We start from the raw sequence: 72,089 nt of genomic DNA, 5'->3' as shown, positions 1-72,089 counted from the left end.
AGTGAAAGTGGATACTCTAAAATGCGCAAGATAAGCGTGAGTGCTATGGATGGCGTTCTCGTAGGGAGACGGGAGCGGATCCATAGCGGTGTATTGATATGGTGAATATGTGGACTCGTGTGCGCCACCCCAAAAGAGTTGCTTGCAGTCGTAGTTCAGGTTAGCCACCGAGTCAAAGCTGGCTTGCTGCAGTTAAACTCCACCACCCCCTTTTGGTACCGATGCATATGTAGATAGTTCTGATGTAAGTCTTGCTGGGTACATTTGTACTCACGTTTGCTTATTTTATGTTTTGCAGAGAGACGTCAGTCTCGCTAGTAGTTCCGTGTGGACTTCGACGTTTAGCTTGATACCTCAGCTACAATCTTGTGCCCTCGGCAGGATCTGGTAGATAGTCAGGCTTCTCAGCCTTTTTCATTTGTAGATGTCTGTACTCAGACATGTTAAGCTTCCGCATGTGCTTTGACTTGTATGCTCTGAATGTTGGGTCATGAGACCCATGTTTGTAATATCTGGCTCTTCGGAGCCTAATGAATAAATACTCTGAGTCGTAGAGTCTTGTTGTGATGCCATGTTGTATTTGCACATATCGAGCATATTGTGTGTATGATTGAAATGCTTGGTATGTGTGGGATCCGACAACCTAGTTGTTTATCCTTGGTAGCCTCTCCTATGGGGAAATGTAGTCTTGTGCTCCCATGAGCCATAGTAGACCGCTACAGCCCGGTTCACCGGAGTCCTGCTAGCCCAGCACTACTGCTCCGGAACACTTGACTGGCCGGCATGTGTTTCATATCGTTCCTGTGTCTGTCCCTTCGGGGAAATGTCACGCGGTGACATCCGGAGTCCTGCCTAGCCTGCTACAGCCCGGGTTCCCAGAGTCCTGTTAGCCCAGTGCTACAGCCCGGATTCGCACGCTGCTGACCGACACGTTCGATGTTGATTCAGGTATGCCTGTCCCCATACGTTAGTGCCGCTTTGGGTTCACGACTAGCCATGTCGGCCCGGGTTCTCTGTCATATGGATGCTAGTGACATTGTCATATACGTGAGCCAAAAGGCGCAAACGGTCCTAGGCCATGGTAAGGCGACACCCGTGGGGGTACCGTGCGTGAGGCCGCAAAGTGATATGAGGTGTTACAGGCTAGATCGGTGTGACTTGGAATCGGGGTCCCGACAGCATATCAATGTTCTCATGAGGTACATGCTTCTCCGGGTTACTTACACATTTCCTCAACTGTGAGACGTGGAATACGTCATGGACGTCTGACAGCTCCTTGGGTAGGTCTAGTTGGTAGGCTACCGTGCCTCTTCGTGCCTTTACACAAAATGGTCCAATAAATCTTGGGGCTAGCTTCCCCTTAATTTTGAACCGTTGCACACTCCTCATAGGAGATACTCGGAGGTATACGGAATCACCGGGTTCAAAGCTGACCTCACGATGCTTCTGATCATAGTAGCTCTTTTGTCGGCTCTATGCTGTCTTAAGTCTGTCCCTGATTTGTTTAACTTTCTCCTCGGCCTCTTTAAGCATGTCTGGGCCGAAGATACGGCTGTCACCTGTTTCTGACCAATTCAGTGGGGTACGACACCTCCGTCCGTACAATGCTTCAAAAGGTGCCATTTGCAAGCTGGCTTGGTAACTGTTGTTGTAAGCGAATTCGGCATACAGCAAACTCTCTTCCCAACTGGATCCATAGGTGAGCACACAGGCTCTTAGCATATCCTCTAGGATTTGGTTTACACGTTCCATTTGTCCATCAGTCTGAGGGTGGTATGCTGTACTGAAAGCTAGTTGCGTGCTCAGGGCTTGTTGTAGGTCATCCCAAAATTTGGAGACGAATTGGGTGCCTCGGTCTGATATTATAGTCTTTGGGACTCCGTGCAAGCAAACTATACGGGAGAGATAAAGTTTGGCCAGTCTTTGTGTGGAGTAGGTAGTCTTCACGGGAATGAAATGAGCAACCTTGGTTAGTCGGTCTGTGATGACCCATATGGCGTCATTCCCACGTTGTGATCGGGGTAGTCCGACGATGAAATCCATTCCTATTTCATCCCATTTCCACTCCGGTATCCTGTTTGGCTGGAGTAGCCCTGCTGGCTTTTGATGCTCGGCCTTGATGCGCTGACATGAATCGCAACAAGCAATAAATGTGGCTATATCTCTTTTCATACCGTGCCACCAAAATCTTTCCTGAATGTCCTTGTACATTTTGGTTCCTCCAGGATGGATCGAGTATGGAGCGGTGTGGCTTTCGGTTAAGATTTTTTGCTTGAGTTCCTCAATGTTTGGTACGCAAAGTCTGTCTCCGTACCATAGTGTCCCTTCACTGTCGGTGACGAACTCTGAAGCCTTACCAAGGTTCATTTTCTTCTTTATGCCTTCGATGCTGGGATGTCCCTGTTGAGCCTTCTTAATTTGCTCCACCAGGGTAGGTTGTATCTCCAGGTTTGATATGGTACCCTCGGAGACTAACATCATGTTGAGCCTAGTGAACTCTTGCTGAAACTCAGGCCTCAAGTTTTGCGGACCGTCATTGTCCGGGCTGGGGTTTCGACTGAGGGCATCTGCCACTACATTTGCTTTCCCTGGATGGTAGTGAATGCCAACATCATAGTCCTTGACCAATTCCAACCAGCGTCGTTGGCGTAAATTCAGCTCTGGATGTGTGAAAATATATTTGAGGCTCTTATGGTCCGTATATATTTCACAGCGATTTCCCAACAGAAAGTGCCTCCACTCCTTGAGTGCATGAATAACTGCTGCTAGCTCCAAGTCATGTGTTGGGTAATTTTCCTCATGTTTTCGCAGTTGCCGTGAGGCATATGCGACTACTTTGCCATCCTGCATTAGTACACATCCAAGACCTTTTCGGGACGCGTCACAATACACTTCAAAGCTCTTGTGTATGTCTGGCACAGTTAAGACCGGTGCGGTTGTCAGCTTCTTCTTGAGTTCTTGGAAGCTTGTCTCGCATGCTTCCGTCCATACAAATTTCTTGTCCTTCTTGAGCAACCGTGTTATAGGTTTTGCACAGTGGAGAATCCTTCAATAAATCTTCTGTAATATCCGGCCATTCCTAGGAAACTCCGCACATCAGTAATGTTGGCGGGTGGCTTCCAGTCCAGTATGGCCTTGACTTTTTCTGGGTCTACGGCCACGCCTTCTTGGTTCAGTATATGGCCTAAGAAACCAACTTGTCTTAGCCAAAATTCGCACTTGCTAAATTTGGCGTACAACTGATGTTTCCTCAATTCTCCCAAAACAATTCTGAGGTGCTCAGCATGCTCTTCTGGTGTCCTTGAGTAAACCAGAATATCGTCAATGAATACCACCACAAATTTGTCCATGAATTTCATGAACACTTTGTTCATGAGGTGGACGAAATATGCGGGGGCGTTCGTTAGTCCAAAAGGCATCACTGTAAACTCGTATAACCCATATCTGGAAGTGAATGTTGTCTTGGGGATATCTTCTGTCCGTACTTTCAATTGGTGATATCCCGATCTCAAATCAATCTTTGAGAATACCTTGGCTTGTGCGAGCTGGTCAAACAAATCATTTATCCGTGGCATCGGATATTTGTTTTTGATGGTGACCATATTGAGGGCTCGATAGTCTATACACAGTCTCAGTGTCCCATCCTTTTTCTTTGCGAACAACACAGGTGAACCCCAAGGTGAGGAGCTGGCTCGAATAAATCCATTGTCCAATAATTCTTTTATCTGCTTCTTCAACTCCACCAATTCTGAGGGTGCCATTCTATATGGCTTCTTATAGATGGGAGCGGTGCCAGGTTCTAGTTCAATGCTGAATTCTATCTCTCGGTCTGGTGGCATGCCTGGTAGTTCTTCAGGGAATACATCAGGAAACTCGCATACCACTGGAACTTTTCTCAGTTCTGCAATGTCCATTTTGTTCAGTTTTGGTTGCTGTGACCGCGGCCTTTCTTGAGCGGAAACTCTTATTGTCTTGCCGTGATGGTGAGTGAGAATCACTGTCCGATTGAAACAGCCGATGAATCCTTTGTTGGTGGTCAACCAGTCCATCCCTAAAATGACATCCAGTCCCTTACTCTCTAACACGATGAGATTCGCGTAGAATTGTAGTCCTTCGAACTCAATGACCACTCCTTGGCAGTAACCCTGAGCGATTTGCTTATTTCCGGGGGACTTGATGATCATAGATTTTTCCAAGGGAAGTATCAGAAAACCATGTTGCAAAACAAAACTCTTCGAAACGAACGAATGGGAAGCTCCAGAATCAAACAAAACCGTGGCAGGTACTGTGTTGACAGGGAACGTACCGAGCACGATGTCTGGGGCATTCTGCGCCTCTTCCCTGGTCACATGGTTCAGGTGACCCTTCCTGTGGTTGTTGTTGGGGTTGAAATTGTTGCGCTTGGGGGCTGGATTGTTTCCACCATTGTTTGGCTTGGGTGCCGGGTTCTTTGGCTTTGGGCACTGTTTAGCATAATGCCCTTCTTGACCACAAGCATAGCAGGTGACCCCTGGACGGTACGTGTACTCCTTGTCCCTGGCATGAAACTGTCTGACGGGCTTTGGATCAGTAGTCGTGGATCTCCTTGCGTCTGTCCTTGGGACCTCAGTCTTGCCTCGGTTGTAGCGAGCAAGAGTCGTCTTGTCCCTCTTTCGTTTACGGATATCTTCCAAGCTACGACGCTCATTTTCCAAGGTGATGGCCTTGTCCACCAGAGTCTTGAAATCCGGAAAGGTGTGCACAATCAGTTGGCATCTTAGTGCTGGTGCCAGGCCGTCCAGGAATTTTTCCATCTTCTTGCTTTCTGTCATGTGCTCGTCGTAGGCATAACGAGACAGCTGGGTAAACTGACCATTGTATTCTATTACTGACATGCCTCTCTGCTTCAGGTCATCGAACTCTCTCTTCTTGATCTTTAGGATGCTCCTGGGGATGTGTGCCCCACGGAAGCCTTCCTTGAACTCTTCCCAGGTGATGTTGTGTTCACTGGGATGCATGTGTAGGAAGTTCTCCCACCATGCTGCAGCTGCTCCAGTAAGGTAGTGTGGTGCATAAAGTACCTTCTCATGATCTGAGCACTGAGCAATAATCAGTTTCCTTTCAATGTCACGAAGCCAATCATCGGCTTCCAGCGGCCTATCGGTGTGAGCAAAAGTTGAGGGGCGAGTCTTCTGTAATTCGGATAACTTGGAATGTGGTTGATAGGGTTCACGGTGGTTTCCCATATTGATGACATGATTCATCATCTCTTGGTGCTGTTGCTGACTTTGCTCGAAGAGACGGCATACTTGAGACAGGGCTGCTTTGCTGTCGAGTTGACTGGACTGACCCTGAGTGAAATTGTTGCTAGTCTGTGTCCCGTAAACCTCTTCTGGCTAATTGGGCATGGAGCGAGTCCATGGGCGAGACATTTTTCCAGTCTGGGGTATTATTGTGCAAAACCCATGAGAAAACTGTGCAGTACAAGGAAAATCTTGCAAAGGCAACAAATTTAAAAGATCTCAAGGTTTTCAAGAAAACATAAGCGATTTTACATGGAGAAGAATTGCTTAGCAACTATCTTACATGCGAAAAGCAAACACACGATACAGCACTCAGGATGCGCGTACACATCCTGACATGTTATTAAGACTGGTGTACTACTCCGGAAGGCAGCAAACACACCAATACAAACTAGCGTACAGATAAAACAGCACATCATACAAGCAGACATAACACGTGGCTACTCGGTGTTCTCAGTCGGAGATGGTGAAGATCTCCTTCCCCTTGCCGATGGCAAGACTCAGCGGTCCAGGAGAATCAACCTCCACCTCCTCTCTAGCTGGCTCCTGGCGTGCAACGCTGCGCTGCGGTGATGGTGCGGGGGCGACTGGTGGTAGAGCGGGTGCGGCAGGCGGTGCGGCTCTGATTGGAGTAGGAGCGATGACTCGGTCGAACTCCTCAGTGGTAGGCAGACGGCGAGCAGTGGCCAAAACGGCCGGTGCATATGATGCTGAAGACGAGATGAATGTCAGAGGCGGTGCCGTGTGGAGAAGCTCCTTCCTGCTGGCAGGACCGCCCCGGACTAAGTCCATGCGGGCAGCCACAAGATCGTCTACGAGGTTGTCGAAAGACTCCTCTAGGGCCTTGAGATACTCCACAACCATCTCGATGGCTTCATCTCGTTCTCCCCGATGGCAGGCGAACGCATAGTGGCTGGTGTATGGCACATGGCATGGGAGGTAGCGGTAGCGACGAGTCTTCATCGTAGGAAGGATGTCCCGAAGGCGAGCTATCGCCTCACGGGCAGCCATCTGCATGGCATGCCTCTCCATAGGCATGGCCCTTCCCACAAAACGGAAGTGGCGAGCTGCAGAACGTCCTCCCTTGAATTGCACCACAGCTTGGTGCATAGACACGTCGTCACTGAGCTTGTGCTGATAGAGCGTGAACTCCGGGCGAGCTCCTGGCCCGATCGCGAGCTTGGTGATGGAGACGAGGAGCTTGACAAACCCCTCGGGCACGTTCGTGAACACTCGATTCTCACAGCTGCTGCCAGCCATCTACAAAAGTAGGCAAAAATTCTGAGTAGTCATGTCATAAATTTATGATGACCAAAAGAAAATAGCTACAATTGCAAAAAGCTAAAAAAGCACAAAAGACGCTAATAACCGATTAGCGATCGCACCTAGTGGCTTCCTACAGTCAGCCTGGCTCTGATACCAAGCTTGTCACGACCGGTTTTTCAATAAAATAATTATTGAGAGACCAATCCCTTTTACGGACCAGTAAGGAAGAATTCCTTCTCACTGGTAGACAATATCTTGGTCACAGAAGAAAAATACCGGGAGTACTAAATATAATACAAGGTTGAGCGGAGACTGCCCAACAATTTATTACATGCACGCCGATAAAACAAGACGGCGGATAGGGTGGCATACTACTAACTCACGATAATAACGGTGGTGGAAATATCACCGCGAAGTGAGTGATATGACTCCTGAAGACTACAGCTCTTCGAGCGTCGGAGTGAGGCTCGAGGAGACTTATTACGGGTGGCGGAAGCGTGTATAATACAAGTGACCAATATCCGGGATCGCGCAGGACTGACTGGGACTCCTCTAGGCGTCGGACGCGCTATCAAACTCTTCATCAAGAGATTGCCTTCGTCAACATCTGGCCAAATCAACAAGCCAGGTGAGTACTATGAAAGTACTCGCAAGACAGTTCGGACACAAGATATAACAAATGTAAACATGAAGCATATGAACAATTTATCCAGTGCGTTCAGACATAGAGATAATAAATACTGGGTGCCAAGCGAGGGTCTGAATGACGCCTCGAGCGGAAACTGCAGAATAGTAATACTGGTGCCAAACGAGGGTCTGAATGACTTCTCGAGAGGAAACTGCGAGAATAATAATGCTGGTGCCAAACAAGGGTCTGAATGACTCCTTGAGAGGAAACTGCGAGAATAATAATGCTGGTGCCAAACGAGTGTCTGAAAGACTCCTCGAGAGGAAAATGCAGAATAATAATGCCACAGTCGGGCGTCGGGGCGACACCACATAAAGGGCTTATAACAGAAAATAAAAGCAGTGCGTGCCACAATCGGACGTCTGAGCGACATCACATAAAGGGCTTATATTTAAAGTAGGAAACGTAAGACACGCCGCAGTCGGACGTCTGAGCGATGTCACATAAAGGGCTTATATTACAGTCCAATAATTTAATAGCTCGGGAACATAAATTATCACAAGTACGAGACGAATAAAAATTTAGTCCATCCACAGGAATAATAATTTAAAATGGATTTACCACTTGAGCTTGTTCACCGGGGACAAGTTTCCACGCGGATAGATATGGATATACTGATTACACTACTTGATCATGGATACGATGACTTGGAAGGAATTGACTCTGCAGAGTTTGTACTTAACCACAGCCAACGGATTTCAGTAGTCACGGGGACTAGTTCCGTCTACGGTGTTTTGGAAGAAACACGTCTAACCAGTACACACCCAATTCAACCTTCCGAAGCCAGGGATCACCCTCGGCAACGTTCAAGAAAAACCTTGAGACGGGGAGGCTACAACCTCGCGTAGCATGGGATCAAATTTCTATACGCGCGCTCTAAGGGGGTGCCCCCCTCTCGGTCCCAACCGGAAACACCCATGCCCCCTGACCGGATGACTGGCTTTAATCCTGGGCCAAGGTACCATCATCCCGGCCTCTCTGTTTTGTGTGTATACGGAAAGAGGTTACCAACTTACTAAACCGCATCCTGGCAAATGAAACATGTGGTAGCACGGAAGGGAGAGAACGATAACGTGACTCCGTCCACGTTAACGTCGGAGAAAGTCGGATGACGCAAGGCTGGTATGCTACAACAGTACCACCTTGCTGCCCTTCATGTCACCACATGATTAGGCCATCTCTCATCAGAGATCATCGCAACTTTGGAACATGCTGGGAAAAGAACGATAACGTGACTCCGTCCACGTTAACGTCGGAGAAAGTCGGATGACACAAGGCTGGTATGCTACAACAGTACCACCTTGCTGCCCTTCATGTCACAACATGATTAGGCCATCTCTCATCAGAGATCATCGCGACTTTGGAACATGCGGGTAGTTGCCTTACAAGCAACGAGGTATTTACCGACACTCATATGCCACGCACAAACTTTCAAGCAAACATGCAAAACACTTATCATATCAAATGTTCAAACATGCTTGCCTGGTTCGGAGAAGTCAGAGTCTAGCTCGGCGAAGTTCGCGGCTCCGTCACCTCTTCCGAAACCTACGGCAATCACGAAAACGGGCACTAACGTGAAAACCAATGGGTGCACAGAAACTTCTCCAAATATTTTTCAAATAACTCCCATAAAAAACTAGACAAAATTTGAAGATTGTCAGAAAAAGAATCACTCAAAAATCCCTTTTTATTAAAAAGTTATAAAGGTTTCTGTCCAGGGACTTATCTGTAATGAAACAGAAAAGTTCCAGGGTTTTAACTGAGAAAACAGAAAACGGTTCGATTGGAAATGCGCAAGCTCAAGAGAGAAAACGTATTTGCCCGAAGGCGCCAACAGAAAACGGTTCGCGAAAGAATAGAATAGAGGCTGACAAGCGGGGTCCACATGTCATGTTTGAAAAGCTTGCCGGCGCCCGAAGACTGCGGTGGACGCCGGCGTCGAACCACGGCGAGTTAGGAGGATCGGAGGGTACCAAGAGCTTCAGCTTGTTCTTCCGTGTCGGTGGGTGGTGGAATCGACCAACGGGGAGCACCACGTCGACGGCGACACTATCTCCGGCGGACGGCGGTTCGGGTGATGGTGGGGAACTCCGGTGGAGGGCTGCATACTACGAATTGAGGCGTGGGTCAGAAGGAGGGATGCATAGTGAAGGTACTGGCAAGAGAAGGGAGGCGGAGGTGCACACACGGGGGCGAATCGAGCCGGATCCCGTGGCGGGTCGCGGCGGCCGGAGTCGAGGAAGGAGACCTCCTCGGGGCTCTTCCAGTGGCTAGGCGTGCTCTAGGTGGAGTGCAGGGATGGTGGGTGCTCGAGTTGAAGCTCGGGGCCTCTATTTATAGGCGGATCGACGGGGTGGCCGTGAACGGAGAATCTTCAGCGAGCGATTACGGCGATGCAGTGGATTGGCAGGAGGTTTGAGTGGCCAGGCAGCATCAGTGGAGGTTACTGGTGGCATCCCACAGCTAAACGGAGTTGGTCTTGGCGTAATGGCGTCGGTCCACGGTGAGGTGACCGCACGGGCTCAACGGCGGCAGAGAGCGCGCTCCGCGCCCTGCGGTTCACGACGAGAGCGGCAGCGTGTTCGGGGGAGTGGAAGGCCACGCGGAGAGCTACGGTGGCTTGGGCGGCGCTGGGTGGCGCCGTCAGCGCCGTGCCTCCCGCTGGCGGCCGCAAAGCCGCCGCTGGCGTCGGTCACAGGGCGGCGCACCTTCTACTGCTCGTCGCCGACGTCCGCAAGGTGCCAGGCGTTCGTGCGGTGCAGGAACAAGGGGGAGGGGACGAGGATCAAGGCGACATCGGGGCACTGTCGAGATCGACAACCATCTCTGAAGAAAACGACAGTAAGCCACTGAACTGTTCTCTGAATTAACTGAACTTGACAATGACCATGCACTGCAGGTGTTCGACAGAAAGATTTGGCTATGAGATAAATTTTTCTGGGGCTGTAACTTGGTGAGGTGACCACTCAATGCACCCAGAGGCTGCCTGATTTTACTTGGAATTTTTGGAGAAGGATTTGAATGAATTTCACCAAATTTGACAAATCTGGTCCAAACTTGCAGCAAGTGTAGTTTGAAAAATTTGAACTGAAGACCAGTGGATCTTCATGGATCTTGGTTGAGGGTTCAAAGGACTAGGGAGGAGAGTTGGTTTGGGGGCAAAAATCAAAACAGAAAGTAGAGTTCCTTTGTAAATCACCAATGGATAGAATAGAAGACAGAAATTTATTTGGATAAAATTTAAATGGAAAAATAACATAGGGGAGGTTCAACTTGCTGGATTAGATGCCAAACATGATCCAAAGATGAGGGGAGGGTTAGGAGAGAAGATTTGCACTAAGGCCATGGCAAGAAGGAAAAGTTGAAAGTGGCAAAGGATTATTCCAAAAGCCATAGTGCAATTTTCAAAGAGATTTCCAAGAGGCATTTTCCCAAGTGAAAAGTATTTTGTCTTGAGTCCAAATGAAAAGCAAGAACCTCCAAGACCAAAGACAGATCTTGGGTGAATAAAACTTTTGCCATAAAAAAATATTATTTGAAAGGGAGAGTTCTTTTGAAGAAAAATTTAAATCACCTCCCTCAAGTCAAATAAAATCTTTTGAAAAATCCAATTAAAAACTTGGGTGTCACATAGCGGCGCAGCCCTTGCTGGTAGATGGCGGACCGGCTGAGTGCTAACAGCCGGCCTTCCTCCAGTAGGTCGACGCCGTCTTCTCTTGCTTCCTTGGCCTCCTCCTCCGTGTACATGGTGATCCGAGGCGAGTCGAACTCGATGTCTGTTGGGATGACAGCCTCGGCACCATACACGAGGAAGAATGGAGTAAAGCCGGTTGACTTGTTGGGTGTAGTGCGCAGACTCTAGAGGACAGCCGGCAGCTCATCGAGCCAGCAGCCGGCCGATCGCTCTAGTGGTACAACCAGTCGGGGCTTGATGCCGGAGAGGATGAGTCCATTTGCTCGCTCGTCCTGGCCGTTTGACTGCGGGTGGGCAACGGACGCTAAGTCCAGTCGGATGCCCTGCGTCGCGCAGAAATGTGCCAGTGCTCCTTTGGCGAAGTTCGTGCCGTTGTCGGTGATGATGCTGTGCGGCACGCCGTACCGATTAGTGATGTCAGTGATGAATGTCACGGCAGTCGGCCCGTTCAGCTTCTTGATCGGCTTTGCTTCGATCCACTTTGTGAACTTGTCCACAGCGACAAGTAGATGCGTCAAGCCGCTGTGGGCTGTCTTGAAAGGGCCCACCATGTCCAGTCCCCAGACGGCAAAAGGCCAGGTGAGGGGAATGGTCTTGAGTGCAGAAGCCGGCAGGTGTAGCTTGGAACTAAAAACTTGGCATCCTCTGCAGCTCTTGACTATCTCTTTAGCATCTTCCAAGGCAGTCGGCCAAAAGAAACCATGGTGGAAAGCCTTTGCCACCAGTGACCTTGAGGCTGCGTGGTGGCCGCATTCGCCTTGGTGGATATCCTTGAGGATTGCCACTCCTTTTTCTGGCTCGACACAACGCTGGAAGACTCCAGTGACGCTGCGCTTCACAAGCTCTCTATTGATTATTGCATATGCTGCGGCTCGTCGTTGCACTAGTCTTGCTGAGATCTCATCAGCCGGCAGCTCTCTGCTGACTAGGAACTTGAGGTGGGCTGGGCCCATGATGGAGCCGTGACTTCTTCTTCTGTTAGTGTAGCCACCATGACTCGGGTGGGTGGGTTGGGTGGCGTGGAATTGGAGTCAGCCACCACTTCTTGTGTCGTTGCAGTCCCCGGGCCGACTGCTGCAGTCCCCGGATCGGGTTTTGAAGTCCCCGTGCCGCCTGCGGGGTTCCTCCAGTCGGATCCGGCTGCATCTAGCGCAGGCGGTACGTAGATAGAGTCCAACTCTGGAGACATATTCATGGACGGCTTGAGGAGGCGCTGGAGAGAGACGCCAGTCGGTATGGCTTGTCGGGTGGAGCCGATCCGTGCTAGGGCATCTGCTTGGTCGTTGTCGGCCCTTGGCATGTGAAGGAACTCGCACCCTTCGAAGTATCCGCTGATCTGCTGGACGAGGAATCGATAGCTCGCCATGTTCACGTCCTTGGCGTCCCAGTCGCCAGACGACTGCTGGACCACCAGGTCTGAGTCGCCGTAACACAGGATCCGACGTATGCCGAGCTCTTTGGCTAGCCGGAGCCCCTGTACAAGCGCCTCATACTCGGCCACGTTGTTGGAGGCGGCGAAGTGGATCTGCAGTGTGTACTTGAGCTTGTCGCCTTTGGGAGAGGTGAGGACGATGCCGGCTCCCAAGCCGGTGCGCATCTTGGACCCGTCAAAGTGCATACACCAATGGGTAGAGTCGGGAGCCGGCGGTAGGTACTGGGTCTCGGCCCAGTCGACGAGGAAGTCGGCCAGTGCTTGGGACTTGATGGCGGTGCGGGGTTGGTAGAAGATCGTGTACGGCGCCAGTGCAATGGCCCATTTAGCCACCCAGCCGGATGCATCCCGGCTGCCTATGATTTCGGCGAGCGGGGCGGTGCACACGACCGTGATGGGATGCTCTTGGAAGTAGGGCTTCAGTTTCTTGGCGGCGAAGTATACCCCATAGCACATCTTCTGGTAGTGCGGGTAGTTCTGCTTTGAGCTGGATAGCACTTCGCTTAGATAGTACACCGGCCTCTGGACTAGCTGGGCTCGGCCTTCTTCCGGGCGCTGGACCACAACAACCGTACTGACTACTCGGCTAGTCGCAGCGATGTAGAGGAGCATGGGCTCCTTTTCAGTCGGCGCTGCCAGGACAGGCGGAGTGGTCAGCATTTTCTTCAACTCATGGAAGGCTTGGTCAGCTTGGTCATTCCACTCGAAGTGGGTGGACTTCTTCATGAGTCGGTACAGGGGGAGAGCCTTCTCTCCTAGTCGGTTGATAAAACGATTCAGGGAGGCCAAGCAGCCGGTGAACTTCTGCACATCTCGCAGTTTGGTGGGAATCTCCATCCTCTCGATGACCTTGATCTTGATGGGGTTGCACTCGATGCCGCGTTCGGAGACCAGGAAGCCTAGCAGCTGGCCGGCTGGTACTCCGAACACGCACTTCTCGGGGTTGAGCTTGATTTGGAATCGGCGCAAGTTGGCGAATGTTTCTTTGAGATCTTCCAGCAGGGTACCGCGCTTCTCTGTCTTCACCACAATGTCATCTACATAGACGTGGGCATTTCTGCCGAGTTGTTTCAAGAGGCATTTCTGCATGCAACGCTGAAAAGTGGCGCCGGCATTCCTCAAGCCGAACGTCATAGTCAGGTAGCAGAAAGCTCCAAATGGTGTGATGAAGGCAGTCTTCAGGCGGTCTGCTGGGTCCAACTTGATCTGATGGTACCCTAAATAGGCGTCCAAAAAACTCAACAGCTCGCATCCGGCTGTGGAGTCTATCACTTGGTCAATCCGTGGCAGAGCAAACGGATCCTTTGGGCAGGCCTTGTTCAGGCTGGTGTAGTCTATACACATACGCCACTTGTTATTCTTCTTCAGAACCAGAACTGGGTTGGCAAGCCACTCTGGAAAGAACACTTCCATGATAAAGCCAGCGGCAAGGAGCCGGGCTATCTCTTCTCCCACGATTCTTCGCTTCTCTTCTGACAGTCGGCGGAGGGGTTGCTTGACTGGCTTCGCGTCGGCGTGGACATGTAATTTGTGCTCGGCGAAATCCTTCGGGACACCTGGCATGTCCTTTGGGGACCATGCAAAAATGTCTCGATTCTCACGGAGGAAGTCGACGAGCTCGCCTTCCTATTTACTGTCCAAGTTCGCCCCAATGACAGCGAACCTCTCCGGGTTCTCCGGGTCCAGTGGTATCTTCTTCGTCTCTTTGGCAGGCTGGAAGGAGCCCTGCGCATCACAATCTTTGGGGTTGGGGGACAGGGCCGGCTGCTTGCCGGCCATGGCCACAACCCGCTCCAGCATCTTCTTCTCTTCTGCCACCACGAGGGACTCGGCCAGCCGGCTGCTGGCCATGGCACACTCGATGGACTTCTTGTAGTCGCCGGCTACCGTGATGATCCCCTTTGAGCTCGGCATCTTCATCTTCAGGTAGGCGTAGTGGGGCACAGCCATAAACATGGCCAGAGCAGGTCGGCCAAGCAAAGCATGATAGGGGCTCTCTAAGTCCACTACCTCGAACCAGATCGCTTCCCGGCGAAAATGATCTTTGTCTCCAAAGAGAACATCCATTTTAATCTTGCCGATTGGGGAGCAAGACAAGCCGGGGATGATACCATGGAACACGGTCCGGCTCGGCATAAGCTGCTTCGCTTTGATGTTCAGCTTCTCCATGGTATCGCGGTACAGTATGTTGATACTGCTTCCGCCATCTATCAGGACGCGGGAGAATCGGGCAGCTCGCCTCTCCGTCGCGAGGGTGACATCCAAGACCATTGCATAGGAGCCAGGAGAGGGCATCACCTCTGGGTGGTCGGCCTGGCTCCAGCCGATTGGCTTTTCCGACCAGTGCATGAACTCGGGGGCGCTAGAGGCGACTGCATTGACTTCTTGATGCCGACGGCGCCGACTGCGCTTGTCGTCGGCTTCACTGGTGAAGACGACGTAGGCGGCGTGCTCTTCAGGGAATTCGTCTTGGATGGCGCCAACCGCCGGCCGAGCCGTCGGCTGCTGGGGGGCTGGAGGCGGCGGACCGGGAGGCGGAGGCGGCAATAACCCTTCGCCCTTGGAGATGCGTGTGGGCCAGTGGCATTTTCGGGTCGTGTGGTTGGACGGCTTCGCGCCGCTGTGGAACTTGCAGGGGGCATCGAGGGTCTGCTCGTAGGAGAAAGCCGGCTGCCAAGCCGGCCTGCCACCCTTCTTCTTGGGAGCGGGCCGTTCTTCGGGCTGCTCATCTTCAACGGTGGCCACCTGCCGACTGGTGGAAGTCGGCATGGGGGCCTTGCGCTTGTGATCGTTCTGGTAGGGGCGCCGATTAGGGTGGCCAGCCGGCGTCTTGGGAGCCGGAGCAATCACCTTCCCCGAGGCGTCTACTCGAAGCTCGGTCTTCATCGAGGAGTCGGCCGTGGCGTACTTGTCCGCGATGACCAGCAACTCGTCGAGGGTAGCCGGCTCGTCGCAGAGGAGTCGGTGCTTGAGGAGGGTGCCCTCTCGGCACCCGGCGGTGAAGTACTCGATGGCCTGAACCTCGTGCACCCCCTCTCAGGAGTTGCGGAGCTCGGCCCACCGCGTGAGGTAGTCGCGGGTCGACTCGTTGGGCCCTTGGACGCAGAGGGAGAGCTGGCGAGGCTTGGGAGGCCGCTTGTAGGTGCTGGTGAAGTTGCGGACGAAGACTTCCGTGAAGTCCAGCCAACTGTTGATGCTGTAGGGCTTGAGGCTGTTGAGCCATGTGCGCGCCGTGCCTTGCAGCATGAGGGGGACGTACTTCACGGCGACGCGCCGACAGCCGTGGAGTAGTCGATGAGCCAATCCTCCGGCTTCACTGAGCCGTTGTACTTGGGCGTGTCTCTGGGGAGCGAGAACCCTTTGGGGAAGGGCTCGTCGCGGATGCGGGGGCCAAAACATGGCGGGCCGACATCGTCTTCTTCTTGTAACGCCAAGGATCGAGCAAGGCGGTCGATCCGGGGGCGGGCGTCGTTCTCGCCGACTCCTTCTCGGCGGCCGAGTCGGTCACCAAGAGTCGGGTGCGTGATAGGCGGCGGGGTGAGACGTCTTTCTCTTCGAGGCGGGGGAGGAGGCAGATTTCCTTGGTGCTCCACCACTCGCGGGCGGCCTTCCGCGTCGCGCTCGATGGTGATGCGAGTCCGGCTGCGGCTAGCAGCCGGCTCCTTGTCTTTCTTCTAGCGGGCGCCGCTCGCAGTCGGCGAGCGGGACGTCGCGGGGTGCTCCCGGCATGGGGGATGACTATCAGCACGGGCGCCGGCTTCGTGCCGTTCTGCAGCCGCGTCGATCAGCTGCTGGATCCGTCTTGTCATGTAGGGGAGCTCATCGGCTCCCAGCCCATTGAGCTCTTCTGCGGCCGCCTGAGCGGCTCGCAGATTCTCGAGTGGGGTGGCGTAGACGGGGCGATCTGCCCCCAGCATGCTGGCGATGGCCGCGCCGCGCTTCTGGACAAAGCCGGCTCGGCTCGGGCCGCTAGGCGGCGGCGTACCGAAGGCGGCGCGGTCGACTTCGCGCTGGTGGGCCTCGGTGAGGCATCTCATGAAGGCCATCTTCTGGCCTTCCGCGATGAGGGCGAGGCGGCGTGCCTCCAGGGTCTCGACGTCGGCATCGGCCGGGATGGGGATGGAGAGGTCGTGCATCGCCGCTTGCAGGGCGTCGTGGCCGTTCTCGCCCGAGTTAGCGACGTGGCTAATGACCAACACTTCGGTGACAGCGCTGCTGCCACTGTCAGCTCGAGGGAGAGGGTCGTCGAAGACCACCACGTCGGAGGGGTAGGCATCGAGCGATGCCGTGTCGGAGTCGACGAGCATCGGGTCGGTGGAGCCGACCGACTCCAAGTCTGCGGCAGGCTCACTGGAGACGTGAAGCTGGTCGAGGAGGCTAACGAGGCAGCTCTCGGGGTAGTCCGTGCCTGCCTCGGATGCAGGCTCGTCGGAGATGCGAGTCTCGCCGAGGAGATCGGCGAGGCAGATCGCTGCGCAGGCGTCGTCGACGCCCTGCAGCGCGTCGAGGCAAACGCCATCGGGCGCAGCAGGCTGGCTGCGCTCGCGGGTGAGGAAGAGGGTTCCCGTCCAGAACAGGTCTCCGGACGACGGTGCACCTGGCCCCACGGTGGGCGCCAAATGTCGGCTGGTAGGTGCGACATATGCCAACGGGTGGCTTATCATTGTGGGTGCCAATATGACGTCGCTGGTGCCTGGAAACGGGATGAGGCGAAGACATGCACGCCGGCGGATCTTACCTAGGTTCGGGGCTCTCCGAGGAGATAACACCCCTAGTCCTGCTCTGCGGGGTCTCCGCATGATCACTAGATCAGGAAAAGTAGCTACAATCGCTCCTAGAGCTGTTGGGTTCAAGGGAGAAGAAGAACAAGGCTAGCTCTTGCTTCTCTCTCTCTATGGTGTGTGTGCTATGTTCAGAAGCCAACCCTTTGGATGGGTGCCCCGAGGGGTTTATATAGGCCTACCCCCCGGGGGTACAATTGTAATCCGGCTGGGCACTGGTCCCAGCCGTCAGTGTCTATGCTCGCCGGCTTCTCCGCCGGCTGTTGGGGCCCACCGACTGGTGGGTCCCGCCGGCTGCCGGCCTCTTGGTCGACAGGCCGGCCCCACCGCCTAGGGTCTTGTCGGCGGCTGCTTACTGTAGCCTCGCCCCTGATGACGAGGGCTTCGTTGAGGTAAGCGTGGCTACAGTGGGCCGCCTCGACGGCTCTCACTATAGCCTTACCTCGTCTTGTCTCCTTAATGTGGCACATGCTTCGAGGGAGGGGGGTAGCCGGCTGCCGGGGGCCGGCTGCGCCCTTGGCCGACTGGGGGAGGCCGGGCCGCCTTCCCGCCTCTCTCTGGCTGAAGGGGCCCGCCGCCCGTGGGCCGTACTGGCGTCCGCCGTGGGTGACGTCGAGGCTAGCATGGCTACAGTGCCGAGCCGGACGGGAGATGGCCGTCCCGTATGGCGTCCTGTGGCCATGCCTGCCTCGGGCTTCGAGGGTAGTTGGCCGCACTGTGGTCACACCCCGTCTTGTCACCGTTATGTGGCGTAGCTTTGGTGGTTGCGGTCTTGGCCGGCTTCTTGGAGTCGGCGCTCTTCGAGGCCGGCTTCTGGGAAGTCGGCATCCTTTACGGCCGGCTTCCTGGAGTCGGCCACCCCGTGGTTATCCCGGGGGGAGGTTGCTGAGGCTGGGTCGCCTTCCGTGAGTCGGCTTCAGAGGTAGCCGGCCAGTGAAGGTGGTCCAATGCTTGGACTGCTTGAAGGCCCAAAGGCCTGATAATTTTTTTGGAAGAGCCAGGGGCAGTCGGTTAGGCTACCCGTGGCCATTTACTCCGACACAACTCAACTGCTAATACTTGAGAATATTCTTTGGCTCCCCTTGTGTCGAATCAATAAATTTGGGTTGAATACTCTACCCTCGAAAACTGTTGTGATCCCCTATACTTGTGGGTTATCACAGATCTTCGTCAAGATCATAAACATATGAGATCAGATGTGGACCAGAAGACGGCGACCCTCGGCGGGATCCTAGCCGAGGAAATCCACAAGACCCCCGGCAAGACCCTTGCCGGGGACAACTGCAACGCCACGGCAAGACCCTTGCCGAGGGAATCAGCAGGGCCACTGCCAGGCCTATGCCAGCCAAGACTCCACCACCGTCCCCAAGCAGCTACTAGCTCAACCAGCTGGGCAGGCACCTGCGTGGCGACGGGCGGCCTCTACACCGACTCAGCAAGCACCTGCGTGGTGGCATGCGACCCTTCATGAAGGCTCCACCACCGCGCCAGCCCAGCAGCCAGCCAACGTGGCACCGTGATGCCTCATCAGCTCGGACGCATGTCGAGACCAGGCGAGGCGGCGACAGCTGGGACGTGCTTCCTTGACGTCCCCGATAAAGCAAGGGGGCACGCCGGCAGCGCATTAAATGCGTTTCTCCGACGGTCCCAGAGGATAGGCTTATCGACTGTAGACCTTTCCACCTCCTATGTGCCACTGTGGCAACCCCTTTTTCCTATAAAAGGAGGCCCGAGGCGACCAGGAGAGGGATTCGGCTCTTTTGGGCAAGTTGCACCCCGTAGCTAGTTCAAGAACACAAGAACACTCAAATACATCCACCAAAGCAGGACTAGGGTGTTACGCATCTTCGCAGCCCGAACCTGGGTAAATGATCCGTGTGCTTCCTGTCAGACCCGCTCTTTGCACAACCTCGCGCTCGCCAACCGTAGAAGGGATCCCAGTGACCCCATAGGTGTCGTTTCCACCGACATCTTTGGCATGCCAGGTAGGGGGCGCAGTTGTGAAAATCCGGTCTGGCAGTTAGCCTAGCAGTTCTTCATCGTCATGGCTCCCAAGAAGAAGAAGGCCACGGCGGTCGGTTCGTCGGGAGCCGGATGGCCCGTACCGATGCGGGCGAGCAGCGGGCCAGTCGCGGACAGGACCCGAGGCGTGCCCGCGAGCACCAACATTGCTCTGGCAGTCAGAGCCTAGCGAGCGGCCTCGTTTGTGCGCAAGACGACGGGCCGCACACCGCAAAATCCAGAGATGGAGCTGGGCCCCCGCAGGCGGCGCGGGGCCCTCCGGGGGCGTCGCCGTGCCACCCACGGGCGGCACGGCGACCTCCAAGATGCCCACCCCGGCGCCCACAGCGCGCTCTTCCCAGGGTGTGCACGACGAGCAGCGTCACCACGCCGGTGACCCTGGACACCGCCGTGGGAAGAGTCCTATGCGTCATTTGCGGGACGAAGGAGACCAGCATGCCCGCCGAAGTGCTGGCGAAAATGGCACACAGCCGTCGGGCCGTGACAGAGCCCCTTCTAACATGGTTAGAAGGCGAAGCGTGCCACGGTCCACGCGGCTTTCGCCGCCACCTACGCCAGTAGAAGCTTTGGCGCGCGCAGCTGCTCCTCGACTTCCCTCCTGCTGCGGAGAAGCTCGACGAGTGGAGAGCCACTATCCGGAGCCTCGTCGGCGTCGCCAACAAAGACGAGCCACGGCCGGCGGGGCCCTCAGGCCGACGCTCCATCGAACCACTGCACACCAGCGGTGGAGGGGCCGGAGGCACCGCGGCCACGGTGCACTCTCCTCGTCCACGCCAGCCACCGCGGATGTCGGTCCGTTGTGATGACGCTTGTGATAACATTTACATAGCGTCGCCGACCCACGGACCCACCGCGACTAACGCCAGGTTCTTCGGGAGCGAGCCCATGAAGACACTCGAACCACCATCGAGCGCCAGCGCGATACACGCCACCAGTCAGATAGGCGGGCGGGGCCCTCCATGCACCACCCAGCCCCGGGAGGCTCCGATGGCCTACCTTACGAGGTGGGTTGCCCAGCCTTTACCCGTGAGCTGCGGCAGTTCCAGTGGCCGTCCCACCGCACGTTCAAGCCCGACGTCGGCGAGAAGTACAATGGCAAGACCCACCCATCGGAGTTCCTCAGCATCTACACCATCGCGATGCAAGCCGCTGGGGCTCGCAACGATAAGGTGCTTGCCAATTACTTCCCGTTGGCCCTGAAACACAATGTCATGTCTTGGTTGATGCACTTGCCGGCAGATTCCATTTCTTCTTGGTCGGTCCTGTGTCATGAGTTTGTTGGTGCCTTCACTGGAGGCCACCAAGCTCATGGCCAGGCGTGTGATTTGCATATCATTCCCCAGAAGGAAGGTGAAAACCTGCGCAAGTACATACAGAGGTTCAGCTGAGTGCAATACAACGTCCCAGATGTTCACCCTGCCGCTGTGATCAGCGCATTCGATCAGAATGTGCGCAACCGCAAGATGCGTGAAGAGCTAGCAATGAACAAGGTCAAGGATGTGGCCGAACCTTACGTTCTGGCTGATAGATGCGCTCGGGCAGAGGAGGGGAGGAAGTACCCCGGCGAAGACGCCGGCGCGGAAACCGACTCTACCGACGAAGACACCGCCGCCCCGACGAAGAAGGGTCGGCGTCGCAATAGGAAGCACAAGGGAAAGACCGTGCTTGCCGTCGAGGGATCCGACGACACTGGCGCCACCAAGAAGACCAAGGTAGACGACCCGGGCAAGGAGATTGCCGGGTGCGCCGCTTGCCGGGCCTTGGCGGCTGCCGACAAGCCAGGGGGCTCCGACAAGTAGTATTGCAAGATCCACCGCACCAAAGGCCACGACCTCCAGAACTGCCGACAAGTCGAGCTGCTTGCTGAAAAGCAAAATGCCGAGTATGAGAGGCGGGACAAGGAGAAGGGCCAAGATGGCACTGAAGGATTCGGCAAGAAGCGTGGCGGCCAAGGAGGTCGCTGCGGCAAGGATAACCAGCAAGAGAGGCCCGCTCGGGGCCGCGACAAGAAGCAGGAAGACGATGATCATGACGAGGACGACGAGTCCGGCGAGCATGAGTTCTAGAAGGCTACGGAGGCCATGTGCGTCGATGGTGATGCCTCGCTGCATACTTCTCACCGCCAGCTGAAACAGTGGGCGCGTGAGATCACAGCAGCGGAGCCCTCGTTCGACGCTCAGAAGCCACTGAAGTGGTCCAGCACGCCCCTCATCTTTGACGCTGAGGACCACCCTGACCGCACAACTGCGGTCGGGTGTTTGCCGTTATTGGTCTCACCAACGATACGCAGCCTCAAGGTGAACAAGATGCTGGTTGACGGCGGGGCCGGTCTGAACTTGATCTCACCCGTTGTGATCAAAAGGCTGCAAATTCCTGATGGAGACCTTGAGGAAACGGGCACGTTTCAAGGGGTCAACCTGGGAAGGAGCCAGCTGAAGGGGAAGGTCACATTTCCTGTGACGTTTGGAGGCGAGTTGAACTACAGGACGGAGAGGATTGTCTTCGATGCAGCCGAGATCCCCTTGCCCTACAACGGGATCCTCGGCCGCCCGGCACTAGCCAAGTTCATGGCGGCGTCGCACTACGCCTACAACACGCTGAAGATGCCTGGGCCGATGACCATCATCACCGTCCCCTCCGACAAGAAGGACACGCTGTTCTGCGCTGACCAACTCTGCCGAGAAGCAGTTGCAGCAGCTGCCGCCAAGGCACTTGCTCCTGCCGCTAAAGCCCCGGGAGGGAAGAAGATGACCGGCAAGACCCCTCGCACCCACTCCGGCAAGCGCACCTCTTCGGAGTGTTGTTCTACCGTCGAGGACGTGCCAGAGAGCTCCACCAGCAAGAGCAAGAAATCTAGAGCTGCACCACCAGAGACCAAGAGGGTGTCCGTCAAGGAGGATGGCACGGGAGGGGCTTTCACCATAAGCTCCACCCTCGACAGCAAATAGGAAAGCGCGCTCGTTACTTTCCTGTGGGCAAATGTCGATGTGTTTGGATGGCAAGCATTCGACATCCCCGGCGTTCCCAGGGAAGTGATTGAGTGCCATCTTGTTGTCTGTCCCCATGCGCGACCCGTCAAGCAGAAGTTCAGGAAGCAAGCTTTGGAACAGCGGGAATTCATCACAGAGGAGATCAGGAAGTTGGAACCGGAGGGCTTGGTGAGAGGAGTGCTCCATCCGACGTGGTTGGCCAATCCGGTGGTGGTGCGCAAGGCGAACGGGAAGTGGAGGCTGTGTATTGATTACACAGATATCAATAAGGCTTGTCCTAAGGACCCCTTCCCGTTGCCGCGCATTGACCAGATTGTTGACTCCACGGCTGGGTGCAATCTGTTATCATTCCTCGATGCCTACTCGGGCTACCACCAGATCTTCATGGCAAAGGAAGACGAAGAGAAGACATCATTCATTACCCCATGTGGTACGTATTGCTTTTTACGGATGCCTTTCGGGTTGAAGAGTGCTGGCTCGACATTCGCAAGGGCGGTCCAAATTGGTTTTGAGCCCCAGCTACATAGAAATATGGAAGCTTATATGGATGACATAGTGGTCAAAACCAAGGACAAGGCAACCCTTGTACAAGACTTAGAAGAGACGTTTGCCAACCTACGCAAGATCAACCTCAAGCTGAACCCTGAGAAATGTGTCTTCGGTGTTCCGTCCGGCAAACTTCTCGGGTTCTTTGTGTCGCAGCGTGGGATCGAGGCAAACCCGGACAAGATCAAGGCTATTGAGCAGATTGAGGCACCCAAGCGGATCAAGGATGTGCGTCGGCTCACTGGCTGCGTTGCCGCCATGAGCAGATTCATCTCCAAGTCCGCTGAGCGTGCCCTTCCCTTTTTCAAGATCTTGAAGAAGGTGGGCCCAATGGAGAGGACCCCAGAGGCCGAGGCAGCGTTGTAGGATCTGAAGAAATACCTTTCCTCTACACCAATACTGGTTGCGCCTAAACCACAAGAGCCGTTGCTGCTGTATCTGGCGGCGATGAATCAAGTGGTAAGTGCCGCGCTAGTGGCGCAGAGGGAGGTCGATGAAGAGGCAGTGGCGACGGCGGGACTGGCGGATGGCAAGCCAGAGATTCCCCCGGTAGGGCCCGATGCCGGCAAGGCAAGGCCCCCGGCAGAGTCTGACACCATCAGGACAGGGCCCATGCAATCAAATGAGGTGGTGCAGAAGAAGAAGATGATGTAGCACCCGGTTTACTTTGTCAGCTCCCTCCTGTAGGGGGCTAGGTCAAGGTACTCTGGTGTGCAGAAATTGCTCTTTGGCCTCCTTATGGCCTCGAGGAAGCTGCATCACTACTTCCAAGCACACGAAATCACCATCGTCACCCACCTCCCGTTACAACGGATACTACACAACCCAGACGCAACCGGAAGGATTGTGGAGTGGGCCTTGGAGCTTTCGAGCTTTGGTTTGAAGTTTGAAAGTACTTCGACAATCCAGAGCAGAGTCTTGGCCGAGTTCATTGCGGAATGGACCTTAACGCCTGACGAGGAAATCTAGGAGACCACTCTCCCCGGCAAGGAAGCAAGTCACAACTAGATCATGTACTTTGATGGGGCTTTCTCGCTGCAAGGCGCCGGTGCTGGTGTGCTGCTCGTCGCACCCACCGGAGAGCACCTCAAGTATGTAATCCAGATGCACTTTCCTAGGGAGATGTCCACCAACAACACTGCTGAGTACGAGGGGTTGCTTGCCGGCCTCAGGATCGCAGCAGACCTCGGGATCAAGAAGCTCATCGTCAGGGGTGATTCACAGCTTGTCGTCAGACAAGTTAACAAAGATTATCAGAGCCCGTTGATGGAGGCCTACGTAGATGAGGTGAGGAAGCTGGAGGAGCGCTTTGACGGTATACAAGCGGAGCACGTTCCCTGAGCGGAGAATGACATCGCCGATTACCTGTCAAAGCGTGCTGCATTCAAGCTACCTGTGGAACCAGGTACTTTTTTGCTTCGGTTAACTCAACCATCCGTCGAACCATCAATGGAGCAGAACAAACGAAGGAAATCAGGCCCCGGCAAGTACTTTCCCGCTGAGCCCTCGGGGGCCGCCGGCAAGGGTGTTGCCGCGGATTCTGAGCCTGCCGAGGAGCGACTGATTCCGGCAGGCTGTCAAGCCTTGGCCGTAGAGACGGCCGCTCCCATGGTAGAAGAAATTCCTTTGGTCCTTGCCGTCGAGCCCTAGGCTCCGGCATGGGCACAGCATACCGTCTGATTCCTCCAAACAGGGGAGCTTCCTGAGGAGGAGGAAGAAGCGGAGAAAGTAGCATGTCGGTCTGCTATGTATCAGTTCGCCGATGACGTCCTGTACAGGAAGAGGCCGAACGGTGTGAAATTGAAGTGCATTCCCTAGGAGGAAGGACTGGAGCTGTTGGCGGAGATACACGGAGGCATATGTGGCTCCCACATAGGGTCGAGGGACCTTGCCGGCAAGGCATTCCGACAGGGTTTCTTCTGGCCCACTGCCCTCCAGGATGCAACGACACTAGTAACCAAGTGTGAAGCGTGTCAGTTCCATTCGAAGAAACTTCATCAACCAGCTCAAGCCCTTCAAACAATTCCTCTTTACTGGCCATTCTCGGTCTGGGGGCTCGACATCCTGGGCCCTTTCCCCCGTGCTGTTGGGGGCTTTGAGTACTTGTACGTTGCGATCGACAAGTTCACAAAGTGGCCAGAGGTGGAAGCAGTGAGGAAGGTGAGAGCACAGTCAGTCGTCAAGTTCTTCAAGGGGCTAGTGTGCCATTTTGGTGTGCCAAAAAGAGTCATCACCGACAACGGCACGCAGTTCACAAGCCACACCTTCATGCAATACATCCAAGACCTCGGCAGCAAGGTCTGTTTCGCTTCCGTGGCACACCCATGGAGCAACGGCCAGGCGGAGAGGGCAAATGCTAAAGTGTTGCGAGGCCTGAGGACAAAGACTTTTGACAGGCCGCAAAGAGCAGAAGGCGCTGGATTGATGAGTTGCCGGCGGTTCTTTGGTCAATCGGAACGACGCCAAATGGAGCCACCGGCCAGACACCCTTTGCCCTGGTATATGGGGCAGAAGCAGTTCTCCCCACCAAACTCATATACGGGTCACCTCGAGTGCTCGCTTACGACGAGCTTGAGCAAGAGCAATTGCGGCGAGATGACGCAACGCTCCTTGAGGAAGATCGTCTTCGGGCGGCTGTGAGAGCAGCATGCTACTAGCAAGCCTTGCGCCGCTACCATAGCAGCAAGGTTCATGCCCGAAGCTTTGAGGAAGGCGACCTTGTTCTTCGGCGCGTTCAGTCGGCCAAGAATTCCAACAAGTTGACGCTGAAGTGGGAAGGCCCTTATCGGGTAATGCGAGTCACCAGGCCTGGCACAGTCCGCCTGGAGACCGAAGATCCTATTCTAGTGAGCAACTCCTGGAGCATTGAACATCTTTGCAAGTTTTACCCATAAGGCGCGGTTGTCGGGCCCCCCGGCAAACCACCTTTTGTACAAGCCTTGTCGGCAAGGCATGTAACCCTCTGTACAAAGCCAGGCACAGACCCTGAGCATAAATAAATGAAGCGCTGGCGCCCTAAGTTTTAGCATGCATGCTAGGTTAAGTCTCTCCCTCGGTTAGGGTTGATAGTGCTTAGCAGCGACTAACCCCTAGCCTAGAGGTCGAGTATGCGTCTTTCTGTCCTCTTTGGTTCGCAGGGCACGTGGACACTTCTGCTGAGCCGCTTGGGAGAAAGAGAACGAACCGGCACTCCGGCCCCGGCAAGCCAAGACTGCCGGGGGCTGAAGACACAAGGATCTAACCACGGCAAGCCAAAGTTGCCGGGGGCTGCAGATTCAGATAAGTCCTTCATCCCCTGTTGTGCATTTCCGTATGGAACTGGGACAAATGAAACCTCGTTTTGCTCCAAGACCATCGTGCTCCCCCTTCTTCTTGTACCCAACTCCCTGGGACAGAACCGGGTCGTAGACGCGGTGGCAAGGAAATAAACAAAGGGCCTAACTCTACTTCGCCCATGCCTCCGCCAAAAGCGTGAGAATGCTCGACTGAAGTGGTCAGGGGACGGCAAGGCCTGTTGCCGGGCGACAATGTTTATCTTAAAAATAACAAGGATTCGTTCCTTGGCATGGGCCTTGCTCACGCACAAAGAACCCGACAAGCACCCTTTTTCATTAAAAACATCCCATACAGGTACAGTTCATACGGAATTAAAAACAAGAGCAAGGGGATTACAAGTCTTAAAATTAACAAGTGCCCACATGCTTACAAACTAAAAAGAGATAAGATGCCCGTAATCCCTTTCTTGTCCCTCTCCTCAGAAAGCGGAACAAGGTGGCGGGAGGGCAAAAAGAGCGCATAGGCAAGGTACGAGGAGCAGAAGGCACCAAGAGAACATCTTGGTGCCAGGAAAGGAGCTGGAAGACGAGGCAGCGGGCCGGCAATACACGATGAAGGCGTCGGTGCCCGCATACTCCGACTTGACGGCCACCACCCGCCTTCTTCACCTTCTTCGGACCTCCTACGCCAGTCGCCCAAGAAGACGACGGGGAGCGCTCCGATGGAGAGCTTGACGAGGAAGGCCCTCGGCAGGGCGCGTGGCTGAGGGAGGGGCGGCGCGGTCAGTCGGAGTCGGGGTCGGCATCCCGCCACTCGACTCCCTCGTCGTCGCTGTCGCTGTCCTCCTCGTCACTCCCGCTCGAGGAGGAATCTTCATCGTCGGAGGAGCTCTCCACGCAGCACTTTAGGCGAGTTCCAAGATCTCCAAAGACCTTGATGGAGAGCAGGCCGCCCTCCATTAACTTGAAGTAGAGGACGAGCCCCGCCGTCAGGCTGTGGAAGCGAGCAAACGTCTTCCATCCGCGACGGAGGTACATGACGTGAGGAGTGGGGAAGTCGACGTCGACCCACGTGCTGCCGTTCCCGCAGCCCCTCATGTGCAGCCTTAGGGTCTAGGGCAGATCGAGCTCCATCTCCCAAGCAAATGGGGTGGGGAGGCGGAGGCGACGACGCGGTGGCTGGCGCAGCCTGATGAAGAACTCGCGGGGCTGGTCCCCGACGTGGCCCTCCATCGCGGGAGGCATCGATGGCGGAGGCACGGCCATTGCGCCGCCTCGTCCCCCTCTTCCCCAAACGCCACGGCGACCTCGGCCTCGCCCCCTCCCCCTTCCTCTCGTAGCCGGCTCCGCTACCACGGGCTCTTGGGAAGGAGGAACGCGCTGTCGAGCGGCGACCCTCGCCGCCACGTCGAAGGGCCTGTACCCCCTCTCACCATGGAGGGTGGAAGAAAGGAGCGAAGGTGGAAGAGGATGGGTGCTGAGAGAATGTGGGGTGACATCCCCCTCCCCCTCCTTATAAAGGGGCGGGGTCGAGGCTCGGCCGCCCCACTCAACCAACCCAGCCATCGGAGGCGCAGGGAATCAGGACCGACCCGCTGCCCCAATCAGTGACGGCCCGGTTTCCTGCCTCCACCGCCTGCCACCTGCATGGGGGACGTGTGGCGAGCGAGCAGGATCGAGGGGACGGGTGAGGCGACCGTTCCCCACCCCGTGATCTTGGGGCGCGGGCGCCTTGAAGACCGCGACCCGAGTCCACTCAATAAATGAGCCGCGCCTCTGCGCCTCCCTTCTTTTTTTATGGGCAAGGCGCGAGCCACCTCTTTACCACGATGTGATGCATGCATGCGGGAACCGCCCCACGCATGACCCCCACGTCACACACGACCCTCCACATCGCGCGTTCAACGCAGGGCGTGGGGAAGCGTAGCGGATGAAACAGTTACCACGGTAAAAATCCGCCCCGCCTGCCCGCGCACCATTCTGGGCCTGGCCCAACAACGCGTCGCGCTTATGTGTGGCCCAGACCTGGGGGCTCCTGTCGGTGTGCAAAAGTAGGGGCTCTCCTTTTGACCCCTTTACTTGTGCACGGGCAGTCAGAGCCGCGCGCCGCGGCCACACTTAGCAGGGCAGAGGAGGGAAGCCAGAGAGAAGCCGAAGCACAAGGCAACCAAGGCAACGCCAAGACCAGAAACACAGGAGAGACAGAGGGCAAGGTGGACTCCCTCGGCAAGATCCTTGCCGAGGCAGCCTCCTCAGGCCCGGCAAGAGCCTTGTCGGGGCAACTTGCCTGACGCCAGCAGAACGAGCCACCCTTGAGCCCACGGGTTCTAACACCACCAACTATCCATGTTAGGACCAAGGCTCGGGAGGCGCCTCTATGGTGGCATGCACATCTTCGTCAAGATCATAAACATATGAGATCAGATGAGGACCAGAAGACAGCGACCCTCGGCAGGATCCTAGCCAAGGAAATCCACAAGACCCCCGGCAAGACCCTTGCTAGGGACAACTGCAACGCCATGGCAAGACCCATGTCGGGCCCCCGGCAAGACGTTGCCGAGGGCATCAGCAGGGCCACTGCCAGGCCCACGCCAGCCAAGACTCCACCATCGTCCCTAAGCAGCTGCTAGCTCAACCAGCTGGGCAGGCACCTGCGTGGCGACGGGCGACCTCTACACCGACTCAGCAAGCACCTGCGTGGTGGCATGCGAGCCTTCATGAAGGCTCCACCACTGCGCCAGCCCAGCAGCCAGCCAACGTGGCACCGCGATGCCTCATCAGCTCGGACTTGTGTCGAGGCCAGGCGAGGCGGCGACAGCTGGGACGTGCTTCCTTAGCGTCCCCGATAAAGCAAGAGGGGCACGTCGGCAGCGCATTAAATGCGTTTGTCCGACGGTCCCAGAGGATAGGCTTATCGACTGTAGACCTTTCCACCTCCTGTGTGCCACTGTGGCGACCCCTTTTTCCTATAAAAGGAGGCCCGAGGCGACCAGGAGAGGGATTCGGCTCTTTTGGGCAAGTTGCACCCCGTACCTAGCTCAAGAACACAAGAACACTCAAATACATCCACCAAAGCAGGACTAGGGTATTACGCATTGTCGGTGTCAAACCGGCGGATCTCGGGTAGGGGGTTCCGAACTGTGCGTCTAAGGCGGATGGTAACAGGAGGCGGGGGACACAATGTTTACCCAGGTTCGGGCCCTCTCGATGGAGGTAATACCCTACTTCCTGCTTGTTTGATCTTGATGATATGAGTATTACAAGAGTTGATCTACCATGAGATCGTAGAGGCTAAACCCTAGAAGCTAGCCTATGGTATGATTGTTGTTGTCCTACGGACTAAACCCTCCAGTTTATATAGACACCGGAGGGGGCTAGGGTTACACAGAGTCGGTTACAAGGGAGGAGATCTACATATCCGTATTGCCAAGCTTGCCTTCCACGCCAAGGAGAGTCCCATCCGGACACGGGACGAAGTCTTCAATCTTGTATCTTCATAGTCCAACAGTCCAGCTAAAGGATCTAGTCCGGCTGTCCGAGGACCCCCTAATCCAGGACTCCTTCAGTAGCCCCTGAACCAGGCTTCAATGACGATGAGTCCGGCGCGCAGATTGTCTTCGGCATTGCAAGGCGGGTTCTTCCTCCGAATACTCCATAGAAGATTTTGAACACAAGGATAGTGTCCGGCTCTGCAAAACAAATTCCACATACCACCATAGAGAGAATAATATTTCCACAAATCTAATCTGCTGACAACTTTTCATAATGTGACATCACACCATGGCCTGGTCATTATTCGAACCGTCTCTCCCAGCCTGCCACTGCACGTTTCGCGAGGCGGTTTTTATTGGCACGTCTTGTCGAAGCAGAGATCATTTTCCCCTTATCACGGGATTCTCATCAATACGGGTGTGGGTAACCCAATCGTGCCTGTTGGTATGACTCCTCGATTTTAGGCAAGTTCCAAACGTCCACGCGGAGGACGCTTGATATTCACCCTCTTTATAAAGAGGCCAAGGCCTGTCTTTTTCTTCTCGCACTCAATCAAATCCTTCCCCCACCTTGAGTTCCAACACCCAAGGCTCAGGCTAGGCGCTCCGGACCTTCAATCATGTCCGGATCCAACCTTCAAGGTCGGTGGATGCCCTCCTCTGTCACAGAGGAGGACATCAAGAAGCTAAGAGAAGCCAGGTATCTGACCACCGAAATCTCGCACAGGCTGCCTGCTCGAGGGCAGGTCATTCCCACTCCCGAACCCGGCGAGAGTGTCTTATTCGTCTCCCACTTCCTCCGAGGGCTAGGCCTTAGTCTAGATCCCTTTGTTAGAGGGCTCATGTTCTATTAAGGGCTTGATTTCCATGATCTGGCCCCGGATTCCATCCTTCACATCTCATAGTTCATCGTCGTGTGTGAGGCCTTCCTCCACGTCACCCCACACTTCGGCTTATGGCTCAAGACCTTTAATGTGCAGCCGAAGATGATTAATGGGCGACATGCAGAATGCGGAGGTGCCGTAATAAGCAAAGGCGCCGATGTTCCATGGCCAAATGGTTCCTTCCTAGAGGTGTCCAGCTTATGGCAACGGGAGTGGTTTTACATCACAGCTCCCCGAGGTACTAAGTGGGTTGCCGCCCCTGCCTTCCACTCGGCCCCCCGCCACAACTGGCGTCATGGATCAACAAGGGGCTGGACTGGGGGCCAGTAAATGATGTGCCAACATTGCAGAGTCGCATCCGAGATCTCCTCGAGGGAGATGTCACCCTTGTCAAGGTAATGCAAGTCATGCTAGTTCGTCGAGTCCTGCCTTGCAAACGTCGACCTCTCCGTATGTGGGAGTTCAACCCGGAAGGACTACGAGCTATTCAACACTTCTTTGGCATGACGCTCGAAGAGATGTACAGATTGTTCTTCGGATCACAAATAGAGTGTCCGGACACCCCCGAGGATGCGGGTCTGAGCTGCAACCGTCCAGATACCCAAGTAAGTAGTTCTTCGGCCGAACATGCTGTCTCTTTACTTATCAATACATCATTCTGAAAATTCGCTCTTTGACCAGGACTGGGTAAAAAAGGCGAAGATGATCAGGTGTTTGGCCCCCCTTCCCGAAGGCTCAACAGATCCAGTACTGGCCAGAATGCTTGATCTCGCGCCTTATCAAAGGCCCTCAGGGGAAGATAAAGGGGGAATAAAGAAGCCGAAAGCGGGCCTCACTCACTACTCACCCAGACCGGGGGAATTAGTGCCTCTGTGAAGGAGGATAACCGGGGAGAAGAATCTAAAATTCCCTCTCCCTAGGGAAGGAAGAGGACCGCCTCTGAAGACTTGGAAACAATGGTTTCCAAATGAGGGAAGAAATCTTCGCCAGAGGGTCCTGCCCTGGAGGGCATCCTTACCGCACAGTGCCCACAAGGGGATCAGCCCCCCACCGAGCTGTAAGTAGACAAAAGTACTTTATAGTAAACATATCCTACTTTATTTCCGAGGACAATAACCGAGACGTATGTCCTATAGTTCGGATCGTAGCCCTTCTTGACAGAGTTCGTCTTCGGGGGATCTTCTTCCGGAGATGATGGAGAGCGAAACACCTCCCCATGCCTCCCCCCTCATGAGGCGGGCGACCCTGAGGTGTCGTCACGAAGGGTTTCTCCTGATCCGCCAAGGCCGGAAGGTAACCTAAGGGGAGCAACAAAAAGAGTTCGGGACTGTCCGGTGCGCGACCAGACTCACTGCGGAATCTTCTGGAGCAAGCGGCTATCTCACAAGCACACCGTACGTTAATGGGTACGGTAGTTGAGAAGATTTCATCCGCCGAAAGCGGGTTGCATGAAGCTTTTATGAGCCTGCTGAGAGGCTTTGAGGTACGCAGAGTAATATATATATTTTTGACGGTACCGCACACGCCAGGTGTGCCCTATGTAGATAGTAGCCCCTGAGACTTTGGTTGCTTTCGAAAACGGCGGCAAACAGAGGATCATAGTCCCAGGTAATAATCATGCCACCTTCATGTGCAGGTGGCTGAAGGTCCGGTGGCTAGCCGGACTGGTGAGTTTGCCGAACTAAAGCGGCAACTTGATGCGGCAAATGCCGGCATCGTGCTTGTAAACAGGCGGCTTGACGAGGCACAGGGTATGTATTCTCCGATGGTCAACATTTATTAAGAGGAGCATAATGCTAGTATCTATAATATGCTGTGACTGCGGATGGAGCTGCCGCCGTGGAGACCCTTCGGGCGGAACTTGCCCGAGCCAAGGAACAAGCCAAGAGGAGTGATGCGGCCGCCCTAAAGGTGGTCGAAGAGTTAAAAGCCGAACAGGCTGCGCATTGCGAGAGCAAAGAGAAAATAGCCAAGATGGTTGTTGAGCTAAAAGACGCCGCCGACCGTTATGAGCTTCTCGAAAGGGAAAATCAAACAAAGATGGCGGATCTGGAGAAAGCCATGGTAGCAGCTAAGGAAACCCACTCTAAAATCAGAGCGGCGAAGGAGGAGCTACGTCAAGCCGGAATATCACGGCTGGAAAGCCCTTTTTGTTGCGGACGAAGTTCGGAGATCCTAAGTATGCCCTTCTGGATCAATTATGGAGTTCTGCGGACGCGTACCTGGATTTGGCAGCGAGTGCTGCTGATGCGACCAAGTTTTTCTAAGATCAAAAAGATCACGAAGTGGAAAAGTTGTTTTGTTCGCAGTTCCATGCTCCAGCTTGTCCGCTGCTGTTAAATGAGCAAATGGCCGAGTGGGCCGAGCTCCATAGGTTGTCCGGTCTTGCCATGAGGTCTGTCGTGGATCGTCTCTGGCCGGAAGGACCAAGGCCGAATAGTTATTTTGGTCTTGTGCAACAATTCCTTGGTGCTGTGCCGCATATTGATGCTGTAAAGAGGTCGGCGTGCATAGAGGGTGCGCGGATGGCTCTTGCCCGTGTCAAGACATACTGGGCGGAGATGGAGGCCACCACGATTGCAACCCAGAATCCGGCCGTAGGCCAGGTTTCTACCGAGCACTATTTTGAATTGGAAGGTGCTAGTTTAATAGAGGCTCAGTGCTCAAAGAGTGTCATGTTCGAGTGACATGTATCTCGATTCTAATAACAATGCTATTTGAATTATAAAGGCTGTGTTCATACTTTTGCCTAAAAGTATTATGATGCCTCCTTTGCGGCCGTTTATGTATATATGTATATAACCTGAAAGTTTGCAGTCGTCGGCTTCAGCCCCCACGCACATAGTGTGGGGGTTTTCGCAAAAGCGCGTGTTCACACTTGATCCAACGTCTTGGTCCATTAAGGAGGTGGTAGTGCGGCGAACGAGGCAATCAGCCTATAGTGCTTTAACACTTTCAGTTAACCATAGGAGTTTGACAGTGGGGCTACTATATAGCCCCTGGTACTTCCGCGCTCACCCGAGTACGGGGTGCGTACATACATGACCGGGAAAACCGGCCCTTCATTAATGCGGAGGAATCCCGAAGATTCTGCTAAGTCATCGAGTGGTTGACCAGTCTCGCGCTTTATCATGAAAGTCAGTTTTCGGCTTTCTCTACTGAGGTGCTCATCCGGATGAACCAGGGCACAATCGCAGTAGTTCTCCCGGTGCCACCTTAGTCGATAGAGCGGAACGTAAGGTAGCAAAACGCGGGAGCCGGGCAAACCCAACATTTGACCAAAGACATGATTCGGAGCTAATGCATATAAGGCCAAACTCGCGATGCCGAACACTCCCTAAGGTATTCGGTCTTTACAACATATACCGGGCTGAGTAACGCCCTTGATAATGAACCCCGAGTGTCCAGGTACGTGCATTATTCTGACGTGGCGAAATGCCAATAATGTCAGCATCCCTCTCGGTTATACTGAGTATCCGGAGGATGTGAAGCAACAAGAGACAGTAAAAAAGGTTTACACAGGGTCTTAATCTAAAAAGAAACCTTTGAGCGGGGCCCTGCTGCACGTTTGCGCCTGTGTCTCTGTTGTGCCGTATCCTGGAAGGGTGTAGCACGATTATCATCTGTAAAAGAGAAAATTTTAGGTGAAAGTTGTCGTGCTAAAAATTGGTTATTCTCAATAAACCATTGAAATTCAAGATAAGTAAGGTTGAGCCGAACTGTAGTTATTTTTACATGCGGGAAGCCCCTGGTACCGCCTATGGGGGTATAACCATCAAACCAATCTCAGGTTTATCTAAGCTGTTACAGCTAGTGATGCGCCTGACTCGTCTAGCCGTGTCTGCGGTCTTGACGACCGATCATTTATTCTGGTTGGAGAGGCCGTTTAGTGTTCGGCTGCTAAAGCCGCCACACGTTCTTCCGCGCGTAAGGAACGCTCAATATTTCCGCTAACTGTGATGATGCCCCGTGGACTGGGCATCTTAAGCTTAAGAGAAGCATAATGCGGTACTGCATTAAAATGAGCGAAAGCTGTTCTTCCGAGTAGTGCTTGATAGCCGATTTGGAATGGAGCGATGTCGAAGGTTAATTTTTCACTTCGGAAGTTGTCGGGAGAACCGAATACAACCTCTAGTACTAGAGAGCCCGTACAGCGGGCCTCTGGGCCTGGCATTACTCCTTTAAAGGTAGTATTGCTTTGGCTGATTCTTGTGGGGTCTATCCCCATTTTGTGGACTGTGTCCTGATATATCAGATTAAGACTACTACCGCCGTCCATGAGGACTTGGGTGAGATGGTATCCGTCGATAATTGGGTCTAACACCAAGGCAGCCAATCCTCCATGCTGGATACTTGTCAGGTGATCCCTGCGATCAAAGGTGATCGGGCAGGCCGGCCAAGGGTTGAACTTAGGGGTGACGGGCTCTACGGCGCATGTGTCTCGGAGTGCATGTTTGCTCCTTCTTTTTGTTACGTGAATCATGTTCACTGTTTTGACTTCTGGTGGGAATTTTTTCTGTCCCCCAGTGCTTTGCTGGCGAGGCTCATCCTCGTCTTCACTTGGTGTTTCCCTCCCCTTGTGTTCTGCGTTTAACTTACCGGCCTGCTTGAAGACCCAGCATTCTCTGTGGGTGTGATTTGCAGGTTTATCGGAGGTGCCATGAATCTGACATAATTTGTCTAGAATTTTGTTTAGGCTGGACGGTCCATCTCTGCTGCCTTTGAAAGGCTTTTTCCGCTGACCGGGTCGAGAGCCCCTAAATCCGGCGTTTACCACCGTGTTGTCTGGGCTGTCTTCGTTATTGCGACGCTTGCTTTTACCGCGTCATGGTTTTCCGTTGCCATCCCTGACTTCAGATGTGCCTGGGTCGCTGGTGCTACTACGGGCCAGCCAGCTATCTTCGCCCGCGCTGAAGCGGGTCATGAGGCTTGTTAGGGCTGCCATTGTCCTTGGCTTTTCTTGGCCGAGGTGTCTGGCGAGCCATCCATCTCGGACACTGTGTTTGAAAGCTGCTAAGGCTTCGGCGTCCGGGCAGTCGACGATTTGATTCTTCTTAGTGAGAAATCTGTTCCAAAGCTTCCGTGCTGACTCTCCGGGCTGCTGAATTATATGACTTAAATCGTCTGCGTCCAGAGGTCGGACATAGGTCCCTTGAAATTTAGCCCTAAAAGCATCCTCAAGCTCCTCCCAACTTCCAATTGAATTTTCGGGGAGGCTCTTCAGCCAGTGCCGAGCTGGTCCTTTCAACTTGAGGGGCAAGTATTTGGTGGCGTGGAGATCGTCTCCACGAGCCATATGGATATGGAGGATGAAGTCCTCAATCCAGACCCCAGGGTCTGTCGTTCCGTCGTATACCTCTATGTTCACGGGTTTGAATCCCTCTGGGAATTCATGATCCAGTACCTCATCGGTGAAGCATAGGGGGTGTGCGGCACCCCTGTATTCCGATGTATCGTGGCGTTCGGACGGTTGTAGTGTTTAGTTTTGATTCTGCGCTGGAGCGCGCTTCCTAGACCCGTAGATGGATCTGGTCATGTCGGCTTTTTGATGTAGGTCCTCACGTGAACCGTGTGTTGACTTATGTGCGGCCTCGTTAGGCGCCCTATCGCGGCCACGAGGTGGTCGATCCGATCGGTCGGCCGTTTTATTTTTCGGCTGTGTAGGCTCTAAGGCCTCGTCATCGAATTCAGGCAGCAGCTTGCGCTTTGGGTAACTCTTTGTGTGGCGACTGCCACCGTACTTTTCAGCAGTGTCCAGCACTTTGTTCCATCTACTGATGAGTGTATTTTCCGCAGCCTTAAGCCTTTGTTTCTGCTTCTTAAGACTCCTCGCGGTGGCAATAAGCCTTCTATGGAGGTTCTCTTGTTCCAAGTCCCTTTCCGGGATGATGTGTGCATCGTCATCCGGACTATTCTCCTCTCCGGAGACGGGTTGATGATTTCTACCCTCGGCGTCGCCATGATCGGACAGTGGCTCTGTACTATGTTCGCCGTCCGCTGGCTCGTCCTGCTCTGTTGCTTTGGAGTCGGCCGGGGTCTCATTCTTTCTTGCGCTGTTATCGTTGTTTTTGCCGAGGCGGGATTTGGAGCGGCGTCTGCGTCGTTGCTTTGGTTGCTTCTCGAGGGGGTTATCCTTCGTTGCATCCTCCCATTCCTCATCATTGTCTTCTTTGGGTGTATCCACCATGTATATATCATGTGATGAAGTGGCTGTCCAGCGCCCTGTGGGTGGTGGTTCCTGTTCGTCTTCTGCATCGTCGTCCATACCATCGATGTCTTCGGAGCCGAAATCGAGCATGTCGGTTAAATCGTCAACAGTGTCTACTAAGTGGGTGGTGGGTGGGGAGCGAATTTGTTTGTCGTCCGCATCCCATTCTAACCGGACATAGTTCGGCCAAGGGTCTCCTGATAAGGAGAGAGACCTCAACGAGTTTAGCACGTCGCCGAAGGGCGACTGCTGAAAGATATCCGTGGAGGTAAACTCCATGATCGGTGCCCAATCGGATTCGATAGGCATGGACGCAGGTGGCTCGGAGCCCATGGCCGGGGACGAATCTGACGGTTCGACAACACGGGTCTCATAGGAGGTGAAGTCAGTATTCGGCTCTATCGCCACTGAGTGTGCGGCCTCCGTGGCGGGGTCCATCCACCCGTCCTCAGATGGCGCAATTTGTTCCGGATTGAGGGCCGGAGCAGTCGCAGGTGTGATCTCCCGAACATTGTCCGACGGCAGAGCTAAGTCATGCTCGTCATGATTATGTGGCGCACCTGACATGAGCTCAAATCCGTCGGAGATCAAGTCCCCGCGGATGTCGGCGGTATAATTCAAGTTTCCAAACCTGACCTGATGGCCAGGGGCGTAGCTCTCGATCTGCTCCAGATGGCCAAGCGAGTTGGCCCGTAGTACGAAGCCGCCGAATACGAAGATCTGTCCGGGGAGGAAAACCTCACCCTAGATCGCATCGTTGCCGATGATCGAAAGAGCCATCAAGCCTTGCAGTGACGGAACAGTGGAACTCTCAATGAAAGCACCAATGTCGGTGTCAAAACCGACGGATCTCGGGTAGGGGGTCCCGAACTGTGCGTCTAAGGCGGATGGTAACAGGAGGCGGGGGACACGATGTTTACCCCGGTTCGGGCCCTCTCAATGGAGGTAATACCCTACTTCCTGCTTGATTGATCTTGATGATATGAGTATTACAAGAGTTTATCTACCACGAGATCATAGAGGCTAAACCCTAGAAGCTAGCCTATGGTATGATTGTTGTTGTCCTACGGACTAAACCCTCCGGTTTATCTAGACACCGGAGGGGGCTAGGGTTACACAGAGTCGGTTACAAGGGAGGAGATCTACATATCCGTATTGCCAAGCTTGCCTTCCACGCCAAGGAGAGTCCCATCCGGACACGGGACGAAGTCTTCAATCTTGTATCTTCATAGTCCAACAGTCCGACTAAAGGATATAGTCCGGCTGTCCGAGGACCCCCTAATCCAGGACTCCCTCACGCATCTTCGCGGCCCAAACCTGGGTAAATGATCCATGTGCTTCCTGTCAGTCCCGCTCTTTGCACAACCTCGCGCTCGCCAACCGTAGAAGGGATCCCAGTGACCCCATAGGTGTCGTTTCCACCGATATCTCCGAACTACCTTCGGTACATCAAAACACATAAACTCATAATACCGATCGTCACTGAACGTTAATCGTGCGGACCCTATGGGTTCGAGAACTATGTAGACAAGACCGAGACTCATCTCCGCTCAATAACCAATAGCGGAACTTGGATGCTCATATTGGTTCCTACATATTCTATGAAGATCTTTATCGGTCAAACCGCATAACAACATATGTTGTTCCCTTTGTCATCGGTATGTTACTTGCCCGAGATTCGATCGTCGGTATCTCAATACCTAGTTCAGTCTCGTTACGGCAAGTCTCTTCACTCGTTCCATAATGCATCATCCCGAAACTAACTCATTAGTCACAATGCTTGCAAGGCTTATACTGATGTGCATTACCGAGAGGGCCCAGAGATACCTCTCCGATGCTCGGAGTGACAAATCCTAATCTCAATCTATGCCAACTCAACAAACACCATCGGAGACACCTGTAGAGCATCTTTATGGGTCAAGTCAATCACATCATTCTCTAATGATGTGATCCCGTTCATCAAATGACAACTCTTTGTCCATGGCTAGGAAACTTAACCATCTTTGATTAACGAGCTAGTCAAGTAGAGGCATACTAGTGACACTCTGTTTGTCTATGTATTCACACATGTACTAAGTTTCCGGTTAATACAATTCTAGCATGAATAATAAACATTTATCATGACATAAGGAAATATAAATAACAACTTTATTATTGCCTCTAGGGCATATTTCCTTCACTTTCATCCAAAAATCCTATATATACCAGAAAAAATCACAGACAATGATCGACGAATTTAATCATACGGAGCTGCCACCTCATGTTCTTCATCTGGAGTCTGATTTGGGCTCCGGAGAGGGTAATTCGTCATCGTCGTCACCACCTACTCTTCTCCAACAAAAATTCCATGATCATCTCATCCATGTCTGAGTTGTTGGGGAACTTAGTAATTTCAAAAAAAAATCCTACGCACACGCAGGATCATGGTGACGCATAGCAACGAGAGGGGAGAGTGTTGTCCACGTACCCTCGTAGACCGAAAGCGGAAGCGTTAGATCAACGCGGTTGATGTAGTCGTACGTCTTCACGATCCGACCGATCCAAGTACCGAACGTACGACACCTCCGAGTTCAGCACACGTTCAACTCGATGACGTCCCACGAACTTCGATCCAGCAGAGCTTCACGGGAGAGTTCCATCAGCACGATGGCGTGATGACGGTGATGATGTTGTTACCGACGCAGGGCTTCGCCTAAGCACTGCTACGATATGACCGAGGTGGAATATGGAGGAGGGGGGCACCGCACACGGCTGGGAGAGATCAACAGATCAACTTGTGTGTCTAGAGGTGCCCCCCTGCCCCCGTATATAAAGGAGCAAGGGGGAGAGGCGGCCGGCCAAGGAGGGCGCGCCAAGAGGGGAGTCCTATTCCCACCAGGAGTAGGACTCCTCCTTTCCTTGTTGGAGTAGGAGAAGGGAAGGAAGAAGAAGGAAGGAAGGGGCGCCCCCCCCCCCCTCCCTAGTCCAATTCGGACCAGTCCATGGGGAGGGGTGCGGCCACCCTTTGAGGCCATTCTCTCCTTTCCCGTATGGCCCATTAGGGCCCAATACGAATTCCCGTAACTCTCCGGTACTCCGAAAAATACCCGAATCACTCGGAACCTTTCCGATGTCTGAATATAGTCGTCCAATATATCAATCTTTACGTCTCGACCATTTCGAGACTCCTCGTCATGTCCCCGATCTCATCCGGGACTCCAAACTACCTTCGGTACATCAAATCACTTAACTCATAATACAAATCGTCACCGAACGTTAAGCGTGCGGACCCTACGGGTTCGAGAACTATGTAGACATGACCGAGACACGTCTCCGGTCAATAACCAATAGCGGAACCTGGATGCTCATATTGGCTCCCACATATTCTATGAAGATCTTTATCGGTCAAACCGCATAACAACATACGTTGTTCCCTTTGTCATCGGTATGTTACTTGCCCGAGATTCGATCGTCGGTATCTCAATACCTAGTTCAATCTCGTTACCGGCAAGTCTCTTTACTTGTTATGTAATGCATCATCATACTCGGTATGATGACACAGGCATGAGTATGAAATACCAATTTCAAAACATTTTTTAAGTCCCGATTCTAAGCCGTAAAGCATGGTGCACTAAACTATCAAGTAGTCATCATACCGAGCTTTGTCAAACGTTCATAACGTTTGCTTTTGCTCCTGCAATCGGTCTGTCACCTAGCGGTGCATCAAGGACATAATTCTTCTGTGCAGCAATGAGGATAAACCTCATATTACGGAGCTAGTCTGCATCATTGCTACTAACATTTTTCAACATAGTTTTTCTCTAGGAACATATCAAAAATAAACGGGGAGCAACATCGCGAGCTATTGATCTACAACATAGTTATGAAAATACTATCAGGACTAAGTTCATGATAAATTAAAGTTCAATTAATCATATTACTTAAGAACTCCCACTTAGATAGACATCCCTCTAGTCATCTAAATGATCACGTGATCCAAATCAACTAAACCATGTCCGATCATCATGTGAGATGGAGTAGTTTTCAATGGTGAACATCACTATGTTGATCATATCTACTATATGATTCACGCTCGACCTTTCAGTCTCCAGTGTTCCAAGGCCATATATGCATATGCTAGGCTCGTCAAGTTTAACCTGAGTATTCTGCATGTGCAAAACTGGCTTGCACCTGTTGTAGATGAACGTAGAGCTTATCACACCCGATCATCACGTAGTGTCTCGGCACGACGAACTTTGGCAACGGTGCATACTCAGGGAGAACACTTTTATCTTGAAATTTAGTGAGAGATCATTTTATAATGCTACCGTCGATCTAAGCAAAATAAGATGCATAAAAGATAAACATCACATGCAATCAATATAAGTGATATGATATGGCCATCATCATCTTGTCCTTGTGATCTCCATCTCTGAAGCACCGTCATGATCACCATCGTCACCGGCGCGACACCTTGATCTCCATCGTAGCATCGTTGTCGTCTCGCCAACTATTGCTTCTACGACTATCGCTACCGCTTAGTGATAAAGTAAAGCATTACAGGGCGATTGCATTGCATACAATAAAGCAACAACCATATGCCTCCTGCCAGTTGCCGATAACTCGGTTACAAAACATGATCATCTCATACAATAAAATATAGCATCATGTCTTGACCATATCACATCACAACATGCCCTGCAAAAACAAGTTAGACGTCCTCTACTTTGTTGTTGCAAGTTTTACGTGGCTGCTACGGGCTGAGCAAGAACCGTTCTTACCTACGCATCAAAACCACAACGATACTTCGTCAAGTTAGTGTTGTTTTAACCTTCTCAAGAACCGGGCGTAGCCACACTCGGTTCAACTAAAGTTGGAGAAACTGACAACCGCAAGCCACCTGTGTGCAAACCACGTCGGTAGAACCAGTCTCGCGTAAGCGTACGCGTAATGTCGGTCCGGGCCGCTTCATCCAACAATACCGCCGAAGCAAAGTATGACATGCTGGTAAGCAGTATGACTTGTATCGCCCACAATTCACTTGTGTTCTACTCGTGCATATAACATCTACGCATAAAACCTGGCTCTGATAGCACTATTGGGGAACGTAGTAATTTCAGAAAAAAAATCCTACGCACACGCAGGATCATGGTGACGCATAGCAACGAGAGGGGAGAGTGTTGTCCATATACCCTCGTAGACCGAAAGCGGAAGCGTTAGCACAACGCGGTTGATGTAGTCGTACGTCTTCACGATCCGACCGATCCAAGTACCGAACGTATGGCACCTCCGAGTTCAGCACACGTTCAGCTCGATGATGTCCCGCGAACTCCGATCCAGTAGAGCTTCACGGGAGAGTTCCGTCAGCACGACGGCGTGATGACGGTGATGATGTTGTTACCGACGCAGGGCTTCGCCTAAGCACCGCTATGATATGACCGAGGTGGAATATGGTGGAGGGGGCACCGCACACGGCTGAGAGATCAACAGATCAACTTGTGTGTCTAGAGGTGCCCCCTGCCCCCATATATAAAGGAGCAAGGGGGGAGAGGCGGCCGGCCAAGGAGGGCGTGCCAAGAGGGGAGTCCTACTCCCACCAGGAGTAGGACTCCTCCTTTCCTTGTTGGAGTAGGAGAAGGGAAGGAAGAAGGAGAAGGAAGGAAGGGGGCACCCCCCCTCCCTAGTCCAATTCGGGCCAGTCCATGGGGAGGGGTGCGGGCACCCTTTGAGGCCTTTCTCTCCTTTCCCGTATGGCCCATTAAGGCCCAATACGAATTCTCGTAACTCTCCGGTACTCCGAAAAATACCCGAATCACTCGGAACCTTTCCGATGTCCAAATATAGTCGTCCAATATATCGATCTTTACGTCTCGATCATTTCGAGACTCCTCGTCATGTCTTCGATCTCATCCGGGACTCCGAACTACCTTCGGTACATAAAATCACATAACTCATAATATCGATCGTCACCGAACGTTAAGCGTGCGGACCCTACGGGTTCGAGAACTATGTAGACATGACCGAGACACATCTCCGGTCAATAACCAATAGCGGAACCTGGATGCTCATATTGGCTCCCACATATTCTACGAAGATCTTTGTCGGTCAAACCGCATAACAACATACGTTGTTCCCTTTGTCATCGGTATGTTACTTGCCCGAGATTCGATCGTTGGTATCTCAATACCTAGTTCAATCTCATTACCGGCAAGTCTCTTTACTCGTTATGTAATGCATCATCCCGCAACTAACTCATTAGTCACATTGCTTGCAAGGTTTATAGTGATGTGCATTACCGAGAGGGCCCAGAGGTACCTCTCCGACAATCGGAGTGACAAATCCTAATCTCGAAATATGCCAACTCAACAAGTACCTTCGGAGACACCTGTAGAGCACCTTTATAATCACCCAGTTATGTTGTGACGTTTGGTAGCACACAAAGTGTTCCTCCGGTAAATGGGACTTGCATAATCTCATAGTCATAGGAACATGTATAAGTCATGAAGAAAGCAATAGCAACATACTAAACGATCAAGTGCTAAGCTAACGGAATGGGTCATGATGTGATCCCGTTTATCAAATGACAACTCATGTCTATGGCTAGGAAACTTAACCATCTTTGATCAACAAGCTCGTCAAGTAGAGGCATACTAGTGACACTATGTTTTGTCTATGTATTCACACATGTATTATGTTTCCGGTTAATACAATTCTAGCATGAATAATAAACATTTATCATGAAATAAGGAAATAAATAATAACTTTATTATTGCCTTTAGGGCATATTTCCTTCAGTCTCCCACTTGCACTAGAGTCAATAATCTAGATCACATCGCCATGTGATTTAACATCAATAGTTCACATCACCATGTGATTAACACCCATAGTTCACATCGTCATGTGACCAACACCCAAAGGGTTTACTAGAGTCAATAATCTAGTTCACATCGCTATGTGATTAACACCCAAAGAGTACTAAGGTGTGATCATGTTTTTCTTGTGAGAGAAATTTAGTCAACAGGTCTGTCAAATTCAGATCCGTATGTATTTTGCAAATTTCTATGTCAACAATGCTCTGCAAGGAGCTACTCTAGCTAATTGCTCCCACTTTCAATATGTATCATATTGAGACTTAGAGTCATCTGGATCAGTGTCAAAACTTGCATCGACGTAACCATTTACGATGAACCTTTTGTCACCTCCATAATCGAGAAACATATCCTTATTCCACTAAGGATAATTTTGACCGCTAGGAAACTTAACCATCTTTGATCAACGAGCTAGTCAAGTAGAGGCATACTAGTGACACTATGTTTTGTCTATGTATTCACACATGTATTATGTTTCCGGTTAATACAATTCTAGCATGAATAATAAACATATATCATGAAATAAGGAAATAAATAATAACATTATTATTGCCTCTAGGGCATATTTCCTTCATGAGTAATACCTCTTGAGGCACATGGTGGTATATCGGAATTGGATGAGATTTCTTATGTAATAGATGTCATATTTATTAGGGCTAGATGCCTAGTATCCACTATGTTTTGAGATTGATGTTGTTATGAATTTGCTATGCTTAATGCTTGTCACTATGGCCCGAGTGCCATGATATCAGATCTGAACTCTCCATGTTTTCATGAATATTTTTGTTCTTGATCTTATCAACAAGTTGTATGCATCTGTTATCGTTCTGAACCCAAGACCCCAAGTGACAATAATTGGGATATCAAAGGGGATGACTTTACCTTGAGAACTACATGTATTCATTGATAGTTAGTGCTTTGATATGGTTCTTTATTAAAAGGAGCGTCTTAATTGCCCTTAATTTCCAGCTCTTAATTTCCATTAGGATTCTGCTGCGATGGAAGGATAGGACAAAAGATGTTGTGAAAGTTCTTATCGAAAGAACATACAACTACATATGGAACTAGTTTGATATCGCTCTATGTTATGACTATTACATAATGAATCTCGTCTGAACAAAACCCACTATTTACTTCCATGACTACCCTTTTCGTAACTATTGCTCTCTCTAAAGTTACTACTTTTGCAATTTGTTACTTGTCTGTAATACTGTTTTTGTTACTGTTTGACTCCTACTGCTATAATTACTATACTGCTAATAAATTGTGCCAACAAGTTATCTATCCAGGTGCGATTGAATTGACAACTCAACTGCTAAGGCTTATAAATATTTTTTGCCTTCCCTTATGTCGAATCAATAATTTTAGGTGGAAATACTTCTCTCGGAGACTGTTGTGATCCCCTACACTTGTGGGTCATGAGTTGTCTGCTCCCGCGTGCTCTCGAGCAGTCGTTGTGCACAATGGGTGCGAGAGGTGGGCCCCAAGAACATGGCAATTAGATTAGTACCTTATCCTTCAATTAGTTACTAAAGAGCCACTGACCAGTGGGACCTCTCACTTAACAAAATAGATAAATCCATTGAAAATATTAAGACACTCACAGTTGGGTCCCATTGTCTAGGGCTAGCTTTCACTCTTTGGTCTCATGTGTTAGGAGGGGCAAAATATCTCGGTGATAGGCCTTTGACCGGACGAAAACGATATGAAAGGACAATTCTGTAAGGTGACTTGACGGAAGAGGGGCCAATTTCAGCAAGTCTTAAAAATAGATAAATGTGAGTAGTGACATCAAGTTAGGGGAGCAATCGAATTGTCATTTCTTTTAAATTCCAGAACTTTTTTACAAATTCAGATTTTTTTTTTACTTCATGAACATTTTTTGAAATCTAGGAACATTTCTAAATTAAAAAAAAAACAAATTTGCGTACATTTTTTAAACTCACAACAATTTGAAATCCCATTTTTTTTCAAATTCGTGAATTTTATATTGAAATAATGAACATTTTTCAAATCATCAATATTTTTCAAATTGTCAACATTTTTTAATTAGCAAAGTTTCTAGATTCGCACACATTTTGGTGAATTCATGAATACTTTGTGGGATTCAAAAATAATAATTTGGGAAGATAAAAAATGAATGAACTTTTAAAAGATAATTATGGGAACATTTTTTTCAAATTCAGAACTATTTTAAATGTTGAATACTATATAAATTTTGTATACATTTTCTGAAAATTCATTAACTGTTTACCTTTTAGGAAACATAATCGGCCGTGCCTTGCATGCAAATATGAATATCGCAAATTCGGAAAAAAAATTCATGGATTTGAAAAAACATTCATGTATTTGAAAACAGGTTAATGAATTTTAAAATATGTGCATGAATTCAAAAAAAGTTCACGGATTTGGAAATTTTTTGTGGTTTCCACCAAATGTTCATAGATTTAGAAATGTTCAGGATTTGAAAAAAAATCGGGGATTTGAAACAAAAGTGTTCATATTAACAAATGTTCATAAGATTGGAAAATTTTGTGGATTTGGAAAACAATTATGGATTTAAAAATTGTTCACTATTTTGAAAAATGTGTTTGGTTTTCCAAAATGTTTACAGATTTGAAAAAAGTTTCAGGATTTATAAAATGCTAACAAATTTGAAAATATTTGCAATATTATAAAAAACAACAAATTTATCAAAAAAATCATTGATTCAAAATGAAAAGGTAAAAAACAAGAAAAGATAAATAAAAAAGAAACGGGAAATACAAGTTAAAAGGAAAAAAGAGAAAAACACGGAAACCATCGAAACCGAACCAAAAGTGGTGAAAGAAGGAACCGAAGAAAGACTAGCGAGAAACTCGGTGGGAGAATAGATAATGGATCTTTTGTAGAGGGTGGGTTGAGCCCTCTACCGATGCGCCTCTAGGTGCCGCATAGGATTTGACAATAGGAATGCCACTAACTATCTCGCTAAACCTTTAATAGGCCAGCCCACTTAATGCCATCGTGGGGGCTCTTTTACCGCAGGAAGTTCTCCAAAGGGGGGGGAGGGGCAAGTGCTCGTTTGCTCGGCCCATCACGCATGGCCAATGCTATATTCCCGCGAGAGTTATAGCATGCTCCAATTCGGCGCTTCACGTGCCGAAAAGGATCCCTGGTGCTCACTACCTTCATTTGTGGGCTGCGGCCCAAAAGTGCCATCTTGCTACAGAGCAACAAATGCGAAGCTCGATCCGTTCCTGCTTGAGCGGGTCGCACGTTTCGCATGCTTCAGATCTCTAGTAGGTTGACCAACTTACTAGTTGATCAGCTAACTAGTTGACCAGTGACTTTAAAAAAAGATCATACAAATTTGAAAAATCGTAAATTTGAAAAAGAGTACACTTTTTAGAAAAGAATCAACATTTTGGAAAAGCTCGCAAATTTTAAAATTCGTAAAAATGATTTTTTTTCCATAAATAATAATAATAATAATAATTTGAGGAAAGTTCATCAACTTGAAAAATAACTTAGTGAAATCTGAAAATAATTCATGAACATTAGAATTTTTTTAAAAGCTCACAAAACTGAAAACAAAGTTCACAAAATTTTAAAAACGTTCATGAATTTGAAAATAAGTTCACAAATTTGAAAAGCAAATTAGAAAAATTAAAAATGTTCACAATTTGATAAAAGTCCATGAATATTAAAGCAAGTTCGCAAAATTTGTAAAGATTGTCACAAAATTTTAAAAAGTACATGAATTTCAAAAATCACATATTGGAAAAAAATCACGAAATTTAAAATGTAGTTCATGAACTATGGAAAAGTTTACGAAATTTGAAATAAGTTCACAGAATTTTTAAAAGGTCACAAATTTTAAAAACAATTTGTGAATTGAGGAAAAAATAAACAAAAAATAAGGAAAATAGCCAAATAGGGGAAAACTTGATCGGAAAGCATGTCTTTTTTTCCTTTTCTATCGTCACATTTTCCACAAGAAGAAAAAAAGCGTAGGTGAGCACAACAAGTAAGTTGTCCCAGTAGTTACTGCCTCCAGGACTAAACGTGTAGTATTGGAGTTTGAATCTCCCATGACGCACTTATATTTTTTCCTCAATTGGGCCAAGCACAGGACAAAGGGTGGTGTGCCCCAAGTTGCGAATAACACTGTACCAGGCGCTGAAGGTGCCACATAGGAGTTAGGGGCATCATAGGCGCGAGAGCTATATCTCGCTTATAACAATATGGGATTCCCTCGCCTGAAATGCGGCGCGAGCGGGCCGGCACAACACCGTAGCATTTCCTGCGGTTTTTTTCCTCTCTTTGTGATTTTTGTTTTGTCCACTTTTCACTGTTTGGGCCAGTATTTTTCTGGTTTATCTTTCGCTCGGTCGGGCCAGTTTTTCCCGTGTTGTTTATCTTTTGTCCCATTTTCACTGTATGAGGCTGGGTTTACATGTTTTTTCCCTTGTATTCTATTGTGATTTGTATTTCTTCAGCAGTTTTCTTCTGCTTTTCTCTTTTCTTCCTTGTACTTATGTTTTCCTTGTTTTCACAAATTTTCTTTGGTTTTTCTTTTCTTTAAATATATATTGTTTTTTATCCTTTCTCAATTTTCTTTGCTTTCCTTTTTGTTTTCTTTGTCAGTTTTCATTGGATGTTGTTTTTCGGCTTTCTTTGTAGCTTCATGGTTTTCATCAGTTTTTTTCCTAGTTTTTTCCTTTCTCACCCTTTTTTGTTTCTTTCATGGTTTAACTATTTTTTTCATTTTCGTTGTTTCTTCCTTAGTTTCCACTTGTTTTTCTTTTTTTGTTTGTTTCTTTGTTATTATTTTTATTATTTGTTTATTATTGGTTTTCTTTATTTTCCTTTGTAAATTTCTTGTATGCATCAAAACATATTTTATATACACGTTCAACGCTTTTGGAATACATCATTCACATTCTTTTTAGAAGTTATATTGTTTTGATGTATGCATCGGAAACATTTTTTATATACATGTTCAACATTTTGGAAATACATAATTAAGCTTCTTAACACATATTTTTATGCCTACATTTTTCATAAATTTTGTATACATGAGGAACATTTTTTGTATACTTTTTAAACATTTTATGTATACTTTTTTGTATACATGTTTAATATTTTGGAAATATATGGTTACCATTTTTTTAAACATATATTTGTATGTCTACTTTTCCCATGCACATATTATATTTTCTACATACATCAGAAACATTTCTTATATACATGTTTGACATTAGCAATGGCGGGCGAGCCTCTTTGGGCCGCCCGCCACTGCTAAAGTGGCATCAGTGGTGGGCGGTGTAAATTGCCCGCTAGTGTAATCAATCTCATAGCAGTGGCGGGAGACCTTACCAATGGCGGGCAAGCTGCAACGCACGCCATTGCGGTGTAAAGTATGTGCGGTGGGCGCTTATTAGCGCTCGCCACTGATTGGTGCACCATGCTAGAATAAAAAAAGTTGCCACGGCAGCATATAATATGCTGTCACAACAGCGTTAGCTGATGTAAATAGCGAACAATTCTCAATAAACTGGAGCAAATCAATAATAAAACTAAGAATAAAGAACGAGAAGTACATTAAAAATAAACGAGTAACCCAAAATACACCGTCATTAAATATAGTCTGTTGATAAAGTTAAACAATGTAGTTAATAGGCCAAATATGTTTTGTCACGGTTTCAGTTGTGCCCGCTGCAAGAAGCTAGGTTATGCTCTTTTGTGGGTTGGACTCATCTTCTTCAGTGTTATTATAGAATTGGCTGGACTCAAAAAATTTCTCTGATTCAAAAAATGTTTGTTAAAACAAAAAAAATGTGTGTCTAAACAAGACCGAGCATCCGGCATGGCGCGGCGCAGACTCGCAGACGGTGTGCGCGGTGCGGGGTGCAGACGTCAAGGGCGGCGTCGGGCCGTTTGGGCTGTGGGTGCTTGCGTCCGACGAGCTCAAGGAGAGGACATCCGTCTTCTTCGGGGTGTTCAAGGACGGGGACGACAACAAGCACGTCGTGCTCATGTGCAACGATGCCTCCAAGTCGTCCTACGCCGACCACCTCTACAAGCCAAGCTTCGCCGGCTTCATCGATGTGGACATCGTCAAAGATAGGCGGCAAGATACCTCTTAGAACATTGGTACGTTATACCTTGCTACTAGTACCACCTATCAGCATATTTTGGGGCCAAATGCCTGTAGTTTCCTTAATCTGGGCCTCTAGTTTTTTCTAAGTAGCAATTGATGCTCTAAAGTGAATTCTGCGCATATCGGCCACTCCATGGTGGAGAGCTTCGGAGGCCACGACAGAATGAGCATATTGTCGATGGTGCACCCAACAAAGGCAGTGGGCGACAAGGCGCACCTCTACGTGTTCAACCAAGGCGAGTCGGACGTCAAGGTTACGCACCTGAACGCTTACCACATACGGCCGGCCAAGATTAACACACACATCGATCAATACTAATCAGATGATCAACATAGAATATAATTGTACAATTGTGGAGTAGGTAGTATCTAATAACAGACTTGAGGTGTCATGATATGAGTGGCTAGACTGGTTTTTTTTCTTCGTGAATACATATTGTTGCCTATCATTTCATTGATAGGTGGATAGAACGTACATGGTGCTGCTCGATGGGGCGTACACGAATCGGCGTCCCCAGGAGTGTAGCATGAGCATGTTTGAGGTTGCTCAGCTTCACTACGTTCGTTTTAGACTATAGGGATCACTAGTGCTAGTCCTTTGGCTCCGGCCCATGCCCAAAGCCGAGCCTCCTCCTTGATGTTGCAGACGAGCTCATCAGTAGATGGTCGGAGGTCGTCAAAGAGAGCGGCGTTGGGATGCTTCCAGATACTTCGTGCAATTAGGGCTATAAGAGAGTTGAGGCCCTTCCGCAGACTTGCCGGAGAAGCGGCAAGGGAGGCAGACCACCAAGGGAAAGAAGACCACATCGGCGTTTGGCAGAAGCACCGGGAGGCGACACCACGATAAGATCTCATGGCAGGTGATCTTTGAGAAGACGCATTGGACGAGCAGATGATCAATGGTCTCATGTTCCTGGCTGCACAACTTGCATAGAGGGTCGTGCGGTAAACCATGGCATGCTCTTCGCTCCGCGGTCCAGCAATGGTCCAGGGAGGCTAGCCATAGGAAAAACTTAGCGTTCATCAGTGCCCAACACTTCGATATGGGCCACTAGGTGGGCGTGGTGGTGGAGGTAAGGAAGAGGGCCTTGTAAGCAGAGCTAGTCATGTATTGGTTGATCGGGGCCCACTTCCAGGATATCTTGTCACGCACATTAGAAAGCTCGATCGGCTCGATTTGCCTCCATAGACCAAAGTACTCGATGGTGGCGGCTAGTCCTAGGGAACCATGGATGTCACGAATATCTGTGAGTTGTGTGAACTTTGTGAAGGAAATATGCCCTAGAGGCAATAATAAAGTTGTTATTTATATTTCCTTATATCATGATAAATGTTTATTATTCATGCTAGAATTGTATTAACCGGAAACTTAGTACATGTGTGAATACATAGACAAACTAAGTGTCACTAGTATGCCTCTACTTGACTAGCTCGTTGAATGAGATGGTTAAGTTTCCTAGCCATAGACATGAGTTGTCATCTGATTAACGGGATCACATCATTAGAGAATGATGTGATTAACTTGACCCATTTCGTTAGCTTAGCATTTGATCGTTTAGTATATTGCTTTCTTCATGACTTATACATGTTCCTATGACTATGAGATTATGCAACTTCCGAATACCGGAGGAAAACTTTTTGTGTGCTACCAAACGTCATAACATAACTGGGTGATTATAAAGGTGCTCTACAGGTGTCTCCGATGGTACTTGTTGAGTTGGCATAGATCGAGATTAGGATTTGTCACTCCGATTGTTGGAGAGGTATCTCTGGGACCTCTCGGTAATGCACATCACTATAAGCCTTGCAAACAATGTAACTAATGAGTTAGTTGCGGGATGATATATTACGGAACGAGTAAAGAGACTTGCCGGTAACGAGATTGAACTAGGTATTGAGATACCGACGATCGAATCTCGGGCAAGTAACATACCGATGACAAAGGGAACAATGTATGTTGTTATGCGGTTTGACCGATAAAGATCTTCGAAGAATATGTAGGAGCCAATATGAGCATCTAGGTTCCGCTATTGGTTATTGACCGGAGACGTGTCTCGGTCATGTCTACATAGTTCTCGAACCCGTAGGGTCCGCTTAACGTTCGGTGATGATCGGTATTATGAGTTTATGTGTTTTGATGTACCGAAGGTAGTTAGGAGTCCCGGATATGATCACGGACATGACGAGGAGTCTCCAAATGGTCGAGACATAAATATCGATATATTGGATGACTATGTTTGGACTTCGGAAGGGTTCCGGGTAAGTTCGGACAAATACCGGAGTATCGGGGGGTTACCAGAACCTCCCGGGGAGTGTAATGGGTCTATTGGGCCTTAGTGGAGAAGAGGAGGGGCGGCCAGGGCAGGCCGCGCGCCCCCTCCCCCTCTACTCCGAATTGGACAAGGAAGGGGGGGGGTGCCCCCCTTTTTCCTTCCCCCTCTCTCCTCCTTCCTTCCCTCCTACTCCTACTCCTGGAAGGGTTGGAGTCCTACTCCCGGTGGGAGTAGGACGCCCCTTGGGGCGTGCCTAGGAGGCCGTGTGACAGCCTGGTTTTTGCCCTTTCTTATTTGCTTGAAACTTCATTGGAAAGTTTTTGAAACTTGGAGTTTCTGAATCTTTTCATTTGGACTTAAACACTTGGGCATCCTTGGCTTTCACCCAAGTGTTCACTTCTCTCCCAAACCATCACTTCACTTCTGATCCACCACAAAATAACCTTTGGAATCTTTTTCTTAAATGAAAAATATTCATTTTCTCTCAAAAACCCTAAGCCAGATCTGCTTGCTTCAAGGCAACCCTAATTTTTATGGCTCAGAAAATTCTAAGATAATTCACAAATATTCTAGGGACCCTAGGGCACCTCCCTGAGCAAAAATATTTCATCACTTCTTGGAATATTTTTGCTACAGAAAATCTTTTCTGTTCTGGACAGAAATGGTGGTTTCTACAGCAACTACCATTTTACTTGCTCCATTTGACCTGAACTTTCTTGTGCATCTTTACCTTAGTAACTTATAACTAGCCTCCAAAGCACAGCCCCAAACTCCCAGCCATTTGACCACAGTAACATCACAAAGTTACTGACCAGAAACTTACCTGGCTTGTAAAATCTTCTCTACTGCACCTGGATCCAAACCAAACCGTGGTAAAACTACCACGAACAACATGCCAGACATGATTTTTGGACGAAGGCTGGCCTGAGGAGAGAGTTCGCGCGGTGACCACGCGTGTCCACGATGCCAGGCATGCGTGTCGACGCGCTCTGGGTGACGCCGAGCGCTCTGTTCGAGCGTGCTCGCTTCCCCCGCCTGCCCAACCATGCCAAACCCCGCCACCATCATCGTCTCGACGTCCTTAACTCCTCCCTGGCACTCGCCGACGCCGGAGCTCGCCGCAGCGAGCACGGGCAAGGTCCGGCCAGCCCGACAGTGCGGAGCGCACTGTGCTCGTTGCCATCCCCTTGATCCTGTGCTCGTCTCCGCTCGCCCACAGTGGCCGCGTGACCTCCGTCGTCTTCTCCCCCTCTCACTGACGCCGCTCGTCGCCGGGCGCCGTGGACAGGTGTCCACCGGCGGAGCCCGAAGCACCCTCGCCGCTCGCCTATAAATAGAGCCACCCCCAGCCTCCTCGAGCACCATCCAGCACTCACACACACCCCACGATCGAGTAGGAAGCCGTAGCCCGGCCGGGCAGGCCTCGGGCCGCCGTCCCCGAGCTCGAGCTCGCCAGCGATCCCCTCTGGTCGCCGCGGTAGCTCCAGCCCCTCCCAGGCCTGGGCGACCCCTCCAAGGCCTCCGCCTCTCTCCGGTGAGGCCATCTCGCCAACTTGGAGCCTCTGGAGTGACCTCTGCTCGCCGTCTTCCTCAACTCCGGCGAACTCCACGTTCTGCCTCCGCTTGTGAGCTAGTTTCCGACGCCGTCCGACCACCCCTAGCCATGCTACGGGTACGGGCAGGTGCGCCATCGTCCCCTCTCTCAATCCCTCCCTCTCGTTTGGGCCAAGGAGCCCTCGTCGCCGGCGAGAGCTCCGGCGAAGCCGCGGCCCTCTCTGTTTCTCTCTCCCTCTTCCCCCACCTGACTAGCGGGGCCCGCTAGTCAGCCACTTAGTACACACGGGAAGCGGTACGAGTGGTGGCGCCCCTGGGCTTTACGCCTTCGACGTCACCCCCCAAGCTGTTTCTTTTTATTCAAATTCATTTATATTCCAGAGAGCTTCAAACAATTTTAACTTTTTAACCATAAGTCCAAATGAGATGATTCTTTTTGCATTGTGTTCTTTGAAAGGAAATCTAACAGCTCACCAAAGATGAGATTTTTCCGAGCTGTTTAGAATTTCTGGTGAATTTCAGAACTGTTCTTGATATTCTCTTTTTGTGTTTAAAATTATTTTCAGAAGGTGAGGCTTGTCTTGAGGATCACCAGGAGGCTTGTGAACCTCATCTGCACTAAGGCAAGCCACACCAACATTTTTATGATGCCATTTCAATAATTGTGATTTTCTCACTTAAATGAAATGATTAACCCATGCATTTAAATAATTATTGAATTATTTGTATTCTGTTAAGTATTGGTCAGTTGTTATGCTTGATTTACAGAATAGTTGAAACTAGTTTAAGTGGGTAAAGCAAGTTAAAATTTATTTGAGGTGATGTTAGAAATAATTTTGTTGTGCATGTTAGTAATTATTTAAAGATTTGTGTTTGCATTCTTAAATTGATAAAAATTTGTTAGAAAATATTCTTTTAAATACTTGTTTAATCATATTACTTGTCTTACAGAATGTTTGAACCCAACTTAGTGATAAAGAAATTAAGAGTTGTTGATAATGATATCTTTTGGTCAAGCATATGAAAAATTTATCGGAGTTACTTTCTTGCGTAGGAAATTAATAAAACTTGTTGCAAAATATTTTGGTTAAGTTGTGAGTCATTTTGAGCAAGTAGAGTAATATGAGTTGTTGACGTTTATGCTTGGTGTGCATATGGATGACGTCGGTCATTTTTATCAATATGTGATGCATGTGTTGTTTTGCATTTCATGGCATGCTATGACACCGGTCATTTTTAGTTAAAAGTTAATCCTGAATATAACTCAACTTGAATATACCATTGACTGGGTCATGGTGCCGCTGAATCGAGTTTCTTTCCAGTGCAACCACATTTGCCTAGTGGGAAGGCCTTGATTCGGTCCATTGACACGGCCTCTGGTCAGTGCCTCCATCTAGGGAAGATTATGTCGTGTTTGCCCTGGCCCGGTAAGCACACATAATCTTGTGTGCTCGTTGATGAGATTATGGTACCGAGTCCCCGAGTGGGAGTGTTTTGACCACGACGGTGGTCGGGGTGTCTTTGGTAGACACGGGGCCACCCAGGACCAGGCCGTTGGGGATTTGGGTCGGAGTGGCCGGGAGAGTGTTGTGGCATTGGAGGGGTTTTGTCGGAATGCCATTGGTCCACCCGAATGGGAATGCGAGGCCATGGGTTCCGTGGTGTGGGTACAGTGTGCTACCTCTGCAGAGTGTATAATCTATCGATAGCCGAGTCCACGGTCATGGACACCTCGTACTAGGTCCCACCATGAGTCAACGTTTAATAAAAATTGCACACTAAGCTATGAACTTTGCATTGTCAATGGATGGCAGAAAGGCCATCGAGGTATTTGGGACCAAATGATGGTCGTGGTTGTGATCGCCGTAAGGATCACGAGTTGTTCTTGAGAAAGACCACTATGGTGGTGTGTTTGTGGTCCAGAGATGATCACAGTTGGTAAGCTGTCCTGAGGGACGTTCGGGCTTGATCACAGCATGTTGACATATAATGTTGCATTATTAATAATTGGTTAAATATCATGATATTGTTTGTCATTATGATTATGCTTGTTGTGAGCTTGCAAGTACATTCAATGTACCGACCTGGCGTGTCATGCCAGATTTCAGGAAAGTCTCGTTGGAAAGGAGCGCTGTTCGAGTCTAGAACGTGTCCACATCAGTGTCCCTGTGATATGGAGCTTCCGCTACGATGTTATTCCGCTGCCACGTAGTTGTTCGAGTCGAGGCCCCTTTATGTTCACTAAATAATGTACATATTGTTCCGCCGTACCGAGTGTGCCGCTTGGCCTCGACCACTGTTGTAATATGAACTCTGTTCCGCTAGCATCAATAAATCGGTTGTTTTCTGCAGCAATATGTTGTGTGTTGCCAGAAGACATGATCTCTAGGCTGGCAATGCAGGGTAAACCGGTCGCTCTGAGCCGGGGTGCCACAACAGTTGGTATCGGAGCCGCGCTGACTGTAGGCCACGCTAGACTACGACGTGTTAACTGGACGCTAGACACGAGTAAATGTGAGTGTCGGTAGCAGTTATAGCTGGTTGTTGTATTGTAGTCATTTGATTATTATTTTTATGCTAACCTGTTAATGGTTGTGAGTGTAGATGGCTCCGGTGCCGTATCCGTGCTAGTTGCAGTTGATGCCGTACACGTCACCGCACCTTCTCCGCAACGTGTGGCGTCGGCTGCACCCTCACGGAGATGAACCAGTCTACCGTGTGTACCGGGAGCGTCTAGCAGACTCAGTGTATGAGTATCACGTAGTGGTTACTCTGCGCACCAGTTCCGATTCCGGCTCTTACACTCGCACTTCTCGGAGCGGTTACGCCTCCACCGCTTCTCAGGCTGTCCAGTTTGCCGCATTTGAGGTCCTTGTCGAGCTTTGTTATACCGAGGTTCAAATGCAGCATCACCCAGGATTCTATTACTACCCATCTCTGCACGACAACGGTCGTGTCCGTTTTCCTCTCGTTAACCCGGAGTCTGATAGTGTTGCTAGCCATCTTGCTCGCTATATCACTGCTAGCTATCTGATGATCCACGAGCTGGCTCGAGAGCTAACTCGTGCCCGTACTGCTTTAGCCGCTACCTTGGTCACTACTAGATCCACCACTACTCCATCCTCACTGGGATTTACCCCTTATATCCCAGTTAGCTCTAGCTCCCTTATTTCGCCGGTTACTCCCCCGAGTAGCACAGGCGTTCCGGCCGTGAACCCTCTCAGTACTCCTGCCGAGTGGGTCTCACTTCTTGCTACTCCTGCAGCCCCGATGCTTCATCCTACCCCTGCCCCTGAGGGAGAGCCCTCGAGGCAGCGTCGTCGTGTTACCTTTAACCTGGAGGTTTCCGTTAACCACATCAGTTCGGGATCTGAGACCGCTTCAGGGGAGGACACCGCAGCACCAGCAGAGCAGTAGTGTCTTTGAGTATTCGCAGTCGTCTAGATGGTGTACGGATGTAGTTGTACGAACCATGATGCTTCATGTATGAGAGTAGTGGAACCAGTCAGGTTGTTAAATTTTCATGTATGAGTCTATGTATAATTATGATGGGACTTTAATCGCCGTATTCTCTTTGCTCTTTTATCTTTTTCGAGAATTGTTGCTGGCTTTTCCCCAATTTTATTCTTGGATGTCTCCCATCTCGATTTCGCTGCCTTGGGAAAAATACTCAATAGGATGACGCAGGGAGGCGGCAGTAGCAACGTTCGTGAGGGAACTCCTGTTCGTCATTCCGCATGACAGGCAGGATATTCTCCCGAGCCGTACGTTCAGCCACCACCTCCTCCGCCTGATCCTCCCTCCACCGAGCAAGTTCTGCGTGTGTTTGAAGAAAAAAGGAACAATGATCTGATTGAAATATTGAGAAGTGTGCAAGCTATAGTTGGACAAAATGGAAATCAGAATGGTCATCACTCAAAGCTGTCAGATTTTCAGAGGACCAATCCACCCAATTTCAGTCAGGTTGTTGACCCATTGGATGAAGACGATTGGTTGCGCACCATGGAGAAAAAGCTTGAGATCGCACGTACTGAAGGAAATGATAAAGTCCCATTTGCAACCCATTACCTTGAAGGCGCAGCTGCCATATGGTGGGAAAATACAAAAGCCATGTGGCCGATTGATGAGGAAGTCACCTGGGAAAATTCAAGGATAAGTTCCGCAAATATCACATCCCTACTGGAGTTATGAAGGCCAAGCAGTGTGAATTTCTCGCGCTTGTCCAAGGAAATCAATCTGTGGCTGAGTATCTGCAAAAATTCAATCATCTGGCCCGTTACTCTCTGTATGACGTAGCCACCGAAGAAAGGAAGATGGACAGATTTCTTGGAGGTTTAAATCCGCAACTTCGGTGTGCTCTCAGTATGTTTGATTTCATGGATTTCCAAACTCTGGTAGACAAGGCATTCATTGCTGAACGGGAACACAAGCTTATATCAGATAATAGGCCTGTTAACGAAAACAAGCGCAAGTTTGAGCCAAAGAAGGATGGGCAACCTATGCAAAAGGCTCGTACCTGGCAGCAGACTCAGGTGGAATACCAGCCAAATTGGCAGCAAAATGTTAACAAGACCACCACTCAAGTCAAGAATGTTGTGGCCAATCCAATGCATGAGGAGCGGTAGCGCAATAATTCTTGTTTCACTTGCGGGCAGCCCGGACATTATGCCAAACAGTGCCCCAAGAACCACAAGGTGAATGCGCTGAGCAGGCCACAAGTCAACTTTATGGAGTCAGGGCCAACCCAGCAAAACTTCACTGGGCACGTGAATCATATCTTCGCCGATGAATCCCAAGAGAAGCCAAAAGTCGTCATTGGTATGTTTTCTGTTAATGACATACCTGCAGTAATTTTATTTGACTCTGGGGCTTCCCATTCTTTTATTTCTCGGAGTTTTGCCGCCCAAAACAATTTTCCTTGCACAATTTTGGGCAAAAATATGCTGGTACAAACCCCGGGATCTATAATCAAGAGCAATCTAGTCTGCCGTGATCTGGAGATCAATATCAACGGGGTCCACTTTCCAACATCTCTGATAATCATTGAGTCTGAACAGTTGGATATTATATTGGGAATGAATTGGCTGACCAAATATCAACTTTGTATAAACTGCGCAACCCGAGAAGCCAATTTAACCAGTCTGAATGGGCAGCTCACCAAATTCTATGCTCGCAAGCATATACCCAAGCCAGAACTAGTGTGCACTGCTGTGTCGAATTGGAATTTATTCCTGTGGTCAGTGAGTACCCTGATGTGTTTCCAGAAGAACTGCCAGGCATGCCACCAGATTGGGAACTGGAATTTGCCATAGATCTTGTGCCCGAAACCGCACCATTATACAAGAAGTATTACCGGATGCCTTCATCAGAATTAGTGGAACTAAAGAAACAGCTTGACGAATTACTTCAGAAAGGTTATATTCATCCCAGCTCTTCACCGTGGGGGTCACCTGCAATCTTCGTGGGTAAAAAGGATGACAGTCTCCGTATGTGCATAGATTATCGCCAGCTGAATGAGGTCACCATCAAAAATAAATACCCACTGCCAAGGATTGATGATCTGTTCGATCAGCTCAGTGGGGCTAAAGTATTCTCAAAAATCGATTTACGGACCGGGTGTCATCAGCTCAAGATTAAAAGGGAAGATATTTCTAAGACCGCATTCACTACACGATACGGTCTTTACGAATATACTATGATGTCCTTTGGTCTCACCAATGCCCCTGCCTTCTTCATGCATATGATGAACAAGGTGTTCATGGACTTCCTCGACAAATTCGTGGTAGTCTTTATCGACGACATCCTCATTTACTCCAAGAGTGAAGAAGAGCATAAGGATCACCTCCGGGCAGTGCTACAACGGCTCCGCAACCATCAGCTATACGCCAAGTTCAGTAAGTGCGAATTTTGGCTCAAGCAAGTTGGGTTTCTCGGGAATGTACTATCCGCCGAAGGCATAGCCGTGGACCCGAGCAAAGTAAAGGATGTGCTCGATTGGGTACCGCCCACGACTGTAACACAAATCCGGAGTTTCCTTGGATTAGCTGGATACTATCGTCGTTTCATTGAAGGGTTTTCCAAAATTGCTAAACCTATGACGGAACTGCTCAAAAAGGATACAAAGTTTGAGTGGACCAAGGACTGTGAGAAGAGTTTCTATGAGCTAAAGACGCGTCTGACAACCGCACCCGTATTGACTCTTCCAGACTTTTATCGCAGCTTCGACGTGTACTGCGATGCCTCCAGACAAGGTATTGGTTGTGTATTGATGCAAGACGGCAAGGTAGTAGCCTATGCATCACGACAACTACGACCACATGAGGGAAATTATCCTACTCATGATTTGGAATTGGCTGCAGTGGTTCATGCATTAAAAATTTGGAGACACTATCTCATTGGAAAAAGGTGCCAAATTTTTACCGACCACAAAAGCCTCAAGTACATCTTCACTCAGCCAGATTTAAATCTTCGTCAGCGAAGATGGTTAGAGTTGGTCAAGGATTATGACCTTGGAATAAATTACCATCCAGGCAAGGCCAACGTAGTTGCCGATGCGCTCAGTCGAAAGCCCGTCAGCTTAAATATCATGTTAAAATCATTGCCTACCGAACTTCAGGAGGAGATCGCTCAGCTCAACTTGGTCATCGTGGATGCTGGCCTCACTAATATTTTGGAAGTTACCCCCACACTTGAGATGGAAATCCGCAAGGCCCAGTCAGATGACGCCAAGCTACAAAAACATGCAAGGCAGCCCCCAGATTTCTTCAAGGACAACTTCGGTACCCTCCGATTCCGTGGACGAATTTGTGTACCAAATCAACCGGACTTGAAGAGGAAAATCCTGTCAGAAGCACACGAATCCTCGTATTCCATTCATCCGGGAAGTACGAAAATGTATGAAGACCTTAAACAAATATTCTGGTGGAATGGGCTGAAGAAAGACATTGCCTATTTTGTAGCCTATTGCGACATACGCAACAAGGTGAAAGCAGAGCATCAGAAGCCAGCCAGACTTCTCCAACCACTGCCAGTTTCACAATGGAAATGGGATGATGTTTGCATGGACTTCATCACTGGATTGCCTAGGACTCAGCGAGGCAAAGACGCAATCTGGGTTATAGTGGACACCCTAACCAAGGTTGCTCATTTCATCCCGGTCAGCACCAAATACATAGCAAATGAACTGGCGCAACTGTATGTATCCAGAATCGTCAGTCTGCATGGGGTACCCCAGACTATCACTTCCGACCGAGGTTCTTTGTTTACCTCCGCTTTCTGGTCCCGCCTCCATCAAGCCTTGGGGACAGCACTAAAATATAGTACTGCTTATCACCCCCAGACGGACGGTCAGACAGAGCGAGTACATCAAATACTCGAAGATATGTTGCGAGCCTGTGTGCTAGCCAACGGGGCGAACTGGGAAGATTGCTTGCCATACGCCGAGTTCTCGTATAACAACAGTTTCCAGACCAGTCTAAAGATGTCACCCTATGAAGCTCTATATGGTCGTAAGTGCTGCACTCCTCTAAATTGGTCTCAAGCTGGAGATAGCCATATCTTCGGAACCGATCTCATGATGGAAGCCGAGAAACAAGTCAGGGAAATCAGAGACCGACTGCAATTGGCCAAATCCCGTCAGAAGAGTTATTATGATGCAAAGCACCGGCAGGTCAGTTTTGAACCCGGAGAACATGTGTACCTCTGAGTCACTCCTATGAAAGGAGTTAAGCGATTTCAGACTCGTGGAAAGCTGGCACCCAGATTCATTGGTCCATTCTCAATTATCTCTCGAGTGGGTACGGTTGCATACCAACTGGAACTACCCCCGGAGTTGTCAGAAATACACAATGTGTTCCATGTTTCGCAATTGAGACGATGCATATCCCCGCCTGAGAAAAGGACTGCAATGGCTGAGATAGAATTGGCAAAGGATTTAACTTATGAAGAAAGACCGTCCAAAATTTTGGATCAAGTGGAAAGGGTCACTCGCAGCAAAGTCAGAAATTTTTTCAAAGTTCAGTCGGAGCATCACACCGAGTCAGAAGCAACTTGGGAGCAGGAAGAGTTCCTTAAGAGTCAGTATCCAGAGTGGTTTTCCCAGGCAACCGAATCTCGAGGACGAGATTCATTCTAAGTGGGGGAGGTTTGTGACAGCCTGGTTTTTGCCCTTTCTTATTTGCTTGAAATTTCATTGGAAAGTTTTTGAAACTTGGAGTTTCTGAATCTTTTCATTTGGACTTAAACACTTGGGCATCCTTGGCTTTCACCCAAGTGTTCACTTCTCTCCCAAACCATCACTTCACTTCTGATCCACCACAAAATAACCTTTGGAATATTTTTCTTAAATGAAAAATATTCATTTCAAAAACCCTAAGCCAGATCTGTTTGCTTCAAGGCAACCCTAATTTTTATGGCTCAGAAAATTCTAAGATAATTCACAAATATTCTAGGGACCCTAGGGCACCTCCCTGAGCAAAAATATTTCATCACTTTTTGGAATATTTTTGCTACAGAAAATCGTTTCTATTCTGGACAGAAATGGTGGTTTCTACAGCAACTACCATTTTACTTGCTCCATTTGACCTGAACTTTCTTGTGCATCTTTACCTTAGTAACTTATAACTAGCCTCCAAAGCACAGCCCCAAACTCCCAGCCATTTGACCACAGTAACATCACAAAGTTACTGACCAGAAACTTACCTGGCTTGTAAAATCTTCTCTACTGCACCTGGATCCAAACCAAACCGTGGTAAAACTACCACGAACAACATGCCAGACATGATTTTTGGACGAAGGCTGGCCTGAGGAGAGAGTTCGCGCAGTGACCACGCGTGTCCACGATGCCAGGCATGCGTGTTGACGTGCTCTGGGTGACGCCGAGCGCTCTGTTCGAGCGTGCTCGCTTCCCCCGCCTGCCCAACCATGCCAAACCCCGCCACCATCATCGTCTCGACGTCCTTAACTCCTCCCTAGCACTTGCCGATGCCGGAGCTCGCCGCAGCGAGCACGGGCAAGGTCCGACCAGCCCAACAGTGCGGAGCGCACTGTGCTCGTCGCCATCCCCTTGATCCTGTGCTCGTCTCCGCTGGCCCACAGTGGCCGCGTGACCTCCGTCGCCTTCTCCCCCTCTCACTGACGCCGCTCGTCGCCGGGCGCCGTGGACAGGTGTCCACCGGCGGAGCCCGAAGCACCCTCGCCGCTCGCCTATAAATAGAGCCCCCCAGCCTCCGAGAGCACCATTCAGCACTCACACACACCCCACGATCGAGTAGGAAGCCGTAGCCCGGTCAGGCAGGCCTCGGGCCGCCGTCCCCGAGCTCGAGCTCGCTGGCGATCCCCTCTGGTCGTCGTGGTAGCTCTAGCCCCTCCCAGGCCTGGGCGACCCCTCCAAGGCCTCGACCTCTCTCCGGTGAGGCCATCTCGCCCACTTGGAGCCTCTGGTGTGACCTCTGCTCTCCGTCTTCCTCAACTCCGGTGGCCTCCACGATCTGCCTCCGCTTCCGAGCTAGTTTCCGACGCCGTCCGACAACCCCTAGCCACGCTATGGGTACGGGCAGGTGCGCCATCGTCCCCTCTCTCAATCCCTCCCTCTCGTTTGGGCCAAGGAGCCCTCGTCGCCAGCGAGAGCTCCGGCAAAGCCGCGGCCCTCTCTGTTTCTCTCTCCCTCTTCCCCCACCTGACTAGCGGGACCCGCTAGTCAGCCACTCAGTACACGCGCGAAGCGGTACGAGTGGTGGCGCCCCTGGGCTTTACGCCTTCGACGTCACCCCCCAGCTGTTTCTTTTTATTCAAATTCATTTATATTTCAGAGAGCTTCAAACAATTTTAACTTTTTAACCATAAGTCCAAATGAGATGATTCTTTTTGCATTGTGTTCTTTGAAAGGAAATCTAACAGCTCACCAAAGATGAGATTTTTCTGAGCTGTTTAGAATTTCTGGTGAATTTCAGAACTGTTCTTGATATTCTCTTTTTGTGTTTAAAATTATTTTCAGAAGGTGAGGCTTGTTTTGAGGATCACCAGGAGGCTTGTGAACCTCATCTGCACTAAGGCAAGCCACAACAACATTTTTATGATGCCATTTCAATATTTGTGATTTTCTCACTTAAATGAAATGATTAACCCATGCATTTAAATAATTATTGAATTATTTGTATTCTGTTAAGTATTGGTCGGTTGTTATGCTTGATTTACAGAATAGTTGAAACTAGTTTAAGTGGGTAAAGCAAGTTAAAATTTATTTGAGGTGATGTTAGAAATAATTTTGTTATGCATGTTAGTAATTATTTAAAGCTTTGTGTTTGCATTCTTAAATTGATAAAAATTTGTTAGCAAATATTCTGTTAAATACTTGTTTAATCATATTACTTGTCTTATAGAATGTTTGAGCCCAACTTAGTGATAAAGAAATTAAGAGTTGTTGATAATGATATCTTTTGGTCAAGCATATGAAAAATTTATCGGAGTTACTTTCTTGCGTAGGAAATTAATAAAACTTGTTGCAAAATATTTTGGTTAAGTTGTGAGTCATTTTGAGCAAGTAGAGTAATATGAGTTGTTGACGTTTATGCTTGGTGTGCATATGGATGACGTCGGTCATTTTTATCAATATGTGATGCATGTGTTGTTTTGCATTTCATGGCATGCTATGACACCGGTCATTTTTAGTTAAAAGTTAGTCCTGAATATAACTCAACTTGAATATACCATTGACTGGGTCATGGTGCCACTGAATCGAGTTTCTTTCCAGTGCAACCACATTTGCCTTGTGGGAAGGCCTTGATTCGGTCCATTGACACGGCCTCTGGTCGGTGCCTCCATCTAGGAAAGATTATGTCGTGTTTGCCCTGGCCCGGTAAGCACACATAATCTTGTGTGCTCGTTGATGAGATTATGGTACCGAGTCCCCGGGTGGGAGTGTTTTGACCACGACGGTGGTCGGGGTGTCTTTGGTAGACACGGGGCCACCCAGGACCAGCCCGTTGGGGATTTGGGTCGGAGTGGCCGGGAGAGTGCTGTGGCAATGGAGGGGTTTTGTCGGAATGCCGTTGGTCCACCCGAATGGGAATGCGAGGCCATGGGTTCCGTGGTGTGGGTAGAGTGTGCTACCTCTGCAGAGTGTATAATCTATCGATAGCCGAGTCCACGGTCACGGACACCTCGTACTAGGTCCCACCATGAGTCAACATTTAATAAAAATTGCACACTAAGCTATGAACTTTGCATTGTCAATGGATGGCAGAAAGGCCATCGAGGTATTTGGGACCAAATGATGGTCGTGGTTGTGATCGCCGTAAGGATCACGAGTTGTTCTTGAGAAAGACCACTATGGTGGTGTGTTTGTGGTCCAGAGATGATCACAGTTGGTAAGCTGTCCTGAGGGACGTTCGGGCTTGATCACAGCATGTTGACATATAATGTTGCATTATTAATAATTGGTTAAATATCATGATATTGTTTGTCATTATGATTATGCTTGTTGTGAGCTTGCAAGTACATTCAATGTACTGACCTGGCGTGTCATGCCAGATTTCAGGAAAGTCTCGTTGGAAAGGAGCGCTGTTCGAGTCTAGATCGTGTCCACATCAGTGTCCCTGTGATATGGAGCTTCCGCTACGACGTTATTCCGCTGCCACGTAGTTGTTCGAGTCGAGGCCCCTTTATGTTCACTAAATAATGTACATATTGTTCCGCCGTACCGAGTGTGCCGCTTGGCCTCGACCACTGTTGTAATATGAACTCTGTTCCGCTAGCATCAATAAATCGGTTGTTTTCTGCAGCAATATGTTGTGTGTTGCCAGAAGACATGATCTCTAGGCTGGCAATGCAGGGTAAACCGGTCGCTCTGAGCCGGGGTGCCACAGGCCGGCCCCCTCCCCCTCCTCCACTCCTTTATATACGGGGGAGGGGGCACCCCAGAGACACACAAGTTGATCAGTTGATCTTTTAGCCGTGTGGGGTGCCCCCATCCACCATAATCCACCTCGGTCATATCGTAGCGGTGCTTAGGCAAAGCCCTGCATCGGTAGCTTCATCAACACCGTCATCACGCCGTCGTACTGTCGGAACTCTCCCTCCAAGCTCTACTGGATCATGAGTTCGTGGGACGTCACTGAGCTGAACGTGTGCAGATCGCGGAGGTGTCGTACGTTCAGTACTAGGATCGGTCGATCATGAAGACGTACGACTACATCAACCGCGTTGTCATAAAGCTTCCGCTTACGGTCTACGAGGGTACGTGGAAGACACTCTCCCCTCTTGTTTCTATGCATCACCATGATCATGCATGTGCGTAGGATTTTTTGAAATTACTACGTTCCCCAACAGTGGCATCAGAGCCAGGTTTATGCGTAGATGTTATATGCACGAGTAGAACACAAGTGAGTTGTGGGCGATACAAGTCATACTGCTTACCAGCATGTCATACTTTGATTCGGCAGTATTGTTGGATGAAGCGGCCCTGACCGACATTACGCGTACGCTTACGCGAGACTGGTTCTACCGATGTGCTTCGCACACAGGTGGCTGGCGGGTGCCAGTTTCTCCAACTTTAGTTGAATTGAGTGTGGCTACGCCCGGTCCTTGAGAAGGTTAAATCAGCACATACTTGACGAAATATCATTGTGGTTTTGATGCGTAGGTAAGAACGGTTCTTGCTTAGCCCATAGCAGCCACGTAAAACTTGCAACAACAAAGTAGAGGACGTCTAACTTGTTTTTGCAGGGCATGTTGTGATGTGATATGGTCAAGACATGATGCTAAATTTTATTGTATGAGATGATCATGTTTTGTAACATAGTTATCGGCAACTGGCAGGAGCCATATGGTTGTCGCTTTATTGTATGAAATGCTATCGCCATGTAATTGCTTTACTTTATCACTAAGCGGTAGCGATAGTCGTAGAAGCAATAGTTGGCGAGACGACAACGATGCTACGATGGAGATCAAGGTGTCGCGCCAGTGACGATGGTGATCATGACGGTGCTTTGGAGATGGAGATCAAAGGCACAAGATGATGATGGCCATATCGTATCACTTATATTGATTGCATGTGATGTTTATCTTTTATGCATCTTATTTTGCTTAGATCGACGGTAGCATTATATGATGACCCCTCACTAAATTTCAAAGTATAAGTGTTCTCCCTGAGTATGCACCGTTGCGAAAGTTCGTCGTGCCGAGACACCACGTGATGATCGGGTGTGATAAGCACTACATTCACGTACAACGGGTGCAAGCCAGTTTTGCACACGCAGAATACTCGGGTTCAACTTCACGAGCCTAGCATATGCAGATATGGCCTCGGAACACTGAGACCGAAAGGTCGAGCGTGAATCATATAGTAGATATGATCAACATAATGATGTTCACCATTGAAAACTACTCCATCTCACATGATGACCGGACATGGTTTAGTTGATATGGATCACATGATCACTTAGATGATTAGAGGGATATCTATCTAAGTGGGAGTTCTTAAGTTATTTGATTAATTGAACTTTAATTTATCATGAACTTAGTACCTGATAGTATTTTGCATGTCTATGTTGTTGTAGATAGATGGCCCATGCTGTTGTTCCATTGAATTTTAATGTGTTCCTTGAGAAAGCAAAGTTGAAAGATGATGGTAGCAATTACACGGACTGGGTTTGTAACTTGAGGATTATCCTCATTGCTGCACAGAAGAATTACGTCCTGGGAGCACCGCTAGGTACCAAACCCGCTGCAGGAGCAACGCCAGATGTTATGAACGTCTGGCAGAGCAAAGCTGATGACTACTCGATAGTTCAGTGTGCCATGCTTTATGGCTTAGAACCGGGACTTCAACGACGTTTTGAACGTCATGGAGCATATGAGATGTTCCAGGAGTTGAAGTTAATATTTCAAGCAAATGCCCAGATTGAGAGATATGAAGTCTCCAATATGTTCTACAACTGCAAGATGGAGGAGAATAGTTCTGTCAGTGAGCATATACTCAAAATGTCTGGGTGATAACCCACAAGTATAGGGGATCGCAACAGTTTTCGAGGGTAGAGTATTCAACCCAAATTTATTGATTCGAGACAAAGGGAGCCAAAGAATATTCTCAAGTATTAGCAGTTGAGTTGTCAATTCAACCACACCTGGATAACTTAGTATCTGCAACAAAGTGTTTAGTAGCAAAGTAGTATGGAAGTAACGGACGGTAACGGTAGCAAAAGTAATATTTTTGGGTTTTGTAGTGATTGTAACAGTAGCAACGGAAAAGTAAATAAGCGAAGAACAATATGTGAAAAGCTCATAGGCATTGGATCGGTGATGGAGAATTATGCCGGATGCGGTTCATCATGTAATAGTCATAACATAGGGTGACACAGAACTAGCTCCAATTCATCAATGTAATGTAGGCATGTATTCCGAATATAGTCATACGTGCTTATGGAAAAGAACTTGCATGAAATCTTTTGTCCTACCCTCCCGTGGCAGCGGGGTCCTAATGGAAACTAAGGGATATTAAGACCTCCTTTTAATAGAGTACCAGACCAAAGCATTAACACATAGTGAATACATGAACTCCTCAAACTATGGTCATCACCGGGAGTGGTCCCAATTATTGTCACTTCGGGGTTGCCGGATCATAACATATAGTAGGTGACTATAGAGTTGCAAGATAGGATCAAGAACTCACATATATTCATGAAAACATAATAGGTTCAGATCTGAAATCATGGCACTCGGGCCCTAGTGACAAGCATTAAGCATAGCAAAGTCATAGCAACATCAATCTCAGAACATAGTGGATACTAGGGATCAAACCCTAACAAAACTAACTCGATTACATGATAAATCTCATCCAACCCATCACCGTCCAGCAAGCCTACGATGGAATTACTCACGCACGGCGGTGAGCATCATGAAATTGGTGATGGAGGATGGTTGATGATGACGACGGCGATGGATTCCCCTCTCCGGAGCCCCGAACGGACTCCAGATCAGCCCTCCCGAGAGGTTTTAGGGCTTGGTGGCGGCTCCGTATCGTAAAACGCGATGAATCCTTCTCTCTGATTTTTTCTCCCCGAACACGAATATATGGAGTGGGAGTTGATGTTGGTGGAGCAACAGGGGGCCCATGAGGCAGGGGGGCGCGCCCAGGGGGCAGGCGCGCCCCCACCCTCGTGGACAGGTGGTGGGCCCCCTGGCCTTGATTCTTTCGCTAATATTTTTAATATTTTCCGAAAATAAGTTCCGTGGAGTTTTAGGTCATTCTGAGAACTTTTGTTTCTGCACATAAATAACACCATGGCAATTCTGCTGAAAACAGCGTCAGTCCGGGTTAGTTCCATTCAAATCATGCAAGTTAGAGTCCAAAACAAGTTCAAAAGTGTTTGGCAAAGTAGATACGACGGAGACGTATCAACTCCCCCAAGCTTAAACCTTTGCTTGTCCTCAAGCAATTCAGTTGATAAACTGAAAGTGATAAAGAAAAACTTTTACAAACTCTGTTTGCTCTTGTTGTAGTAAATATGTAAAGCCAGCATTCAAGTTTTCAGCAAAGATTATGACTAACCACATTCACAATAACTCTTAGGTCTCATGTTTACTCATATCAATGGCATAATCAACTAGCGAGCAATAATAATAAATCTCGGATGACAACACTTTCTCAAAACAATCATAATATGATATAACTAGATGGTATCTCGCTAGCCCTTTCTGAGACCGCAAAACATAAATGCAGAGCACCTTTAAAGATCAAGGACTGACTAACAATTGTAATTCATGGTAAAAGAGATCCAGTCATACCCAATATAAATTAATAGTAATGGATGCAAATGACAGCGGTGCTCTCCAGCTGGTGCTTTTTAATAAGACGGTGATGACTCAGCATGAAAGTAAATAGATAGGCCCTTCGCAGAGGGAAGTAGGGATTTGTAGAGGTGCCAGAGCTCGATTTTAAAGCAGAGATAAATAATATTTTGAGCGGCATACTTTCATTGTCAACATAACAACCAAGAGATGGCGATATCTTCCATGCTACACACATTATAGGCGGTTCCCAAACAGAATGGTAAAGTTTATACTCCCCCTCCACCACAAGCATCAATCCATGGCTTGCTCGAAACAACGAGTGCCTCCAACTAACAACAGTCCCAGGGGGAGTTTTGTTTGCAATTATTTTGACTTGATTTTCATAAAGCATGGGACTGGGCATCCCGGTGACCAGCCATTTTCTCGTGAGTGAGGAGCGGAGTCCACTCCTCTTGAGAATAACCTGCCTAGCATGGAAGATACGGACAGCCCTAGTTGATACATGAGCTATTCGAGCATACAAAACAGAATTTCATTTGAAGGTTTAGAGTTTGGCACATACAAATTTACTTGAAACGGCAGGTAGATACCGCATATAGGAAGGTATTGGTGGACTCATATGGAATAACTTTGGGGTTTAAGGGATTGGATGCACAAGAAGTATTCCCGCTTAGTACAATTGAAGGCTAGCAAAAGACTGGGAAGCGACCAACTAGAGAGCGACAACAGTCATGAACATGCATTAAAATTAATAAACATTGAGTGCAAGCATGAGTAGGATATAATCCACCATGAACATAAATATTGTGAAGGCTATGTTGATTTGTTTCAACTACATGTGTGAACATGTGCCAAGTCGAGTCACTTAAATCATTCAAAGGAGGATACCACCCCATCATACCACATCACAACCATTTTAATAGCATGCTGGCACGCAAGGTAAACCATTATAACTCATAGCTAATCAAGCATGGCACGAGCAACTATGATCTCTCATTGTCATTGCAAACATGTTTATTCATAATAGGTTGAATCAGGAACGATGAACTAATCATATTTACAAAAACAAGAGAGGTCGAGTTCATACCAGCTTCTCTCATCTCAATCAGTCCATCATATATCGTCATAATTGCCTTTCACTGCACGACCGAACGATGTGAATAATAATAAGAGTGCACATGCATTGGACTAAGCTGGAATCTGAAAGCATTCAATAAACAGGAGAAGACAAGGCAATATGGGCTCTTGGGTAATTCAACAATAATGCATATCAGAGCCACTTCAACAATTTAATTATGGTCTTCTCCTATCGACCTCCAAAGAAAAGATAAGAAATAAAACTATTTACACGGGAAAGCTCCCAACAAGCATAAGAAGAACAGGAAATCTTTTTGGGTTTTCTTTTTAATTATTACTACTACAGCAAGAAAGGTAAACTAACTAAAAGCTACATCTAATTTTTTTTGGTTTTCTTAAGGTTTATCAAACACACAAGAAGAAAGCAGGAAAAAGAAAATAAACTAGCATGGAAAGTACAATGAAAGAGTATGAGAACCGACATCTAGCAATGAGTGTGTAAACATAAATGTAATGTCAGTGGGAAATACATACTTCCCCAAGCTTAGGCTTTTGGCCTAAGTTGGTCTATTGCCACGGATATCCAAAGTTATAACCGGGGTCGTACTGAGATGCAGCGGCTATTGCCTCCTGTGCTGCAGCGTGGCGGCGAGCTGCCTCTGCCCTCCTCTCGTACTCATCTGCCTCCTCTCTGGTAATAACATTATTCCTTTTGCCTGATAATCAAAGAAGGCAGGAGCAGGGAGAGTAATATGGACAGCGTGATGTCTGTCAAAGATTAAGCGATACTGGAGGGACTGCTCGTTCCTCTCAAGAAAACGATGATGAACCATGGCATTATAATCTAAATAAACATTAGGCAGCTCAACATCATACTCATGTATAGGTACCTCAAGAAAATTAGCTAGACGGGTTGCATAAATTCCTCCAAAGAAATCTCCATTAATTTTATTATTATGCAACCTACGTGCGACAATGGCTCCCAAATTATAAGATTTATCTCCTAACACAGCACTCCTAAGAATACTGAGGTCAGGGACACACATGTGACATGCTTCATCCTTACCATTTATGCACCTACCTATGAAGAGAGCTAAATAATGTATAGCAGGAAAATGAATGCTCCCTATGGTAGCCTGTGCTATATCTCTAGATTCCCCCACAGTTATACTAGCAAGAAAATCTCTAAATTCAGATTTGCGAGGTTCACTAGGACTACCCCATTGTGGAAGTTTGTAAGCAGTGGTAAAATCCTCTAAGTCCATAGTATAAGAATTTTCATAAAGATCAAATAGGACAGTTTGAGAATTGCGCGAAGATGAAAATTCAAACCTCCTCACAAAAGAACTAGTGATATAGTGGTACTGACGGCACTTTTCCGCCTCGAAGCTCACAAGATCAGCGTTACGCAAAAAATATGCGTTAAATTCTTCCTTGATTCCTGCTCCATCCATAAAGTCTTCTGAAGGCCATTCACAAGGCCGCACTGGAGCGTCCCTTGGTGGTTCATCGTCAGCATCACGCATTGCAAGCCTGGGTCCTTGCTTCCTTGAAGAACCACCTTGGTACATTTTCCTAAACATATTTCTTCCTCTGAAAAAATTCTGAAAATTTTAGTAACTTCAAATAAAAGTGAACCAAACTCAACAAAATTGATAGCAACTACTCCTACAAGTGCCTAGAGACTATATCATGCATTAGAACTACTTGGAACCATATAAATTTGACATGCAAGCTCAAGAACAGGGTCACCTAGGCAGCACAAATTTGCAATGAATAAAGCACTAGAACAAAAACTAATTGGACCAATGGAGGAGTCACATACCAAAGAACAATCCCCCAAA

Source organism: Triticum aestivum, chromosome 4D (assembly GCF_018294505.1).
Source record: "Triticum aestivum cultivar Chinese Spring chromosome 4D, IWGSC CS RefSeq v2.1, whole genome shotgun sequence".
NCBI lineage: Eukaryota > Viridiplantae > Streptophyta > Magnoliopsida > Poales > Poaceae > Triticum > Triticum aestivum.
This window is presented reverse-complemented; position numbering follows the sequence as displayed.